At 45.3% G+C, this 51,976-nt stretch overlaps 1 protein-coding gene across 1 annotated transcript; it reads left to right on the top strand.

Moving 5' to 3' along the window:
• Positions 1 to 7,506: 7,506 nt before the first annotated feature.
• Positions 7,507 to 51,382, top strand: HKDC1 (hexokinase domain containing 1). Its single transcript, XM_019731708.2, has 18 exons — positions 7,507 to 7,794; positions 12,739 to 12,901; positions 18,870 to 19,018; positions 19,117 to 19,236; positions 22,925 to 23,020; positions 24,015 to 24,114; positions 26,279 to 26,462; positions 29,308 to 29,463; positions 30,534 to 30,767; positions 31,593 to 31,897; positions 33,591 to 33,736; positions 33,829 to 33,948; positions 38,231 to 38,326; positions 38,518 to 38,617; positions 39,980 to 40,163; positions 42,038 to 42,193; positions 46,101 to 46,334; positions 50,418 to 51,382. The coding sequence occupies exons 1-18, from the start codon at positions 7,732 to 7,734 to the stop codon at positions 50,563 to 50,565; spliced, it is 2,754 nt and encodes a 917-aa protein (XP_019587267.2). The 5' UTR covers positions 7,507 to 7,731; the 3' UTR covers positions 50,566 to 51,382.
• Positions 51,383 to 51,976: the final 594 nt, after the last annotated feature.

Consider the following 51,976-nt stretch of genomic DNA (forward strand, 5'->3'; position numbering starts at 1 on the left):
ATTGATAACCCCCTGCTGGAAAATGGTTTTTCTCAAGGGCTTGTAATCAGCTCAAGATCATTTTTTTTTTTTAGACTTTATTAGGGAACAGTGTGTACTTCCAGGCCTTTTTTCCAAGTCAAGTTGTTGTCATTTCAATCTTCGTTGTGGAGGGTGCCATTCAGCTTCAAGTTGTTGTCCTTTCAGTCCTAGTTGTGGAGGGCACAGCTCAGCTCCAGGTCCAGTTGCCGTTGCTAGTTGCAGGGGGCGCAGCCCACCATCCCTTGCGGGACTCGAGGAGTTGAACCGGCAACCTTGTGGTTGAGAGCCCACTGGCCCGTGTGGGAATCGAACCGGCAGCCTTTGGAGTTAGGAGCATGGAGCTCTAACTGCCTGAGCCACCGGGCCCACCCCTCAAGATCATTTTTTTAAAAAATTCCTTCAGTAATTTGTAGTGTTCAAAAATTGCCTTATTCTTTTAACAGCTACATTTTCATTTTCTTAATATGTTTATCACTCATTGTGATCCTTTTAAAATTGATAAATGAATGGATATTAATCACATTCTATCCATAAAATTCCCTGTACGTGTAAGTATTTAAAGGAATGCATAATATTAGGTTGGTGCAAAAGTAATTGCGGTTTTTGCAACTATTTTTAACCTTTTAAGCCGCAATTGAAAAAAAACCCTCCTATGACTTAGTCTCCGAAATTCTGCACAGTAATTTAATTTCAATTTCATTACTACCTGGTTCATATTCCATGACTTTTTACTTACAGTACAAATTCATATAAATGATTTTCAGCTGAATTATCAATTCTTGCCTCCTGTTAATTTTTAATAATATTAGAGCTCATGCATTTTCACATATTCTTTTAACTCTAAATCTTGCCTAGATCTTAAAACTTTTGAGTTTATCTTCTGTGTTTTCCTAGGCTACTACTCTTTTTCCCTTACCAACGAAATACATCATGTATTGTTATAGCAAAGTTAATAATGTATTTGTATATGTATTACCTTATTTCAATGACAGACAACCCTAGTATAGTATTTCTTAGAGGCTGTCATCTTATTAGCTGAATTTAAAATGCTCAAAACTAATTAAGAACTCTAAAATGAGTTTGTTTGGGGTTGTTTTTTTGTTTGTTTGTTTTAGTATTTCCTTACGTTCTGCTACTACAAGTTTCTTCAAGTCCATCTTGGATATATATCCTGCCCTAGTCTAGAATAGCCATTTTTCCAAGGTGCCCTGGTTTCTCTCTCTCTCTCTCTCTCTCTTATTTTCAGAGTGATATTAGAAACTGAAATCTGGGCACTATGTGTGCTTATTTCTACTGGGTGTCATTGCCTCTAGGGTTTCTCAGCTGGCAGAGCAAGGAAACACATGTGAGTATATTAACCTATGTATACAAAGTCTGACAATTAAGTTTGCAAACTTGTTGCAACGATGTTGCTAACCTTTTTTGGTATCAGAGGGATTATTCATTAAGAATTTGTACCAGGTGGACAAACAGTTAACCAAGTTGACTATTTGGAAGTGCTGAAAAGGCTGCATGAAAAAGTTAGACGACCTGAACTTTTTGCCAACAATTCATGGCTCTTGCATCACAACAATGCACCAGCTCACAGGGCACTGTCTGTGGGGAGTTTTTAGCCAGTAAACAAATAACTGTATTGGAACACCCTCCCTACTCGCCTGATCTGGCCCCCAATGACTTCTGTTTTTACTTGAAGATAAAGGAAATATTGAAAGGAAGACATTTTGATGACATTTAGGACATCAAGGGTAATACGACGACAGCTCTAATGGCCATTTCAGAAAAAGAGTTCCAAAAGTGCCTTGAAGGATGGACTAGGTGCTGGCGTCGGTGCATAGCTTCCCAAGGGGAGCACTTCAAAGGTGACTGTAGTGATATTTAGCAATGAAGTATGTAGCACTTTTTCTAGGATGAGTTTGCAAACTTATTTGTCCGACCTCGTATGCACATATCTACAAATATTTACAAATATTTATGTGTTCATCTCTATATTAAGCTAAACATGAGTTTATAGTGATGTTCTCGACTCTAATCCAGTGACACAAATCATCCTAGCCTCCCCTTGCTTTTGTGTCACCCTCCACTCCAACAGTGAGAAACCTACCTCCCACTACCCACCCTTCACTCACTTAATTGTTCAGTTCCAGTGTACATGTATAGTGGTTGCAGATTTGTTCAGCCATGCTCCTGGGGGAAACAGCTTTATTAACCAGGCCACAGTGCTACATACAGTTTCGTTTACCTTTAGTCTTGCTGACTCCACTCATTTCCAAGATTATTAGGTCAGCATCTTCCCATCCTCTTCAGAGAGGCTATTTCATACATTTATAATACAGTTAGGTTCTTTTGTCAGTCTGTATTACATCCCTGGTCTCCTAAATATTTTTTTTTAATTCACATACATTAAAGTTCATTCTTTGTGCTGTAAAGTTCTGTGGGTTTTGACAAATGTATTGTGTCATATATTCACTGATAGAGCATCGTACAGAATAGTTTCACTTCCCTAAAAACTCCCCTGTGCTTCGCTTATTCAACCCTCCCCCTCTCCAAACATCTGGTAACACCGATATGCTTACTATATTATTTTGCCTTTTCCATATCCATAGGTTTTTAAATTTTTCTCTGAGGCCATTTAGTTTTACCAGAGAAAAAAACGGGTCCCCCAACTCCTCCCAGTGAGGGAGGAAAGGTTGTATACAGCTAGATGTCTGCTGGTGGAAACCAGACAGAAAAAAGTAGTTTGGGGTCTCGTTGTTCAGCTTGAAGTTTTCACTTTGGCCCTATTTTCAGTCTTGTGTCTCTCAGTCTCACTTTACATGGTGCCTGATGGTCCCAAGTCCAGAGACTTTTGGGTTCAATCTCGCCAGAGAATAAATGCCCAGTCTCCTATAGGGGCAGGGGTTGGTGGTCACTCATTGCTCTAGGTGGAGGGACACACCTGTGGCCTAACTGCAGCCTAACTAGCTTTGTTTTTTTTTTTTTTTTTAAGATTTTATTGGGGAAGGGGAACAGGACTTTATTGGGGGATAGTGTGTATTTCCAGGACTTTTCATTGGGGAACAGTAATGTGTTTTTCCCAGGACTCATCAGCTCCATCCAAGTCAAGTTATCATTTCAGTCTTCGTTGTGGAGGGCGCAGCTCAGCTCCAGGTCCAGTCTCCGTTGTTAGTTGCAGGGGGCGCAGCCCACCATACCTTGCGGGAGTCAAACTGGCAACCTTGTGGTTGAGAGCATGTGCTCCAACCAACTGAGCCATCTGGCCACCCGGGAGCTCAGTGGCAGCTCATTCACTTCATTCTCGTTGAGGAGGGTGCAACACTCTGGCCCATGTGGGAATCGAACCAGCACCCCTGTTGCCCAGAGCTTGCGTTCTAATCAACTGAGCCACCTGTCCGCCCCTAACTGCCTTTTTATATAGACTTTTAGCCAATCTCCTGTTTTCGGGTGTTTCCTACTGCTTTGCAGAGGTATCTGAGCCTCCAATTCCTGAACATTAGAATTCTAGAGTTACAAATATCATCACTCATTCTCAACAGAATCATTGCAAGCTGTTAGGTTTCAATGTTTCCCCTGCTAAGCCATTACTTTTCTGTTAGCTTTCTGTCTTCCAAAATTATGTTAAAATTCCTGATCAATCACTATTTCATTTCTCTTTGTCCTCGTGTGTTTATGCTACATTTAACCAGAAGTCTCATTTGCTTTTAGAAGTTTTCTATTTTGTGCAATTGTGATTGTAATTACTCCGAAAAATGTTAAAAGCCACATTTCCTTGTATGATTTGTCTTTCCTTGATATGTATTTTGCAAACACAGCTCTTGATGTATAGTTGGGATAAAAAATAATTGTGTATAATTGATTTCCTCATGAGCATTCCCTGTCTTCTCTTGGGTCAGGAATAAACCTATAAGAGATTATCAGTAGCTTTCTTTTGAAATTAGCGGAGGTTAACATTTCTGCTTCATTTGTGGTTGTTCCCATGGAGACACCATAGTAACTGTAACTACAGGCTGGGTTTGGAAGTTTCTACATTGACTCTTTTAATGGAAGTTTGCTCTCTAACACTGTCTTCTTTTGCAGCAAGTGGAATACCAGCAGGTCGGACTGGTTTATATTATGGACAACTTAACTTTGGACTTACCATTAAAAAGAACATGGGACAGAATTGAAGTCTATTTTTTTTTTTTTTAGTAACAGGAATAGAATCTTTATAAAATTCCCAACTCTTCCTATCATTCCAGTAAATGGAACTGGTACCTTCTAATGGTTTATGGTTACGTTTTACTGAATATACTGAAAGGGCTGCATGCGTTTTCTTATCCTAATAGGATGAGATGAAATAGCAGTTTTAAGAAAGGGTCCCTAACCAGGTGAAGGCTTAGATTAAAGGGATACTTTTAGCTTGCCCACTGTGGGCCACATGCCTTCTCTTATGTGAGCTCATTTACTTTCATTCTCATAATGATTACTGAGGTAGCTACAAACCCTTTACAGATATGAACTTGGGGCCTTCTTTAGTGAGGGCAGAGTGGGAACCCAGGGCCTGTGCACTTGCCCCTCTGCTGCCAGCTTTGGGCGGGTTGTCCCAGCTTCGGTCCCATGTTTCCCCTTCATGGGGAAACATGCTTCTAGGTTCGTGAGAGCCACACAGTGATTAAGCGTGGGCTCTGCAGCTACACTACCCACATTTAAATATCTATTCCACCATGTACCAGTTTCGCTCTGTGCCTCAGTTTCTCCATTTGTAAAGTGGAGAGAGTGATAGTTGCTGTGGGAATTCATATTGTAAATCCCCTAGTAAACACTATACAAGTGTTTACTAAATAAATCGGTAAATTCTATTGGACTTCTAGTCCTCTTATCTAGTCAGTATTACCGTGCTCAGTATTAAAGGAAAGCAGATACTTCCTTTAAATGGTGCGCTCTATGGAAACGTGTATAGAGGTGAGAGCATTTCCTATCTTACATGGAAGATTTGGGCCAGATGGGTACTACACGTTAACTAAAATGTCCCTTGGCAGTGCCAACTCTCAAATGGCTATTCTTAAGGAAAATCCAAGTGCTTATAATACTTACACTAAGATATCCTTGAATACTTACATAGAGCTTTGATAAGGGTAAAAATTCCAAGGGTTAGACTAGTCAGATGAGGAATGATAAAATAATTGAGTTATTTTTGTCTATATTCAATAAAGTGAGGGGACTGAGCTGCTCCAAACGCATATGATCTTCATAATCATTAAGCGTCCTGGTTTAGTAGGCTCACACCTGTAATGTAGATACTGATAAAAGTGAACTGGCATCCTAAGATAATTAACCATAGAGCTGGGAGGACTATGGGTGGAGCTGGGTTCCCCCCCTGCCTTGTTAACTCTAGTCCTGACTTCCTGTTAAACTTTGTGGTAACTTCCAGCGGGAGGGACACTAATAAATAGAGAAGCCATCTTGGAATCGGGCCTTTTTTGCACACATGTGGCGCGTTGGAGCTCGGCCCAGAAGTGTGTTCGCATACTCCTCGGTGGCTTTGTTTCTTTTTCTTTTTGCGGATAAACCGCTCTTTTGGTGGGCTACCTGGAGAATTATTTGTCCAGTCGAAAATGCTGATCTGCTTGGAAAAAAATGGAATGATGTAACTGATGAAAGTTGCGGAGTGTCATTTGCCTGATTAAAATTCCAAATGCCGCCTAGCTGGCACATACAAGCAACCATGAGATTACAGAGACCTTTGGTTATGGCTTTGTGTCCTTTTGTCCACTGGCCATTGTAACCTCATCCCTATGTTGAAGAAATCAATGACAGTTGGAGCCGAACTGCACCACAGAGGTTACTTTTTAAATGGAGGAATTAAGACAAGTACTATTATCATCTGTGGGCGGGCAACCAGCCCCAGGATGTTTTCCTCAGCCTGTGCAGACTCAAGCATAGCACGATTGTTTCAGAAAACCAGCAGTTCCACATGCTTTGGGGAACTGAATAGTTCCAACAACCGAAGGTTAACTTTTGTTTGCTTGTCTAATAGACAAAGTAAAGGAGCTAAAAGAGAGTTCATAGTCTGAGGGGTAAACAGACTGAAAAGGATTGGGTTTGTCATTCTGGGAGACAGTATCTGATTTTTATTTCTCAGATATCAATCTGTAAAAGTACCTGGAGTAATTTTGATCAAGCGTAGGCTTAAACTAGACTTCCGGTGGCTGAACCACATGACCATGGGATAAAAAGAGCACTGATTGGAGAATCAGTCTTTTGGGGAGACCATTGTTAAAGGTTCTCTCACCAAGCAATTGTTTGGTAATTGTTTTGATTAATGAGATCGTGCGGCAGGAAAGGAAACAAAGCTGAGGCTGCTAAGCTGGCAGGAAAACATGTTTTTTTCCCTCCTATTGAAGAGGAGGTAAGTTATAGGAGCGAGAAACATTGGGGTGCCCAGCTATCCTTCATTAACATTTTAGGAAGCATTTCATTAGTATTTGGGAAGTTATGGCCAAGAATTCCTTAAACTGTACATAGTTTTCCGAGTAGTTGGAATTCTTGATAATAACTCAGCAGAATGCTGCTGCTACTAACAGTTATCAATTGAGTATTTACTGCAAGGAGAAAGAATAGAGGCAATATTACGTATTAGTTAAGAGCTGGACCCTGGAATTGAACTCCTGGATTTGAGTTCTCACTGTACCATTTACAAGCGTTGTGATTTCGAATAAGTCACTTAACCTTTCTGGACCTCAGTTTTCTCATCTAAAAAATGGGAATAGTAAGTGCTCCATCCGTGTTAGCTGCTGTTGTTAACACCATTGTTATTGTTACTGATTTTGTTAGCTGACCAATGACTGTGGAAAGAATGCAAGGTCTATTGTACCCACACATTGGCCCCTTTCTGGGTTCTTCTCATATCACATGTGATGAGGGAGATAATCAAGTGAGTAAACCAAACACCTTCGCAGCATGAGGCATTTCCTACCTGTAACTTCCAATTTTTCTCTCCAGCAGCAGCTTCCTTCCCAATGAGTCCTGCTGATTTCAGTTCAGTCTTTCTCTTGCCTATATTTTTCTGGATCACTACCTGTGAAATCAAGGTTTTCTGGTTTAACATTGTGAATAGATAAACCTTAATCGATTATTTTCCATTACCATGGACTGTTAACTAAGAGATCTAATCTGTCACAAACAGAGCCATTTGTCCCAGCATTCTTGAAATCTCCCCGACCAGGGCAATGTTTAGTCTTAATTAAAACAGTGCTACAGAGGAGCAGGGAGTCATGGAGTTATACTGCTGGGTTGAGGAGAAAAGGGCTAAAGAGAAAAGCCTAGACATTTGCAAAGCAGCTCAGCTGGTTGAAAGTTGGTATTGTTTAACACCCAACTTCTCAGAAGATTTTCCTCGGCTGAGTGGGCTTGGTGGAGCCCTGGCTTGAGAGTGTTGCTTAGCAACAAGATTTTGTATCACTGGAGTTTCAGAGTCAAGCACAACCCATCCCCTGCCTCCCCTCCACCAACTCTCAGCTACCATCCTGAGCCTCCTACTAGACAATCAAGTGTGCAGGAGGGAGGGACCAGAGAGAGGGGGCGAAGTTTAATCATTGCACTGAGCAGCCTGGAAGTATTTAATCTGTAGCACCTAGTTCCCCACAGGCCTCCAGCCTGAACTGGAAGTGGGCAGTACTCCGGAGACTGCTCTGAAATCTTGGCCCATCTCAGGACAAACCAAACTTGGGGAAAATGTTTGCGGTACACTTGATGGCGTTTTACTTCACCAAGATGAAGGAGGATCAGATCAAGAAGGTAAGGGCTCCCAAAGCTGAGAAATGCGGGCTTCACTCTTCACTCACAGACCTGATACCTTGCGTTCATCGCAAGGATTTAAGAGAGCTTATTTAAAAACACAGAGGGAGCATAGGACCAGTGAAACAAAACTCACAGAAGGGGAAGAGGAAGTAAGTCTCCCCAGGCTGGGCATTGCATATTGTCCTGAGCCTTGAATTTCACTCGGAACTTCCTGGCAGATCCCCGGGTGGCAAGGGGAGGAGGAGAAAGCCTTTAGAAGCCATTTGTATTATTTGATGTAAGGCATGTTTGGGGAGAAGGCTACAGAAGAGAGGAGAATCATTATAAAAGAAATTTTGAGATCTTTTAAAGTAATTCCTGTGATTTTTCATGTGCTTGAAAGAATATACATGTAGCACCAAGAGGGAGGTGAGTTTTTATGTACAGTAATCGAAATACTTATGATTGGCGTGTGCTGTTGGCCAAGGGTATGCTAGTCATGGTGTGCATTATTTTGCCACTTTGCCCAAGAAACTCACCGACAAAATTCTTTCCAAGGTGGGCTGGTTAAAATTTGCTGAGGCTCAACTGGGGGCCATCAGCATTTCCTCCTGGCAGCTTGGAAGAAACCCAGCCTGCCACTCCAGCCATACCAGCTCCCCAGAGTGTCTCTCAATATACGGTTAATGGAAGTCCTCCCCGCAGCGGGACTTAGCCAAGGTAACCCAGATGTTTAAAGTGGCGCTGGGGAGATTAAACCAAAGTCACCGACTCCTCCTCCTGCATTCTTTCCATTGTGCCATGATGCTTCCTGGTGTTTCAAACTGAGAGAAAAGGAGATGGTCCCTTGCAGCCCTCATGCTCGGTGGGATAAACTCCCACTAAATCCTGTTCATCAGAGAGTAGGGTTAGAGGTTATAGCAAATCTTAAAATATAAATCAATCAGATGTAACCTGTATTTACATTTGTTGATTAGATTCCCAGAGCCCTTTACTGGCTTCTTAAGGAGGTGGAAACATGCTCTACAGCACTGCTTAAGAATTCACTTTCTGTTATTACTTGCTTGGTAAAGATGCAACCTGCGAGGTATCTCTCCAACCCCCAAAGGGGGGGTCTTTGGAAACTTGACACCTGAGGTTCTGCAAATTAGATTCCGTTCCTTGGGCCTCTTTGTGGTGGTTAATTTTTGTTACACCCTAGAATCAGGTGGATGTGTTTATCCACCAGCCCAGGTGCAGTCTCAGGAGGCCTCTGTGACTGAAAATGCCACTTCCACTGATCTGTTCCAGATTCTTCTGGGTGGAGGGTCAGCCTGTGTCAAGGCCTAGGGTTGACCTACCCTCTCCCTATGATGAGCAAGAAAGCCTGTGAGAGGGAGCTGAGTAGGGCTGGTCAGGAAGACTTTGTAGCCACCTTAAGGAAGTGACACAGCAGGTGTCTGGGGTAGCACGGGAGGCTGGTTTATGGGTTGCTGGGATGAGTCACAGGTTCAGAGAACACTGGCTCATTCACTTCTCCAAGTGGTGAAAACACACCTGGTCAAAAGGCACAGGCTCCTTCTCCCTCTGGTGTCAGGCATCCGGTCCCCTTCTTAGTGCCTGTGTTTCCGGTCTCTACACTTATCAAGATCCTGAGCTTACCTGACTGCTAGGATTGCTATCAGACCCTGGGATGATTTTTTAAAATCTTTCTATAACAACATTAAAATAAAAACAATACAGAATAAAACAAAGAAAAGAAAGAGAGAGAGAGAGAGAGAAGAGAGAAACTACTCTGACAGCTTCTCTTCCGATTTAATACATTGATATTATTTGACCTATTCATAGCATTGGGGTGGGCCTGGCCACTGACCTATAGATTGTTTACTCGTAAGAGAAGGACCGGTTAGGTTTTCAAAGTGTCCTTTTTACAGTCTAGTAAGTCAACATTACGAAAAGTGGAAATGTTACCTTTAATCCCACCGCTCCCGTTTTTCAGTGTGTGTTTTTACATTTATATTTATATAGTGTATACAATTCTGAACTTGTGTCCTTCACTTATCGTTATATTGTAACCACCTATGTACATTTCTCCATTTCTTTACAATTATGTGAATATCTTCCTAGTAATCAATTTGGATATGCCATAATTTAACTTTTCCCTCTTGTAGGACGTTCGGCTACTTTCTAAAATGCCTTTTCTTTTTTTTGACAGTTAAAAATTGCTTTGCTAAACATTGGTATGTATTTAATGCCCTTCACCTTTGGGATTATTTCCTAAAGGCTCCCAGAAGTGAAATCACTGGGTCCAAGAGTTGACCCTTTTTATGACTCTTGATTCATAAAACGGGACCTTTGGCCTGTGATCTCTGAGTCCCTTGCAGCTCCCACCTCCCATAATTCCGTAAACGCTGAGCTTACATTTGACAATCTGCCCTTCCTATGTTAAACACGCTGCCTGCTGGCTCCTTTGCTCAGCAGCAGTGCCATGCATGGTTTGGGAGCCACTCCAGAAGCAGGCTTGCTTGCCTCCTGCAGCTCAAGCCCCCTCCCTCAGGGCTTGCAACATGTATGCCTGGCTACACAAGCCCCAGCTCACCTATTTGCATTGAAAATACAGCGACGTTCTTCCTTTGTCCCCACATACGTTTCATTCTTCCCTTCTAGCTACTGTTCCAGGAACTGCAAGATACAAAGAACAAACAAGAAACTGCTGCTAAATTGACCTTCTTTTTGCATAACTTTAACTTATTGAAGCAACGGGAGCGGTAACACAAAGTCCTGAATGACTGTTAAACTGCAGCTCACAAGTGACCCAAGCACTTTAAAGCCATTACTTACACAGACGGGATGACCCTATGGGGGTGACCAGAGAGGTTCTTTATACTCTGGGGCTGCGTGAAATGAGCAATAGGCTCAGGGCCACTGTCTCAGAGGCCTTGGGTGATAAAGGAGGAAGTTTCCTTCCCGTGTGGTACATCTCGCCTTTCCCAAGCCCAAATTACTTGAGTCACATCTCTGTCATCAGCTTTCTCCGTGTGAGCGGCAGTGCCAACCAATTAGTCATGAACAAATGCCGGATGAACGGGAAGCCCTTAGTGAAGCCTGACCTGGTTCCATACTGTCTTCTCAAATGTGCTGACAGCCCAATTGTCCTGTTTTATTAATGGCTCTCTGATGGTTTCCTGGCTTCTCTCTTGCCCCCAAGTCCCTGGAACCATGGCCATTTCACTGGCTTGGGTCTCTGTATCGGCCCGACTGAGCTGGGCTGCCGTCCTCTAGGTCTAGCTGACGGCTAGGTACCTGCCCTGTGATTAAGGCCGTGTGGCCCCTGCACTTTTGGTGTAGTCTGTCTGTTGGGCTTGTAGGTCCCGCAGTCCCAGGGCTGCCACTTACCCGCAGCTCCCCTAATGCTGCTTAATGACTCTGAGCCTTGGGGTGCTCGTCTCTCCATCAGGGACAAGAATTTTGGCCTTACCTGGCTGCCTCAAGGGGATATCATGGTAATTAAATGAGGGGACAGGCATGAAAGCACTTTGTAGTCTGTAATGTATGTTCTTAGCCTTAGGGAAAAGCGTGGGAGAGCAATTCCTCCAGGAACGGGCTAGGATAGCGCCTTCTTGTGACCTGGGTGGGTAGAGAGGCCCCTCAGTATACAAAGCACGGGTGGCAAATACAGGGCACTTAGGCCACTGGCCCTCCTCCTGCCCTTGTCAATAATCCACCCCAGTGAGCCCTGGAATCCAGGTTGCCCCCGCCACAGGATTAGCAGCGGGGACGAAGCTGTTCTGCTTTTCCTGATGTGACGTAGCTCCTTCAAGTGGGCTGGTCACAGTCATAGTGCTTTTTATAACTTACCTCCCGTGGGGGTCCTGTACCTCAATTTCCTGGTTACTTGAGTGACATCCACTGGTTTCCAATAGCAATTTGAGCTGGCATTAAAAATTAAACTTCAGGGGCCGGCCCGGTGGCTCAGGCGGTTAGAGCTCCGTGCTCCTAACTCCGAAGGCTGCTGGTTCGATTCCCACATGGGCCAGTGGGCTCTCAACCACAAGGTTGCCAGTTCAATTCCTCGAGTCCCGCAAGGGATGGTGGGCTCTGCCCCCTGCAACTAAGATTGAACACGGCACCTTGAGCTGAGCTGCCTCCCGGATGGCTCAGTTGTTGGTTGGAGCGTGGGCTCTCAACCACAAGGTTGCCGGTTCGACTCCTGCAAGGGATGGTGGGCTGCGCCCCCTGCAACTAGCAACGGCAACTGGACCTGGAGCTGAGCTGCGCCCTCCACAACTAAGACTGAAAGAACAACAACTTGAAGCCGAACAGAACCCTCCACAACTAAGATTGAAAGGACAACAATTTGACCATTGTTCCCCAATAAAGTCCTGTTCCCCTTCCCCAATAAAATCTTTAAAAAAAAAAAAAAAATTAAACTTCATCTTAATTAGAGCAGCCTCAGACAAAAACAAAATGGAAATTTAAAGGACTGGATTTTAGAGATTGCAGTTGGAAATGGGGTTAGCTCTGAGCTCCCTAGCAGCTCGTAAACAAAGGGAAACATGTTTGGACATATACTGTCATCATTAGACGAAAGAGCTTCCATGTTTAGGAATTCAAGGTTCAAGATACATTAATAGCTAGTCTTTCCTAGCAGCGAAGCAGTGCGTCGAGGGTGAGGGCTCTGAACTGGGCATTAGAAAACCTAAATCTTTCTTAGTTTTTGCCCCTCCATTGACCCATCATAAAAATGGGGAAATCGGTTCTTCCTAAGAGCTTACACTTGAGAGGAATAAATTCTCACCTTCCCCAGCCTTCCATTCTGTTCTTCTAACTCCCCACCTCGTCCCCAGCTTGATAAGGGGTCCGGCAAGGAACCTTTGGGAATCCATGTCACGAAGCTGTCCCCACGTAGTGGGAATTTACAGCCTTAGCTGGAGGGCAGGTGCCCCCAGCAGCTAACCCTGGTCACCCCGGTGTCTGTTCCAGGTGGACAGGTTCCTGTATCACATGCGTCTGTCTGATGAGACCCTTTTGGACATCATGACTCGTTTCCAGGCTGAAATGCAGAAGGGTCTGGGGAAGGACACCAACCCTACCGCCTCGGTGAAGATGCTGCCCACCTTTGTCAGGGCCATTCCAGACGGCTCAGGTGAGTGGGGCTGGGGGCTTCCCGGGGTCCTGATTCTCCCGGGTCCTTCTTAGCTGAAGGTAACTGATGTTTGCTCCTGTTCCCTGGCTTATCGCTCCAGCCCTTTCTCCACACCCTCCCCTGCCTCCAGCTCTTGATGCATCAGTCAGACTCAATACCAAGAGTTTTGAACCAAAGCTCCAACTATCTTGCTTATTCTCTGCCTGCCGTGGCCCCGCACATTCTGTTCCCTCTCCTGTCGGAACATCCCAGCATCCTTCCCCTGGTGAACGCCAGTGGAGCTTTTTGATCTCAGTGTACAGACCACTGCCCCCATCTGGGAAGCATTCCCTTGCTGGCTCAGGTACTTGGCAGCACCCATCACCCTGCTGTGTGTGACCATCTCCCCGCGGGACCAGTACTCCACGAGGGCTGGGGCTGCGGCTTCTCCACCCCGTGTTCTGAGCCCCTCGCATGGTGCCTGATGCATACTAGGCCCGGAGGTATTTGACTGGCTAATAAATGGCATTTTATGCCGAGGTATCTAGGTTCTAGGCTGTCAATAGTAAGTAATGGAAGACAGCATGATATAAGAGAAAGAATATTAAATGATAATTCAAGACATCTGGGTTCTAGGCGGCCCAGCTCTGCCATTCCTAGGTGGCCTTTGGCAAAATGTTGAGCTTTAGTTTCTCTATCTGTAAAATGACAGAGTTGGCCTATATGTTAGTTTTCTATTGCTGCTGTAATAAATTACCACACACACACAGCAACTTAAAACAAGACAAATTTATTCTCATAGCTGTGGAGTGGGTGTCACGGGGCTATAACCAAGGTGTGCGCAGGGCTGGGTTCCTTCCGGAGACCTGAGGGGCAAATCTGTTTCCTTGCCTTTTCCAGCTTCTAGAGGCGGCCTGTATTCCTCTCTCAAGCCCCTTTCCATCCCCAAGTCGGCAGTGTAGCATCTTCGAATCTCTCTCTGACTCAGTCCCTTCTGCATCTTCCACATTTAAATGTGGCCCACTGAGATAATCCAGGATAATCTCCCAACCTCAAGGTCAACTGATGAGCAAATTCGATTCCATCCGCAGCCTTCATTCCCTCTTGCTATATGAACTAACGTATTCACAAGACCTGGGGATTGGGATGTGGACAGCTCTGGGGGACCATTATGTTGCTTACACAGTCTAGAGAACTCTAGAAGGAATCTATGAGATTTCATCCAACTCCTCCATTCTCAGTCTCTGGGAAAAGCCATACGAGGGAAACGAACTGGTATCTACCAGATGCTTCCTGTGGTCAAGGGGTGCTAGGGACTCACTGTCCCACACAATCCCCGTAAGAACCCCGTGGTGTACCTCTTATCCCCAGGACGGATGAAAGTACTGAGGACCAAGGGGTTACCCCAGGGTCAGGGTCCCAGTGTTCTGTCCAGGCTCCAGCAAGGGCTTGGGGACTCTTGAAGGAAGAGGGACTGAAGTTTGGGGAGCCCTCAGGGGCCTTAGATTAGATTAGCCAGATTCCGGGTCCCTTTGGGACACTGCCTGGGTCAAAGTAGCTTGGCTCTGCGGTTTGAGAGGCCCCTGGGAACTGAGGAGAGAGACCTGTTCTGTTGCTGGTGGGTGAGTATACAGGGCGGGCAGTGTACCACCCCAGAGGAACAGAAGCTTTGGAGACAGATAGTCCTGCTTTGAAATCTCTCCTGGTTCCTGACACTGTGCTGAGAGTGCTGAGGGGACTATGGTCCTTGACGGGTCATCCAGGGCTAGTTGGAGGAAGCAGCAGAGTCCTGGGGTGTGTGGGGGCAGTGAGGGAGCCACAGAGGGAGGGTGAAGTCCTCCTGGCTCCCTGTGCCAGGCGCCTCCTGCAGAGGTTGTCCCCAGAGGCAAGGGGAAGTGGCCTTTGATGGTTGGGAGGATGCTGGGCCAGATGTGCCTTCCTGGCCCAGGCTGCTTCAGAAAGCTTTGGAAATTCCTTCCTCCTTAGGCCACCTCCTTTCTTCCTGTCTCCTCGAAGCCTCTCGTCACACAATGCATCTTACCAGTGATCCTGTGGCAGAGTCCCTATGAAGCCACGTGGCCTTGGGGAGTCCCTATCCTCATCAGTAAAGGGACGTGGCCAGTTTGCCCTACCGACATGCAGGGTCATTAGGATCAGATGAGGTCATGTGGAAGGAGTGTTTTAAAATCTACAAAATGTTGTCCCAAGTCTGCTGTAGCTCCTGTGAACTAGCTAGTGATGTAATTTCATGATTACTAACCAACAAGACCAAACAAATAGCACTCTCTTAATCCTGGAGGGCCTCCATTTCAGAAATGTATGCAGTTTCCAAAGAAACCCTCTGAGTGCACCCGCTCTCTGCAGTTTCCCCTCCTGCCACCGGAACCTACCTGAGAGGAGGTAAACGATTGGAGCTTATTGCCTCCCAGTGTTTCAGTCGGGGAGCTGCCACTGACGGTGCTTACAAAGTACCTTACAACTGTTACCATTTGTGCCATCTCCTTTACCATCACGAAGGAAGTGTCCACTGACTGGGAAGGGGACTGATTCTGTGGGCTGCACCCCAGCTGCCTCCCTTCTTGGCCTCTTCCTCCAGGCAGCCTCCTAGGCCTCCTGGAGGGTGAGCCTTGCGGGTGAGCCCGGGGAGCCCCGAGGCAGTTGGCTGATAGGCACAGGGGTCCCATACCTGCCTGAGCATCAGACTCACCTGGCACGATTCCTAAACACATGGTTTCCTAGGCGTCTTCCCCTGGAGATTCTGAACCTCCGGGGATCTACACATTCAAACGTATGTGCCTTTGCCAGACGATGCACTAGCAGGTGGGGAAGGGCCAGAGGCACAAGCTTTGGCCATGGCTTAGGAGGAGGAAACCCCCAGCGTCCGCGGCAGCCTGGAGCCACTGGGCAGTCAGGGGAGCAGCATCCACAGTGGGCAGGTTGTCCAGGAAATCTCACCCTCTTGGGAGGTCATTTTCTTCTTTTTAATTGTTATTATTTTTAATTTATATTTTATTGAGAAATGACTGATATATACCATATATTAGTTTCAGGTGTACATTACAGTGATTCAATACTTGTATATATTGTGAAATGATCACCACAATGTCTAGTTGATATCTGTCACCAGACACAGTTACAAAATGTTTTTCTTGGGATGAGAACTCTTAAGATCTACTCTCTTAGCAACTTTCAAATATGCGATACAGTGTTATTAACTGCAGTCACCATGCTGTAACTACATCCCTGTGGTGGGAGGTCATAATAATCTCTGTGAAGACCGTAATGGTCCCACTGCCACTGTTGCCCTCTTCCGGGCAGGTTCTCCCCTGGGGTCCCATGAGTCTTTTGTCTGGGGGCAGAGTCATGGAAGGGACCATACCACATGGTTTCCATGAATACTGCCCTGAGTCACCGGTGGAGCAAGGTGATTGCTTAGTGGTAATGGTGCTGGTGGCCCGAGGAACAAATGAGTGCATGCTGACACCATACCAGGTCTGTGCACACCTCCTGTCTGGATGGGGGCACAGCAGCCTCCTCTTTTATTAAAACCCTTTGGTCTAGCCTGCGGGGTGCCACAAGTGTTTTCCCAGAATCTCAATTGGACCTTGGCACTCCCTAGCTCAAAGTCTTTCTGTGGCTCCCCCTCACCTTCCAGATAAAGCCCAAGCTCCTTGGGGCTGGGGCGGCTTTCTAAATCCTTCCTAATTTACCCTGAGACTACCTGCCAGCCTCATTTCTGTCACACCTCCCTCCTTCCTCAGAAGCACAGTTCCCCCCTCTCCCATCCACCCCAGTGTGAGCTGGTTCCTTTGCTCAGTTTCTTCTCCCTGGGATCCATCCACCCTTCCCCTCCCCTACCCAGCTGGCTGATTCTCTCTCATTCAGCTCTCAGCTCTGTATCGTCCCTTCTGGATTGTTGCTCCTGCTCTGATTTAGATCCCGCTCCGTGTGCTTCCCATGATCAGAGCACTTTCGCTGCTGTATGGAAGTGACTTACTTGCCTGTACGTCTGATGGGCTCCCAAAGTCTTTCGTCTTTGCACCCCTAGCACCTGGCGCATTACTTGGCACAGAGTCGTGCTCAGTAAATGTTTGTACATGGACTGTGTGATCTACCCTACGGTACTTCCTATGCAGCAAGGTAACCTCTGTGAAAACATCTCTTGCTTGGTACATGAGGAGTGCTAACAAAATTTGCTCAGGATTACGTAGGTCCCTGTATTCCCTGTTGGAATAATAAATGGCTCCTTTGGGGCTGACCTAGGGAGATAAGTATCTCACTTTCCAGATGTTTCCACAAAAACAAAATATCCAGATGTTTCCACAGAAACAAAAGATCCAGCTGGCTGAGCCCGTAAATGAGGACCCTAAGCCTTTGCTACACCAGCAGGTCCACGTCCCAGCAGCACCTGGCAGCTTGTTCAGAAAGGCAGAGTCGCAAACACCACCTCCGCTACATCACAATCTGTGTGTTAACCAAATTCTTGGGAGGTCCACGTGCACATTCAAGTTTGAAGAGCACCAGGAGCGCCTGCTTGTGGCTCTGCGACTGCCAGGAACAGAGAAACCTAGTTGAGCCAGGTCAAGAAAGGGGGTTGGGGGTTTCTGTACAAGGACACAACCGGGAAGGAGACACACCTGATCCCGTGGGATTCCGAGGGCAGGAACCATGGTCCACTCGGGACTGTGACTCCATGGTTTCGGCGATATCTGTGGGGCTACCCTGGCTGCCCTGCTGACCTCCGGCTTGCAAGACGCTTCCATTTCTGATTTTACCACCTACCAGCAACTTCCCTCTATGTTGTTTTTCATAAGGAGTGAATCTGAATGGCCAGCGGGCCCCTTAGAGCCACGAAGCAGCTGTAGCTGGGGGTCACATGGTACAAAACAAGGCCACTTGGGTTCCCAGGTTTGTGGGCATGGAGTTTCCCTCACACACGCCTTGGGCATATAGCATGAAGCGTGCCTGGTACGGGTAGCCACTCTTCAGGCCCATACATTCTATACAAACGCTTGTTGGTTCCAGGGTTTGCCCACCTGAGTTCCCAGCCCGTATCTACGACTGACGCTGAAGGTACTGGCAGGGTCCTGGGCAGGAATTCTGTCTGGAGCCTGAGTTGACCTATCAGGGTGGGCGGCCTTGCTGCAATATGTGTATCACTTCCACCTTTTTATTAACAGCATCTGTCTTGCACTGGGCTGGGTCGTGCTACATTTTCTCATTTGGGAGTGACTCTGGCCCCAAATATTGAGTATCCTCCCTGCCACCCCACCTCCCCGCTCAGTCCCGTGCTTGGAGTACCAGCTCTCTTTTCCCGAGGAGGGTAATACTACCTGCCTTGAATTTACATTTGCCTTCTCCAAAGGAACACGTTTCCTCCCTATAGCATAGCCCCGTGGGCAGGGCTCAGGCTGCAGAGTCAGAGAGACTTGGGTCACGCCCCAGCTCTGCCCCTTACTGGGAGGGCTCATGGCAGCAGCTGCATTCTGGAGTCTCAGTAAGTACACATAATGGTACCTGGCTTTTTTTCTTTTTTAAATTATTTTTCAATGGTAGTTGACATACAATATTATATTAGTTTCAGGAATACAACATAGTGATGAGACACATACATTATGAAGTGATCACCACGATACGTCTAGTACCCATCTGACACCATCCGTAGCTATTACGATATTATTGATTATATTCCCTATGCTGTGCATTACATTCCCATGACTTATTTTATAACTGGAAATTTATACTTAATCCCCTTCTCCTTTTTCACCCCGAACCCGCTCCCATCTGGCAACCATCAGATTGTTCTCTGTTTCAGGTGTACAAAACAGCATAATGATTAGACATTTACACCCCTCACAAAGTGATAATAATACTAGCTTTTGAGGTGGTTGTGAGACTTAATGACATCTCTTGCATGTCCAGCTTCTAACGCAGAGCTTGCTGTATAGCATACCGTCAGTAAACAACTTTTTTGTTTGTTTTTTAATAGAAAATGGGGAGTTTCTTTCCCTGGATCTAGGAGGATCCAAATTTCGAGTGTTGAAGGTGCAAGTCTCTGAAGAGGGGAAACAGAATGTCCAGATGGAGAGTCAGTTCTATCCGACACCCAATGAAATTATCCGAGGGCCTGGCTCCGAGGTACCAGGGCAGGGGCTCTACAAAGCGGGGCTGGGGTGGGGTGTCTGAAGGCCTGGACATGTAGCTCATGAGTGGCCCGTGCTTTCTCGTCTCTGCAGCTGTTTGATTACGTAGCTGACTGCCTGGCAGATTTCATGAAGACCAAAGGGCTGATGCACAGGAAACTGCCCCTGGGCCTAACCTTCTCTTTTCCCTGCGCGCAGACTAAATTGGAAGAGGTAAGGCCAGTGGTGCGGAGGGAAGAAGCTGCAAGACTGGAGTCTGTGCGGGTTGGGAACAGGAGCGATCAGCAGCAGTTTTCTGGCTTGTTTTTTCTTTTCTTTTTTTAACTGATGAGGTAGAAATGTGAGGCATAGAACTCGTTATCGCGGCGGCCTTGATTTTGCACTTCATGGGGCACAGCACAGGGGTTCTCAGACCTCAGTTGCATTGGAATCCCCCTGGGGGGCCAGGGGATAGGGAGGCTTGATAAACACAGATTGCTGGGCCCCACCTGGGGTTTTCTTACTCAGTGCAGCCTGAGATTTGCTAACAGGTTCCCTGGTGATAATGGATACTGCTGGTCTGGGGACCGTATGGCAGAACCACTGACAGCAGAAGAGTGTAAGCAGAGTGGGGAGGCTCAGGGAACCTCACCTGGACGGTGAGCCCTTAGGAGGAGTGGGGGGGGCACTGGAATGACAGTGTTGTTGAGCAGACACCACACCTGGGTGTACAGTCTTGGCTGTGCCACTTGCCATCTCGGTGTGCCTCTGATTTCAATGTGTAAACGTAGATGTAAAAACCTGATTCTTTTGTAAATCTATGAAGATAAATAAGGGGCCATATAAAAGGACAGTGAGCTTTCTGGGTCCTGGGGTTTATGGGAAGAGTCAGGTCTGGGGTGGTGGCCCGTGGTCTCCAATCGCATGTACAGGTCATGACACCCAGCTGGCAGTCAGTGCACAGACCACCTTGATGTCATGCCCCGACTTGGGATGTGTTGGATATTATTGGCTTGAGCCACTTATGGGTGTCAGGTAGTGGAAAGGAAGTGGGTTTCCCCATCCCTCAGACCTGGCTGTGAATCGTGGCTCAGAAAACTTGTGTCCCTTGGGCGTGTTACTTAACTTCTTGAGCCCTGGCTTTCACTGTACATCACAAGCTGTGAACAGGGACAATAATACCCACTTGCGGGGCTGAGACCAAACCTCTGCAAGTGCCCAGTGCTATGCCTGCTGTATCAGTGGGGGCTGCGCGGTTAGGAGGGTTGTCCCCTCGTGACTCGGCTAGTTCAGCTTCTGCACCTTGTCCCCAATTCTGCAGGTGCTTCTGGAGGGCAAGTACTGCTTTATATTGTTCTTCCTGTCCACCCCCAGGGTCTCTCGCACACTGTCTTGTATTTCCCAGGTGTCAGATAACTGGAAATTGTAAAGTACAATCAGTCATTTACTGATTCCATTGAATGGGAATTTGCCGTCCTCTGTCTATACAGGGGATGGGCTGAGGTTTATAAAGAAAGGATTGGGGGAAATAGTATAATGAAGGTTTCAGGGAATGTTAGAAGAGGCCAAGTGGCGCTTTGCTTTGAAGTGGCATCATCTTTGCTGGCTAGAAGAGCAGAGGTCCCAGGAGTCGAAGTGGAAGGTGGAGTCAGGAATCAGGCCTGAAGATCAGATTCACCAAATAGTTAAACACCTCTTACTGAAGCTCAGGAACAGAGACCGCAGGAAGACGGGAGAAAATTCTCAAGCTCTGTGGGAGTTACTGTGACTTTGAAAATCAAACTTGCATATTTTCTTGATAAATGTGGGGTGAGTGTATGGTTTGTCCATCCAGGATTTTGGCATTTACCTAAGTCAAGTATCCACCAGCACCTTTCAACAACAACAACAACAACAATAATAATAATAAACACTGTACCTCAGATTTTGACACTGTATCTTGCACTCTGCTGAACTCTTTATGTGTATTATCTCATTAAAATCCCCAAACAATCATATGAGGTAGGTAAGATTATTTCTATTTTATATTTGAGAAAAACTGCAGCTCAGAGGAGTTAAGAGCCTTGCCTAAGGCCACGTGACCAAGAGTGGCTCAGCCCATGCTCACAAACTCCTGGACCAGACCATCTTTCCAGAAAGACACAGCTCTAGGATGTTTTTAAAAATGCCAGCAGGTGCCTGAAAGCATTTTGACCCATTTTTTATTGTATTCCAGTAAGGATTTTCTGGTAACATTAGACTACAGCAGTGTGCTTGATTATATCAACGAAGGGAGAAACTTTTTCTCATCAAAGTCTAGTTGAATTGCTTGTATTTTATAAAATTTTCCCCAAAAGTGCCTTTCAGTGAAGACTAAAATTAAGTAGAATAGCTTCAGCTACAAGGAAATGCCTTAATAATAACTGGGTGTGGGCGTAGCTATTTAATCATGGTTCTGCTGCAGGGGTAGATTTTGTGACACAAAAATAAGGCTCTTGGGGACAATGGTGATCAGCCATATGTGTGCAGAAGGAGGTGGGAAGGAGAAGCCTCTGTGAGGTCTGGTGGAGGGCGCCTTTGTGGAACTAAAAAGTGATGAAACATCAGGGCGAGGGAATTAAAGGCGGTCACTTTGTTGCTGTTGTGGTGGTTGTTGTTTTAATGAGGGGACAGAAAAGTCTTAGCCAAAGAGAAATTTGTGTGCACGTGTGTGTTCCTGATAAAATGGTAATTATTCTTCAAGGTAGGAAAAAAAAAAAAGGTAGAGAAAAGAAGGTAGAAACCAAAAAGTTTAAAGAGGGAAATAGAAATCACCTCTAATCCCAATCTTCAGAGACACCCACTACTAGAATTACTGGGTTTTCCTTTCAGTCATATCTGTTAAATACGGATGTTATGCTACATGTACAATTTAAAAAATACATAGTTGTATGCACTGCTTTTTTTTCACTTAACAGTACATCGCAAGCATTTATTCCCTACTCCCCCATACACCATCCCCCCCATAGGTCCCACATTGTGCTTAGCACCTTTTTGGGGGGATGCCACCCCTCAATCTCTCAGGGGAAGAAGGGATGTTACCATGGCCTATGAGAGCAGAAGTTAGGGAGAGCTACCACTAGGTGGTGCTGTGGTCCAGGGAAAAGCTGCTCTTCACTGGAGCTAGAGGGACCTGTTTTCCAGGTTGGTTTTGTCCTTCACTCCCTCTGAGACGGAGAACAGTTTCCTTCCTCTCTACAGCTCAGCTTCTTTATCGATAAACTGAGGGGATTGGGGAAGTGTGGTCGAGGTGTTCGTGAGTTTGGGCTCAGCCACTCTTAACTGTGTGTGGCCTTGGTCCAAGTTCTCTTCCAGTCTGGAAAAATTCTATGATTATTTGCTATTTTAGACATGAAACTCTTGGGAAACACCGACTTTAAGCAACTAATTGATGATGCAAGTTGAGAACCATTTTTCTAAGTTGAAACTCCTGAGGGAGTTCCACAAGCTAACACCATGTTAGTTCTGTTTTGTGCACCTAGCAACCTGCATTCTGTACACATAGTATGTATCTACCACATACCAGGTATTTCCATCAGAGCATTCCTGTGACAGAGGCTGGGAAGTGACATTTCCATCTAACAGATGAGTAAATCGAGGGTCAGAGAGGTTGAATGACTTGTCCAATGGCTTGTGAATACAAGTATTCTGACTCTTCCGCAGTTGTTCTTTCTGCCGCTATGTATCATAGTTCAGACTGCTCGGATGGGAGAAGTAATGATGTTTAAGTTATTAGAAAAGGCCTGTGAATAAATGCGGAAAGAATTGGGATGATTCAGCTTAAAGAAGAGAAGGCCGGGTTGTGGGGGGTTGGGGGTGGGGGTCGTGTACTTTAAGCACAAAATTCCTGCAGCTCATTTTCAGATCTATCTTTGTTTTGACTGGATCTGAATTCTTCCCCTAGGGTGTTCTGCTTTCATGGACGAAGAAGTTTAAGGCTCGGGGAGTCCAGGACACAGATGTAGTGAGCCGTCTGACCAAAGCCATAAAAAAACACAAGGTGAGGAGTTCGCCTCAGCATGGGGAGCCCCCCAGGCCTTGCCCCTTTCTCTTGAAGGGGCGTCTCACACTGTGCCTGCCCTGGAAGGAGAATCAGAGAAGGAATCGATCTCAGGGAAGTCTCACTGTAGTACAGGTGTGGCCAACTTGGATAAACCCACTGGTGGGCCTTGGTATGTGGAGCTTGTTCCAGTTACTGTTGAAAGTTGGACACTCTTCCCTGGGACCTTCCCAGCCGCCACAGCCCCCTCAGGCCATCTTGGTTAGCCCCCCATGCTGTGTGTAATGCTCCAACCCCCAGCTCTCCTCTCTGAGGCTTAAAAGGTCACTTTCTTTCAAGTCTGGCTCTCTATTCCACTTTCTACTCTCTACTCATTGAACATCTCTTTTTGTTGAATAAATTTTACAATAATCTAAATAACTCCAAAAGCAAGACACGCTCCTTGCTCACTGCAAAGTACGCAAATAAACCCAAATTACTTGTTACCCTGATAGCAAGAGGACTATTTTGATAGATACCCTTCCAGTCTTTTTTTCTCTTTAAAGCTGTGACCGTTTTCTTTGTGTTTTTCTCTTATTATTTTCATTTTACTTTGAAATACTCCCCCAGCCTTGGGGAATGTGGTGCAATAACGCAGGGTGACTTGGCAGAAATGTGCTGCCCACAGAGAGGCCTTGGCTGAGGCTGGCTGAGATGTCCCGATAAATGAGGACTTTGGTGTTTTTTCCTGAAAACACCATTGCTCTCAGGATACACACGCTTTCCCCGGGGTCCTGCATGGGTTCCCCTATTCAGCTCCCTCCTGCTCTTTCTTTCCCCTAGACCCCTGAACCTCGACAAAGGCCTTGCATCTTCCGGGCAGGCCCCGCTGGCAAGATCTAGTGATTGTCTCACCCAGTCACCTTCACTGCTTTTGCTTCCTGCGTGGGGAAAGGTAAAGGGCTAACGTATTCTTCCCACCCGCTGACGCCCTCTTGGGCTTATGTTCAAACAGGGCATCGATGTGGACATCCTGGCCTTGGTCAATGACACTGTGGGGACCATGATGACGTGCGCCTATGACGATCCCTACTGTGAAGTTGGTGTCATCCTTGGTAACTCAATTTGACTTGCTTTTTTGGGGGTGGGGGGGGAGGAGTGGGGGAGGGGCTGGTGTGAGGCTTAGTTTCAGCAAGCTCTGAGTAACTTCTGTGGAAGGGTATTGGTACTGTCTATCTAGGAGAAACAACATAGAAAGATGAGAAATGAATACATGCGTTCACTGATTCATTCAACAAGCGTTCACTTGGGTGCCTATTATGTCCGGCCTTGTGCTCTGTATTGGGTTCTCAGTGGTGAGTTAGCACTCAAAGGTCCCTGGACTCACAGAGCTTTTGGTGGGGTGGTGGATGAAAGGGCAAAACAAGGCCTAAAGGTAATTTCAGGTGGTGGTTAGTGTGATGCAAATGAAGCAGGGTGGTGTGACTGAGCGTGAGTTGGGTAGGGTGGTTAGGGCAGGCCTTCTGAGGGGTCACATCTGAGCAGGAACCTCAGTGATGAGGAGGAGGGAGCAGAGAGGAGATCAAGAGGAAGAGAATCCCTGGCAAAGAAAAGAGGAAGCTTATGGCCTCTGAGATGGGAAGGAGTCCAGTGCTTGAAGAACCCCAAAAGGCTGACTGGGGGCTGAGTCAAAGTGAGTGAAGGCTGAGGGGAGTAGGCTGTTCGGGTTAGAGGCAGTGGACGGGGCTGGGCAGACTGTACAGAATGGACACGGCCACTGTAGGGTCTTTGGCTGCTCCCCCTAGGGATCCAGGGAGGCCCTGGAGGACTTTGGTGATGGATGGATAAATGGGGTGCGTGTGCACTTTCACAAAAGCTCATTTTGGCTGCTGTGTGGAGAATCAACTACTGGGGGCAAAAGTGGAAGCCAGGTGACCAGCCAGGAGGTCATGTGCAGGCAAGATGGGTGGATGCCTGGACCAGGGAGGTAACAGTGCAGTGGGGGGGGGGGGTCCCTGAGCTGGGAGGGGCTCTGCAGGAGGGGTCTGTTAGAAGGCTATTTAGGGGACAGTAAAGCTATGGATTGGATTCATAGGCTGTTCTTGAGTATACCCTTCCACCTCCCAGTTCTTTACCACCATTGGGAAAAGTTTTCTGAATTGCTTTTTCTTAATTTCTGACTACATTCTGCTCAGCCTGACTTTCCCAAAGCATACATCTTTATATCTGAGGGCCTTCATCTGCTCTTCCATTTCTGGAGCCCCACACCTCAGAAGGAGACGAGCGCTTGCGAGTCACAGCATCCAGCTACTGTCCACTGTGTCTGTCTTAGTGACAATGCTAGGTAACCCGCAGACTGGGTGCCATGCCTAAGTGGTGTTCATGCTTTTCTGAGAAAAGCTTCTTCCAAATATTGTATTACATTCTGCTTCTCTGCATTTCTTATTTCTCATGTTGGCTTTAAAATCCTCAGGCCAGAGTATCAACCAGGGGAAGATGCTTAAAAAAAAATTTCTTTAAAAAAAAACAACAAAAACAGCTTCATTGAGGCATAAAAATTTTCCTGTCTTAGGTGTACAATTCAATGAATTTTAATACATTGGCAGAGTTTTGTAACCATCACCACTACCCAATTTTAGAACGTTTCCATCATCCCGATAGGCCCAAACAGATTGTGCCCATTTGCAGTCACTTCCCAGTACTCAAGTGTTTGAGGCATTTCCTTGGAGTGATTTTGTGTTTGAATAATGGAGTGTTGCTTTCTTAGGTGATAGCTAATCACTGTCAAAGATAAGGTTGTAGCGTATGCTAGGAACAATTTGTGGCAGGCCATGAGGAAAGCGTATTTTTAGTATCAGATAGAGAAGAGGTTAAGTAGCTTCAGGAAAGGATTTTTAAAAATTACTGTGGGTTGGTGATTTAAAAAAATATATCTATAAGTTTGAGGTTAACTCACCCTCCTCTCTGTAAATGAGTTTTGTCAGCTCTCAATACATATTCATCAGGCACTTTTCACAATTGACTCCATTCAGAACAGCAAACCATTAACACCCTGAGGAGTAGAGACTCCACACGTCAGCTTTAAGTCTCAGGAACTTCCCGGGCTTGCTGAAGGAATTGCCGAAGGAAGCTGCTTCCCTCAGCGAGAACCAGTCCCGGGAGTGGATCAGAGGCGCTCGGTGGTGCAAGGGGAGGACTCTCAGGCAGATGAGTCCTCTCTGTGTTTGCCCAGCCAGGTGCCCTTCCTTCTCTGCATATTCTCTCTGACCCCTTGTTCAGGCACTGGCACCAACGCGTGTTACATGGAGGACATGAGCAACATTGACCTGGTGGAAGGCGACGAGGGCAGGATGTGCATCAACACCGAGTGGGGGGCGTTTGGGGACGACGGCGCCCTGGAGGACATCCGCACCGAGTTTGACCGGGATCTGGACCTCGGCTCGCTCAACCCCGGGAAGCAGCTGTGAGTCCCCTCGTGCTCTCACCTGTGCATCAGCCCCAGGAAATACCCAAGCACTCGGGGACACTTTAGACCTGGGAGGCTGTGTCGTAGGGACTGGTTATCCATTGCAAGAGTTTTTGAGGCAAAGCTTGTATTTCAGTTTCATTGGACAGATGAGGAAACAGAAGCCTAGGACGTGATTTCGCCTAGGTCATACGCTAATTCTACATTCAGTCCATATTTCTGGACCACAGATGTGTGAGGCAGGGGAGATAGCAGCAGGAAACCAGGTGACTCGGGTCCTGCCCTCTGGGCTCATTTGGAAGAGTGGCCACGTGACAAATCAGTGCCACCCGAGGAAGCTGGGCTCAGCCACAGTCCAGTGCTCCCGGCCACCCTGCTTTCTGACTCCTTCACAGCCTCAGGTGTCATGCAGCCTTTCTCAGCTCTTGTCCCACACTCACCTGCAGGAGAACTGTTTACTAAGGGGGTGTTATATGCATTGCCCCAGCCCCAGCCCTGGGAACAACCATTTTGGCTCAGTTCTGTCTACATGCTGAGCTCCCTGGAGGCAGGCTACACGTGTGCTTTTTATTTCCTTTCTATACATAGTGCCTTACATGTTATTGCAACTCATTAAGTGTCTGTTGGATGCAAAAAAATATTTAAAATTTTAAAAATTATTTCAGACTTACAAAAAGTTGTGAAAGAAAATTGTACAAAACTCCCCTTCACTCAGATTCCCTTAATAGTAACATTCTCTGTATGTTTGTGTGTATATGTATATATAATACATATAAAATACACATGTATATAAAATACACATGTCTGTATACAATTATTTTTTCTGAGCCATTTGAAACTAAGTTGCAAATATAATATCCCTTCACTCCTCGATACTTCAGAGTGTATTACCTGAAAACTAGTGCGTTCCCTTAACATAACCAAAGTGCAATTATCAAAATTAAGAAATTAACACTTAATCAGGTCTGATATCTAATTTATAGACCTTATTCAAAATTCACCAGCTGACCCACTAATGTCCTTTATAAAAAAGAAAAAGAAATTGTCCGGGCTTCAATCCAGGATCACACATTATATTAATATTTTGCTGCTGGTCTCTTTAGCCTCCTTTAATCTTGAAAACTTCTGTAGTAGCTCTTTGTTTTTCATGATCGGGAAGCATAGAAGTCATTCACTTTACAGAATGTCCCTCAATTTGACTTTGTCTGTTTCCTCATGATTAGATTCAGGTGAGGCATTTTGGCAGGACTATCCCACAGGTGATGTGTGTCCTCTTCAGTGCATCACACCTGGATGCACATGTTCGTTCCGTTACTGGGGACGCCACCGTGAATCACTGGGTTACGGGGACACACAGCAGGTTTCTCCACCAGAGGTTATTCCTATTCCCTCTGTAATGAAGAAGTATCTGGTGAAGAGATACTTTGAGGCCATGTAAATACCTGTTTCTCATTAAACTTTCATTTTCTAGTTTTAGCCTCCACTGATGAATTTCTAAGTCCATCATTCCCTCTATGTGTATTGTTATTCTACTGTAAGGAAGAGCTTTCCTATCCCCTCCACTTATCTGTTTATACTAATATGGACTCATGGATTTTTAAATTTTTATTTCATGGGTTATAATTTCTTCCTACCATTATTTATTTTGATGTTCAAATTTTTTCAGATTTGGCCAGTGGAAGCCCCTTCAGGCTGGTCCCTATGTCCTTTTGACATGTTCTCATCACGTTGTCTGGCGCAGTAAGATGCTCCAGGCTCATTGTGCATTTTTTCCAGCCCTTGTGCATTGAGCAGTCATTTTGTCAAGAAGCCCTGGTGGATAAATATTTTAAGTACTTCCCAGAAATCATTCAAACACAGAACAGAATAGCTGGAAAGTAAATTTCTGCTTTGGTTGTGCCTGTTCCCCAGCACACACCCATTTCCCTGGTGACACAGAGCAGTCACAGCCCAAGGAAGTGGTGCCTGCTTTTTAGGCTTTGTCATCCCGTCCCTCTCCATTTCCCTTAAAACAAATTCCATTTCCCCAAAGTCAGCCTGGATTTCTTTTCTTTCGTCTTCTGTTTCTGCAATGCTCTGACTTTTTACAATGAAATAGATAAAACTGATTAGGAAGCAGGTTGTGCGTAATTTTGTGCCCTATTATATCTGGAAAAGAAACACTGTATTTAATAGTTTACCTGGGAAACAATTAGTAATCGCTTCTTAGATGCAGACTCAGAGTCTAGGTTTGGGTAGTCTCTTGGGATAGTTCATCCACATGACTGTAGAACCTTTCAGGGGCTCTCCAAGCCCTGCTCACAGACACAGCATCTTTCTTGGGCAGAAGGATGGTGTAGGAGTTGGAAGCATCTGAAATGTGGGTTTGTCATGGCATGGTTGGGAAAGTACGTGAAGGCTCTGCGGTTAATTCCTGAAACCTAACATGAGAATGGCACCCCCTTGTCTACGGCCACAGCACCCTGAACGTGCCCGTTCTCGTCTGATCTCGGAAGCCAAGCAGGGTCGGGCCTGGTTAGTACTCGGAGGGGAGAATGGCACCCCCATGGCCAGGGGTGGTTGAGATAAAGATTCTTGAAATCAAATGCTTTGTGAGCAGGAAGGAATCTTAGATCTCCTCTGGTTTAGTCCTCCCCTCTTATAGGTGAGGAGAGTGGTTCAGTGAGGATAAGTGGGCTGCCAAGGGCACCCCAAGCTGGGACAGGGACTTAGGCCTCCTGACCCGTGGAGCGGCCCTCCCACCCCTCATGCTCCTGACTACGGGCCATGGCTCACGGGCTTTGGGAAAGGATGCTGCACAACCAAAGGCATTGCTGCCACTGATCTGTTCACCAAATTGTAGGTTTGAGAAGATGATCAGCGGCCTGTACTTAGGCGAACTCGTCAGGCTCATCTTACTGAAGATGGCCAAGGCCGGCCTCCTGTTTGGCGGCAGGAAATCCTCCACCCTCCTCACTAAGGGCAAGATTGAAACACGGCATGTGGCTCTCATGGAGAAGTAAGTGCTGGCTGGGTCCCTCCTACCTTGACTCTGCAGAGGGGTGGGGTGGGCGGCCAAGGTGTGCGATGCTCGTGGTAGTGGTGCGCAGAAGGGACCAGGTCTTCCTCATTCACCAGGATGATTCCGACTTGGGCACAGACTCAGGTGGGTCAGCAAAGCCAGCCGAAACTCAGATGTGGCTTCTTGTTGGTTTCATCAGCCTAGGATTTTGCTGATGGAGATCCATCCCCTGCCTCATGTTTTGCTGCCTTCTTTCACCCTACAGTGGTGATTTATAACTTTTTTAGGGTCACTGACCCCTTTGAGAATCTGATTCAAGTTCTGGACCCTTTCCCCCCAATTGTATATTTGCACACAGTTTTGCTTATAATACCAGGGTATCCTTTGACCCGTGGAATCTCAGTTAAGAACTCCTGCTATAGCAAGAGCCTTCTCTACCTGGTACTGTTGAGGACTAGCTTTGGCTTTGAGGCCTTATACACAGGTCCCTGCAATGGGGGCTCACACCAGTCAACTCAGGGTCCTGTTCCTCTGGCATAAAAACCCTGGCATTACCCTGGATTTTGTAGTTTACTAGATTAATTTATCTAAGTGGCATCTGACTCTCAGAGACTCTGACTCTCAGTCTGTGCAGAGCTTGGCAGGGACTGAGTTTCAGAAAAAGGCAGTATAGTACAGGGTAAGTAAAAGGGTGGGCTGTGTACTCTAACTGCCTGAGTTCAAATCCTGGCCCTCGCACTTACTAGCTGTGTGACTGTGGACAAGTTACTTACTCTCTCTGTGCCTCAGGGCTCGCTTCCGTACAATAGGGGAACATGGTACTTCCCCCAGAACTGTTGTGAGGATTGAGCTAATCCATGTCAAGTCTTTAGACAAGTGCCCAGCACATAGTGAGTGTTCAATAAATGGTGGCTGCTATGATCATTGGTGATATTATTATCATCATTCTATTACTGTGTGCCAGCCTATTTATTTTCACCATCCTGAGAGGTGAGAATGCTGGTTCGCTGAGGGGGACTCCCATGGAATGGAAAAGTGTGGTCCCCTCATTCCTGTCCCCTGGCCAGGTATAAAGAAGGCCTTGCCAATACAAGAGAGATCCTTACGGATCTGGGCCTGGAGCCTTCGGAGGCCGACTGCATCGCAGTTCAGCACGTCTGCACCATCGTCTCCTTCCGCTCAGCCAACCTCTGTGCAGCGGCCCTAGCAGCCATCCTGACACGCCTCCGGGAGAACAAGAAGCTGGCGCGGCTCCGGACCACAGTGGGCGTGGATGGCACACTCTACAAGATACATCCTCAGTGAGTGCTACCTGCCAGCCCACCCCCCCAACAAACGGGTCTCCCCTGGAGCAGAGCCCCAGTGTTCTCTCTAAACTATGCTTCTCTGGGTTGCGGGAACCATCCATCTCCTACTGGTTCTGAGAATACAGGGGAAAGGGTAAATTGGGAGACTACGTCCGTCTAGCTGGCTGGGTTGCTTTGGGGGAATCATTCTTAAAGAAATATTCTGCTAATGCCAGTTGCCTGACTAGCAAGGCCACCCATCTGTGTGTATCCATCTATCCATCTAGTCACCTATCTATCCATTATTATTGTATATCTATCATGTGGTAAGATTGGAAAGTAAGATATACCCAGTTGTAGACTGGGAAAAATTGAGTTGTTAGAGGTTTCCAAGTTCATATGAAAGATACTGGTAGGAAAACACAGGGAAATGAGAATTTCCCAGAAAGGGGGAGAGTGAAAGCCCCTGTGGCTCTCAGAGGTGTATTAGAAGTCAGGTGGGTACACCCTGGAAAAAGCTGGGGAAAGAACCCTTCGCCTTTGGGCAGAGATGCTATTCAGCTAATACATTATGCATGGACATGCCCTAGTGGTTAACATATGAGCGATAAAATAGCCACTTCTTTGAGCCTCCCAAATGTCCCAGTTACTTGCTCCAACTGCCCTAGCCCCTCCCCCTTCTCACCCCCCGCCTTCCCCTCCGTCTAGCAACTAAAGGGGTGAGCCCTGGCCTAGCAGGGCTCCCAGGACCCCATTCAACTGCTACCCTATGTCTGCTCCCACCGGCTGGGCCCAGGCCTTTATGATTGTTACCTATTTTCCCGTCACCCCTGCCTTCAGATACCCCAAACGCCTGCACAAGGTGGTGAGGAGACTGGTCCCGAACTGTGACGTACGCTTCCTCCTGTCGGAGAGTGGCAGCACCAAGGGGGCCGCCATGGTGACCGCGGTGGCCTCCCGCTTGAAGGCCCAGCGGAAGCAGATTGACAGCGTGCTGTCTTTGCTCCGGCTGACCACGGAGCAGCTCGTGTGTGTGCGGGACAAGATGCGGGCGGAGCTGGAGTACGGGCTGAAGAAGGACACCCACCCACTGGCCACGGTCAAGATGCTGCCCACCTATGTGTGCGGGATGCCGGACGGCACAGGTGGGCCCTGCGCAGCTTCTTTCTCTGAACGGTCCCCCAGGGCTCCCATCAAAAGTCCTTACATCCAGTAAGGCTTTTTGTTTTAAGAGCTTTGGCTTCTTGTCTGTAATGGAGGGAGGGGGAGTAGGGTAGATGGTTGGTGCTCCTGAATATATTTGCCTTGGTTGATCCAAGGCAATTGCAGTGAAAGAATACCCCAGTTAGGGTACGTGTGTGTCTGTGTAGTTGAGAACATGGAGTGTACCCCATGTTGTTGGCAAACGGGACCCAGATGCTGTCCCCTGGGTACTTGGAGTTGTCGGGCCTGTGCTCCTGCCTACTTCTCTGCTTCTCTTCTCCCCTGGGGCTTGGCTCTCTTGCTGTCCTCTCTCATCAGTTTCTGCCCCTGACTGTCACAACCCCTGATCCGTCTTCCTGGTCCGCTGTGATCAGCTGAGAAGAGCCACTCAACAGTGCAGGCAGTCCTTTAGATAAGTTACTTCATGGCAATTAATGATTTATTATAAACCCAAAACAATAAAAGAACAAGACAAACAAATGAGAAACAAAAACTCATAGATAAGTTACTTCACCTCTTTGAACCGCGTGAACCTCGCCCAGAAATAACAACCTTTGTGAAATGCTTTATGTCTTGTAGTTGGCTTTTGAACCTTTAATTTCATTTTGTCCTCACCACCATTTTGTATGTTACAGAAAGACAAAATGATTCTCATTTTATGGATGTCACAATGGAAACTCAGAGAGGTTAGATGACGTGGTCAAGGTCACACAGCTGTACTTTGGGTCTCTCAACAACAAAGATCTTCTCCAGATCTTCCTTGAGTTTACAAGGGGGGGGGGGAAACAGAGCAGAAAAGGCACTGTTCAATTATTCATTCCTTCGTCCCTTTTATCCTCCTGCCTCGTTTCTCAAACTTTCCTTAAGCAGCTACTATATGTCAGGCTGTGTTCTAGGCACAGTGATAGAGCAGTGAGGAAAACACAAGTCCTTATTCTTGTGTAGTTTACGTTCTGTTAGGCTGGCAGACAATCAACAAGCACGGTATGATGCTGTGTAATGACAGGGGCTATGAAGAAAAACAGAGCAGGATAAGGGGTAAGAGAGCTGGCTGGGACTGATTCAAAGAATAGCAAAATGACCAGTGCGATTAGAACAGAGTGAGTGGGGCAGAGAGCAAGGTGACAGGCTTCCCAGAACAGACTGTGATGCTCTGCGATGTTGGCAAAGTGAGAGGCAATGGATGGTATTGGGGTCGCACTTGATATGGTTTCTTATTAGTCAGGTGTGGGTGTGGGTATCTGGGAAGGGGAGAACAGGAACAGGAAGAATCGTTTCATGCCAGTGATGAACAATTCCTCTAGGCCGTACAGACAGAACAGCATCACCTCCCAGAGTACACTGCAGTCAGGGTAGCCTGGCCCGGACGCAGCCTCAGAGGCTCCTTGGGCATAAGTGTCACGTGTGGCCTTTACTACATACCAGGAAGTCAGGCTGGCCTCAGACAGGCCCCAGGTGCCTGCCCAGGGCTCCCACGCCGTGCTCCGTGACCACCCCACTCTGCTGGTCTGGGAGCCTCTCGGGTGCAGGCTCTGGTCTGCTCCCTTTCTGCACCTCCTCATCCTCCCAGTGCCTCCCTATGGTTCCCTGCTGTGTGCGTGCGGGTGGAATGCAGCCCCACTTTCTCCACCACAGAGAAAGGCAAGTTCCTTGCCCTGGACCTCGGGGGAACCAACTTCCGTGTCCTCCTGGTGAAGATCAGAAGCGGGCGGAGGTCGGTGCGAATGTACAACAAGATCTTTGCCATTCCCCTGGAGATCATGCAGGGAACCGGCGAGGAGGTAAAGGCCAGGCTGGGGTTCCTGCTCCGAGGGGCCAGCCAGCCGCCCCCAGCCACCGCCAGCCCCATATGACGAGCACTCTCTCCCTGCAGCTGTTTGACCACATCGTGCAATGCATCGCTGACTTCCTGGACTACATGGGCCTCAAGGGAGCCCAGCTGCCCTTGGGCTTCACGTTCTCCTTCCCCTGCCGGCAGACGAGCATCGACAAGGTAAGACAGCCCCGCCAGACTTGCCACCAGCCCGCTGGGCTTCCCTCCTCCACCAGCAGAATCTCAAGAGACCTGAGTTCATTTCATTTGGGGGCCTTAGGCTCAGGGCCACTGGGGAAACATGATGCAGAATTTTAACCATTTTAATTTTTTCTGTTTATTATGTTGCATTTTCATTATTATTTTTTGGATTGAAGTTCACAAAAGAATTGAGGATAGTATACAATATAGGGACACATGCATAAGAGTACTGTTAAAAGAGAGGCCACGTCACATTATGGAGAGATAGAATGAGGTAGCGACCAGTTAAGTCCACTTGTAACACTTAGGCAGTCGTATTCTGTGTCTTTCTGGGCACTGAGTGTAAACAGGAAACAATGGCTTGCAGGGTTTTTCTCGTCTGATGAACGAAAGCTTACCAGTGCGTTAGAAGAAATGCCTTTCTTTCTTGATATTAGACTTTCAGAAGGAATTTATCACATGGACACTTACTTAGTTGACACTGAAGAACATCAAGGATATTAATTTTAATACATTATTCATAATAATTTAGAAACATGTATGATAAGGCCTTTCTTGGAATGCTTTGATAAAAACACCTTTCATCAGCTCATGGAGTATGGAGCTCCCTGTCTCTGGTAGAATTTCACCAACCCAGGCATAAAAGCATGTCACTCCTGAATTTCCAGGGAGAACGCTGGTCAGTGCAGCAGGTCAACCAGAGAGAGCTAATGACAATATCGAGAAGAGTGGTACCAGAGATTTGTTAAGATTTTGTCTAAGCCACTGTTTTTGTTTTGCTGTATTGTGCTTTTTACCACTTCTTATTGTGGTAAAATATACATAACATAAAACTTACCACTTCATTTTTAAGCGTACAGTTCTGTGGCATTAAGCACATTCAGGCTGTTGTGCAACCTTAACCACTATCCATCTTCTGAATGTTTTCATCTTCCCAAACAACCTCTGTCCTCATTAAACAGGTAACTCCCAATTCCCCCTCCCCACCAGCCCCTGACAACCACCTTTCAACTTTCTGTCTCTATGAATTTGAACACTCTAGGTACTTCACATAGGTGGAATCATACTATATCCTTTTGTAACTGGCTTATATCACTTAGCATAATGTCCTCGAGGTTCATCCATGTTGTAGCATGCGTCAGAATTTCTTTCCTTTTTAAGGCTGAATAATATTCCATTGTACATATACACACTGTTTTTAATCACCATTTTGCAGTTGAGAAAAATGGAGAGACAGAGAGGTTAAGTAAGTTGTCCAAGTTGCCACACTTATAAGTGGTGGTGGAAGCCTCCAACCCAGCACATGGCTCTGAGAGCCCAGGCTCTCGCATTCTGCCCTTGTGGGGCCCAGGGCCCAGGAGGCATACTTTCGATGCCAGTGTTTGTGAACCATTTTGGTTTTAATACACAGTAACCCTGCATATATATAATCAAAACCCCCCCAAATCAAGAAATAATACTCATCCTTATTGTGTGCATGACGCTCTATTTCCTATCCTGTTTTATTTTCCACATGAGGAAATGGAGGCTTGCAGGTCTCATCTGATGGGCAGGTGCAAAATCAGAACTGAACCGGAGCTCTCCAGGGCTCCGAGAACACCATGGAAACAAACGCTTCAGCAGGTGCCTCTCCACCCCACTCCAGTCGTTCAGAGAATGGGGAGAAATGGGCTCAAAAGGCTGAATTATCTGGTAATAAGGCTGACCTCTCAAAATGAAAAATGCCAGAATGTTAAGAGCTGGAAGATCTACTTCTCAAGATTTCATTTCTGAAACCTGTGCCCAAGGAGAAAGGAACAAGGGTGTTCACTGCAGCACTGCTTTTTAATCATGAAAAATGAGCAATCACCCAAATGTCTGGCAATGGAGACTGACTAAATAAGTGAACTAGAGAGTATCAATCACATGGAATTCATCACTTAGTTTTTATTTAACACACACAGCCATCGTGCTTGCTCTGTGGCAGACAGCATTCCAAGTGCTTCACACATATTTCCTACCCAGTTGGGAGACAGCAGGGTCTAACAGTTACAAGCATGCAGGAGTCTGGGACCTCACTGCTCGGTTTGAATCTGGGCTTCTCCACTTCCTGGCTGTCCGACCTTGGGCAAGTTATTTGACCCCTCTGTACCTTGATTTCCTCATTTGAAAAATGGCGATAACAATAGTACTTATTCTACAGGTATGTTTTGTGAATTTTTACAATCTCTGTACAATTATATTTGTGGAATATTTTACTCAATGAAGGAATGTGTCAGATCCATATTGACTGACCTGGAAAGGTCTAGAGGACACATTACTGAGTGAGTGAAACAAATTGCAGCAGTCCACACATGGAATGAATTCATTTAAAAATACATGTAAACACAAAAAAGGCCCGGGAGCATTCATATCAGACTGATAATACAGGTTACCTCTCAGGTTGGGGAGATAGTTAAAGGGGACTTTATCATTATTAGGAACGCTTTAGTTTTTTACAAGGGCAATGCATTCCTCTATTGCTGCTGCCATTAATAACACAGGTAACCCCCATATAACACGGTTGTTAGGTTCTTAAAAATGTCGTGTTATGTGAGTCCGTGTTATATGAAACAAAGAACTAGTACAAAAAAGGGGGTTAGGTTCCAAAAATTTAAGAAACATACTATTGTATTTTTATAATTAAGAGAACATCTTTATTAAAGCAACGTTCACCAAAAGTATAGCATATTAATATGTACTAAATAATGTTTACTAAGCACCATTAACTGAGGCTGTTTTCTTTTTGACAAGATACCTTCATATTCTGAACTTAATATTCCACAAACAAAATGGAACTAAAATTCTAATAAATTTTAAAATTCTGCAGTCAAATCTGATGTGACATCCATGCTCGAATGAAAAATTTCAAATGAGATATCTTTTGCTCTTAAAAGCTCTTATTACGCTCTGTGTTGTTTGGGAATTTCTCTAAATTCTCAAACCGTGTTAGAGTGAAACCGTGTTCTAGGCTGCCGTGTTGTATGAGGGTTTCCCCGAATTCTCGAACTGTGTTAGAGCCAAACCGTGTTATAGAAGTGCCGTGTCATACAGGGGTTACCTGTACACCATGGGGGGGGAGGCGGAAGGAGCCACGTGCAACTGTCCCCAGGCCTGAACGATCAGCAGATGCCAGGACACAGCTTCTCCTCCTGACCCAGGACACTGGGCCCCCAGGCCTCTGTCTCCCAGAAGTTGATGGGATCATGAAGACACAGCTTAGAGGGAGGGGGAGACCAATGGTGCGAAACCACTGATTTTGGGGATAAAAAAGAGGCTTTCAAATTAAAAATATTGTTTTGTGTAATTACAACTAATAAGAGAGATTTTTCAGTTGGCAGTGAATCTCTAATGTCCTACATATATCCAGCAGGAAAGGACCAAGGGAACCCAGCTTCCCGAGGACAGTGGAGAGCAGGCGGGGGCTGGGGCTGAAGGCCTCAGGTGAGGCGGGCCACAGGTTGGGGGCTCTACCATCAGAGCTGCTGGCCACCTCTCCTATTCCAGAGTTCTCCTATTATAAACAAAAACCGTATACAGGCTAATTTTAGGAAAACTAGAAAATATAGACACGCATAATCTTGTACCTGGAGTGAACCATTGTCAACCCCTTGGAATATATGTTGTTTCAGAACTTTTGTCAGATTCAAGTGTGTGCGTGTGTGTGTGTGTGATTTTTAAAAAGAATAATAGAATAATTCACCATCTGTTTTTGTTTAATGTGTGTTCACTTAACAGTGTATGGTGAACATCTTTCTCTAACGTCCAACGTTCTCTTCCAACATGATTTTTTTATGGCTGTATAACATTTCCTATGTGGATGTATATAATACAAGATGATAGATCCATTTTGTTGGACTGAAAGGACGCCTCCAGTTTTTTACTGTGGAACAATGCTTTGATAAACATTTTGTAGCTTAACCTTTAATCACATCTTAATCTGTCCTTGGCTAAATTAGAAGTGGGATCACTACGATCCAGGCCTTTGTTCTGTGCAGCCATGGCCAGGGAACATAAGTTGACCCCTGATAAATACTAACTGCGACAATTATTCCATTTGGCAATAGACCCTGCCTGAGCACCATGCTTCGGGATGCCTCTGGGCCCAGGGTTAGGGCTGCAGAAATGGACGTAGCCAAAAACACACACATCTGACTAGCAGTCAACTACCTATTATATGTTGAGGTTGTGTAGTGACCCCCGCAAACTATTGCTCAAAATAACGTCCCCTCCTTTCTTTCAGGGAACGCTCATTGAGTGGACCAAAGGCTTTAAGGCCACTGACTGTGAAGGGGAAGACGTGGTGGACATGCTCAGGGAAGCCATCAAGAGGAGAAACGTAGGCTGTGGGGTTGAGGCTCATGCCTGACCTTGCCCCTTTCCCCCAGGCCCTCTGCTTGGCCATCCTATGCCCAGCCCTGTGACCCTGACCTCTGCCCCCAGCCCCCATACACACCTTGGGCTGATTTGCCCTCCCTGAGCCTGTTTGGTTTGACCATTCTACTTACAGTAGAACCGTTTCCTTTGTAGGAGTTTGACCTGGACATCGTTGCAGTTGTGAATGACACCGTGGGGACCATGATGACCTGTGCTCATGAAGATCCTAACTGTGAGATTGGCCTGATTGCAGGTAAGTGGGCAGGCATGCACCTCTGATCCTTTGGAGGTTCCTTTGTAACATAGTGAGGGGAGGGGGGCATCGTTCCATTCTGAGGCTCTGAAGCCGGCTTTGTCCAAGGCAGAAATGAAGTGAAGATTGGGATTCCAGGTCCCCTAATTTCTAAGTCTTTACTTAATATCTTTCTCCATGAAGGGTCCCAAGCCAAAATGGTCCTTTTTGTTGAAGAAGGAGAGTGACATAGGAAGAGGGGATTTTCAGATTAGGGCCTTGGAGCAGATTATTCTAGGAAGAAAGAGACTTCAGTTGGATCATGGTGGCCTGGGGCTGAGGGAGCTGGATTTTCATGCTGGCTCCAACATATACCTCCTCTGTTCTCTGGCCTTTTCTGGCTATCAGGGTGCACAGGATGGGGAAGAGTTGGAAGGAAACCTAGGACAGGAGAAGGGAGTGGCCTGAGGCAAGATAGGCCTCTTCGGGGTTTTGGGAGAAGTATGACAGTGACTAAGGGCCAGGGTGGATTCTAGCGGGATGGTCTCTAAGAAGTGAGGGGACAGGTAGGAGTTGAACAGGTAGAGAAGGATGAAGGGCATTCCAAGTGACAGGCACAGGTTAAGTAATGACAGAATCTGAGAAAGTTGTTCCAGTTGTTTGGGGTTCCTGGAGGTGAATAGCAGGTGGACCAAGAAGATGGGAACATACTGAGTTGTGTTCAATGCCACGTAAGAGGCTTCATGTCACTCTAACTCTTACCCACTTTGTGACCTCGGGCAGGTTACTTATTCTGTCTGGACTTGAGTTCCCTCATCTGTAGGAGGGGTTGGGCTAGATCTAGGAGAGCAAAGAGGTGAGACTTGTTTAATTGAATATAATAGTTGCCTGGACTGTTGTGTTGGGAATAATTCTGAGGCCAGGTCATGGACAGAGGAGAAAAGGATGGCTTATAGAGGCCAAGCGTTTGCTTATCCAAGATGATTCCTCACGGTCGCTTCCAGCTCTGATTGCTAACTCTGTGACTGCTTGGAAGCTCACTGTGTGCCTGTCGCTCAACAATGACAGTGACGACAACGACGGCAGTGACGATGATGATATGGTATCACAGGTGCCATTTACTGAATACTTACTCTGTGGAGGAAACTTATGGACATCATCGCCTTCTTTTTTTCTTTATAACAAATCTACGAGGCAGATGAAGAAACTGGACCTCTGACAGATGACATACTTGTCTAATGTCACTCAGCAATGAGTGTAACGCTGGAATCCACACCCAGTTGTATCTGACTCTGAGCCTAAATTCCTACCCACTGCGCCCTGCTGCTCTTTAAGGCCTGTGGTGTCTCTGGAAGACTAAAGTCTCTTCATGATTCCTTCTAGGAACCGGCAGCAACATGTGCTACATGGAGGAGCTAAGGAACATAGAGCTGGTGGAAGGGGACCAAGGGAAGATGTGCATTAACACCGAGTGGGGAGGATTTGGAGATAATGGCTGCATAGATGACATCCAGACCCAGTATGACAAGGAGGTGGATGAGGGGTCCTTGAATCCTGGCAAACAGAGGTGAGAAGGCGGATGTGTCCACTTGTGCAGGCTGTGCAGTATAGGACTTTACCGGACCTAAGGGGGGGTGGTGTCATTTACACATCATAGACACTATAGCTTTATATGTTTATTACAACTCTGTCAGATGTCAGTGAACTCCCTTATTTGAATGAAAGCAAAATATTATGACAATTTTCTAATAAGTGAAAAGAAGGGGTGCCTTTTTCTAATTACCATAAGATACCATAAGGGCTAGTGGTGGCTTTGGAAGTGAGGCAGAGGCTGTTGGAAAGTCCATTCACTGTGGGCTGGGTGTCACAGAGCAGGGACATAGTGACTCCGTGGGCCCTCTCAGGATGGCTGCTAGTAGGTCCAGTTTAGGGGTCAACGTTCTCAGCCTTTCAAGAAGTGGCTGCCAGGTTGGTGACCTCTGTTGTTCTGGGGTTGGAAGTGGCTGCTGGTGAAAGATGGGAATCCTGGTTCTCAGCCATGATATTGTGTCCCAACATGGGTCGCAGTCACTTGTGAGGTGTATTCCAATTGCCAACCACACTGAAAATACTGAAAATAAGGAATGGTTCTTTAAAAAATAAAAAATAAAAAGAGTCCATTTTCACTTGCATTCTTGTATACCTTCTTGAGTAGGAGAGAGAGTAGATGGGGACTGAACTCTCTCACTGGGGACTGGTAGTTAACCCCAGCCTGTCCATTAGAACAGGGTTGGCAAACTTTCTCTAACGGACGAGAGGGTACATGTTTTACGATCAGGCCGTATTGTCTTTGTCACAACTAGACTCAGTGTCTTAATACATAAAATAAGGTGGAAATACAGATTTACTGTGATGAGTGACAGCCAAGTGGAGAAGCTGAGCAGATAGGAAAGGTACCACTATATAGGAAGAGACTTGGACAGGGCGAGTCTGGCCCTGGTGGTTCCTCGTCTCCCTTTGGCACCAGTCTTTGTAGCTGGAAGGCAGGTGAGCTGTGGTAAGTCCCGCTGAAGCAGGGATTGCTCCAAAAAGAAGGGAACTTACCTCTGAATCCCACGATTGGGCGTCTGAGTGTCATGGCTCTTTTCAATGAGTGAGTTCCTCCTGACGTCGTTGTATCTCTGAATCCACTGGAGGCTCACAATTTTGGAGTGAGAGTTTAAGGGGGCAGCACGTTTGAATTTGCTGCCATAATTTGTCTGTTTCATGTTGCTTCCGTGGTTTCACATGAGCATTGAAGGGAACACAAGTCCAGCCCTGAAGTCTCCGATTTCCGTTTGACGCTGCAGGCAGTGACCTCCAGCTCTGCATCGCTGTGCTTAACACCGGCACACACACCTGTCTGTCTGCTGGTTCTCCTCTCCTGCTCCTGCCGTGTGCTCCCCGCCTGGTAGAAAGGGAAAAGGCAGCTAACATTTAAGTGTGTTATCTCATGGAGCAGAATCTCTAGTGGAACAGATTTCTTCCAATATAAAGCAGCAAGAATCTTCAGTAGAACAGATGTGTAACACAAAGCCAGTTGGCTTTGGGTCCAGGAGAGGGACTAACTTTTGCTTAGTCCCTGCTGTGCACCAGATGCTTGCCGCCCAATAGTCCTGCGGGGTCAGTGTTCTGCTCCCTGTTTCGTGGATGATGACTCAGTACTTGCTCAGGTCATACAATTAATATGTGGCAGAGCTGGGACCTGGCTCCTGGTCAAAAGGCTCCAAAGCCTGGCTTTTCCACATCATGCTGTGTTAGGCATTGCATTTCTCTTGCCCTGCAGCACATTCTGAAACATTCCGAACAAGGCGTGCCTTCCACACCCCAACCTGTGAACCATTCACCAGCACTGATTTTTGGGAATCACTCACCAGCACTGAGTTTCCTCCTCTCACCAGCCTATCCCTCTTCCACAAACAGATATGAGAAAATGACCAGTGGGATGTACCTGGGGGAGATCGTGCGGCAGATTCTGATTGACCTGACCAAGCAGGGTCTCCTCTTCCGCGGGCAGATTTCAGAACGTCTCCGGACCAGGGGCATCTTTGAAACCAAGTTCCTGTCCCAGATTGAAAGGTGATGTGTGATCAGGTTCACCTTGTTTTGGGGGTGCTGCTCTCATATGAGGGTTGGGTCGGTTTGAGATTTAAAAATACAAACAGTGAGGCTGAGACCAAGCAGGGGATTGCCTCCCGGGGCGGCCGCCTCTCTCCAGCTGCATCAGGACCACAGCTCGGGGGTGTGCACACAGCTGAGGGACCAGCAGCCAGTCTGAGTCTCAAGGTTCCTAAACTGTTACACAAGAGTTAGCTTAGCCTAGAGAATGATCCTCTTGTTCTTGAAAAGAAAATGTGTCCATCATATAAAAGTCTTTTTAAAAAATCACCCCTATGCTCACTACTAAATACAGCTGTTTTCATTTTGCATATTATATTCCCTTTCATGTTCTTGAATGTTTGAAACATTTTTGTGATTGCAATCATATTTACACATACCATTCTGTATATTGTTTATTCAGTGTTTGTTCATGGAAGTTTTCATTGACGATTCTGGTTCTTGATTTGTTATTATGAAGTTCTAAACATATACGAAAGTAGAAGGAATAGTAAAATGAACCTAACGTGTCCATTACCATCTTCAACATGATCAACTCATGGACAAAGTGGGTTCATCTGTGTACTCCTGCTTTCCCCACCCCCAAGCTGGATTAATTTGAAACAAGTTCCACATTTTCTATTAATTCATCTATAAATATTTCAAAACATATTTCTAAAATATGAGTTCTGTAAGAAAAACGTAACCACCATACCATCACCAACGCGTGAAATAGCATATGATAAACCTTCATGTCATAAACACCCTCTCAGTGTTCCCACCTCCCAAATTGCCTAAAAATAATGGTTTTTACAGTTCAGTTGATTGCATCTGTATCCAGACAAGGTCCATGCATTGCATTTGCTTGGTATGTTTGTTAAATCTCTTTTAATTAATAGAATTCCCCTCCCTTTCTTGTTTCCCCTTGTAATGTGATTGATGAAGAAACTATATTCTTTTATCCTATGAGGTTCCTATATTCTAGATTTTGCTGATTGCAGCAGCCAGCATTTTCTTCTGTCCCTTTTATTTCCTGCAAACTCATAGTTAGACCCAGATGTTAGATTCGGTGTTGAATTTTGGACAACAGTATTTCATAGGTGACACTGAGTTGTCGGTCTCTCTTTTATGATATTAGCGTCATTGACGCTCATTACCTAGATCTATGATTTCACTAGAAATTGTAAAATGACGATAATTTAATGCTGTCAACTCCTTCTGCATTTATTAACTGGGATACTTCTAGAAAGAGAAATTTTCCCATATCAACCCTTTGGTGTAATTATAATTTTAAATGGCTGCATTATGTAAAATTGTTTCTTTTATTTCTTTTTTTGATTAAAGTTTATTGAGGTGACAATGGTTAGTAAAGTTACATAGGTTTCAAGTATACAATTCTGTAATACATCATCTATATCTCACATTGTGTGTTCACCACCCAGAATCAGTTCTCCTTCCATCACCATGACATTGTTTCTGTGCTATAATTGACTAAACTCTCCCTTTAGTATAAAATGTCTAGCTTGTAATGTATGGATTTATGCACTTCTGAGTAACACCATAACTATGCTTTTTGTACATATAGTCATTTGTAGCTCATGAATTATTTCCTTAGGAGTAGAAGCATTTCCCTATGGACACTCTTTTTTAAAAAGCTAGTTCCAGTTTCCATCACTACCAGAAATGTACAAATGTCAGTTTCACTGCTTTTCGTACCAGCACCAGATGTTATTAGAGGCTTTGTTTTGGAATTTCTCTCAATTTGCATTCATTCATTTAATTCTCCTGGTCTTTATGGCCAGGTGCCTGCAAGCCAAAAATCAGTGGGAAAAAAAGAAAACTGTTTATAAATGAAAACAGTGTACTTAACACGTTGCGTACGGATCACGAGAATCTTCACGAGGGATTTAAACCCCGCCGTATGCAACGTGTTAATGAGGGAAATCAGATAGACTATTGCAGAGAAATTCTTGCTGTCTAAGGAGGAGATGGTGGAATCAGTAGCAGCAGCAGCAATTTTGTGTTTTTGAAGTGCTGATTAGCAAATGGTCGGCATCCTTTTTTTGGTCTGGTCTTCAACCCATCATATCCAAAAGTGCAAGTTAAAAGTTGTCACCTTTGGTGACCAGAGGGGTCTTTTCCTGCTGTGGGAGGAAATAAAGTCTCCCTTATGTGCAAGAGATAAGCAAATTGATTTATCTTTGCCTTGCTTTTGTTTTCTTTTTGCCTGAATACAAAGAAAGTTGTTCCTGGACAAAGCATGTTGAAAGGAGCTATCTGCCTCCAGAAATATTTGCTTCTGACACACAAAATGTGTCTGCTTTGGATGCTTTGATTTCTACAGGCATTAAAAACAAAAACAAAAACCCCTAATGGAATTAAGAGAAAATCAAACCCATCTAGTGCCAATGGGAAAATGGTAGGTGCTATGCTGACTGTGGGGCATTTCAAAGCATGTTGTATGGATGAGACAGTGATTCTCAGGGGAAGAACCCTGGATTTACAATCTCAGAGCCTTAGCTTAAGATCTGTCTCTACCACTTCACTTTTTTGTGCTGTGTGACCTGAGGCAAGTAACTTCACCTCTCTGGACCCCAAGTTTCTTCTTTATAAGATAAATAATTGCTCTGCTGCTTAACCCCAAGGATTGCCCTGAGCATCGAGTAAGGGAACATACATGAAAGAACTAGGTAACCTGTGAAGGGCTAGACCGTGAAAGGAATTTCAGGTTTTATTTTTATATATCCTAAAAAAAAAAAATCCCACTTTTATTCTTCCTATACAAATATTAGTCATTCATAAGAAATGAGTAACGAAGAAACTAAGAATTACTGGTAATCTTACCAGCATCTGAACAGAGTTCCTTCTGCTCTCTTTTTCTGTACAAGGACAAACATTATTAAAAAACCAAAACAAACCAAGACCATAGTATTTTATTATTTATTTTTTCACTCAATGCATCAGAAACATTGTCCATAGCATTCAATATTCTCATGCAAACTCATCGTTAAAGTCTACAAAAGGGTTCTACTGTCTGGCTACACCCCCACTGACCCATTGAATCCGCTATCTGACCACACAGGTTGTTTCTCAGTTGTTCTCTCTTTATAACACTCTCCTTCCTTAAGTGTTACCTGAGACGGTCAAGGCTATAACTTCATGTTGTTTAGCTTGGGAGCTCTGTAAGTTCACTGTGAGATAAGCAGGGTCTAGACTCGAGGCTAACCTGTCCCCATGGAGGGTGGTGCTCTGCCAGTACTTACGGTCCTCGCAGGTTCCCGTTTACTAAGATGCTGATTGTACATTGTATATACATTATTCATTTGCCCACTGAATGTACACAGCGTTGTGCTGTGCTATTGAGAATACAATCTTACCTTCAAAGAGAATGTAGTCTAGTTGGGAAGAGAAAGCACAGGATCAGGAAAAGTCAAAAGGAAGGAAAGTTGGCCTCCAACTGAATGGGGCCAGAGTACTGGAAGTGGGTGTGTTCCGCGGGGGAGCCTAGATGTGGTGTGAGAAGGTGTGTGTTTGAATCCCTCTCTATTCTCTAGCACTCTGAACCTCAGATTCCTCTTCTGAAAAATGGGTACCTGGTGTGTTGGTGGCTGAATCTAAGAATAGCTCCTAGTGAGCTAATAGATTGGAACATGCCGAACCCAAGAGGTGCTTATACTTTATTTTTTAAAGATGATATGACTTTCTGGCATGGCAGAACTTCCTAAGTCTCAGAACTTTTAAGGCATTGTACCCCCAGGTTAGCTATTGTCCGGATCCTTTTCTCCTCCCTCCTGCTAGGACATCTAGGGATGGGGTCTATGAACCACGCGGGGCAGGTTCCAGGGTCCCCAAAAAGCAGGTCCTGACTTCCTGCTGTGCTTCCCTGCAGCGATCGGCTGGCCCTCCTGCAGGTCAGGGGGATCCTGCAGCAGCTCGGCTTGGACAGCACCTGTGAGGACAGCATCGTGGTGAAGGAGGTGTGTGGAGCTGTGTCCCGCCGGGCGGCCCAGCTCTGTGGCGCTGGCATGGCTGCCATCGTGGAGAAAAGGAGGGAAGACCAGGGGCTGGAGCGCCTGAAGATCACTGTGGGCGTGGACGGAACCTTGTACAAGCTGCACCCTCAGTGAGTGCCCGAGCAGGCCGGGGTGGGAGGGTGCCGAGGCCACGCGTGGACTCTCGTGACTCTGACAGACAAGGTTGAGCCCTGGTGGCTGTGCTTGCTAGTGGTATGACGTGGGCGGATGCACCGTCGTCGCTGATGGACCCCAGCTTCCTCATCTGTAAAATGCAGGCAGTAATGACCTCTACCTCATAGAGCTGCCTGAGGATTTCGTGGGTTAATACCTAGAAAGGGCTTCACACAGTGCTCAGTAAATACAGTTTTTAACAAATCCCCTCCCAAACTCACAGGGGACTACTGAGAACTGAATATGGTGTATGACAGAGAGCATTGACAAGTGGGAGCTAGTTGTACTTTTCTTAGCTCAGAAGAAGTGGACAGAAAGATTACGAGCCCTCACAGGCAATGTGAGCTTGAATTCTGGCTCTACCACCTAGAAGCTGGCAGGCCTAGGGCCAGTTTCTTACTGTCTTTGAGCCTCAGTTCTTTCTCTGTGAAGTGAGGACAAAAGTCATGCCTGCCTCATAGATGGTTGTGGGGATTCAGTTAAATAGTGTGTGTAGTGTGCGTGGCACATCACAAAAACTTCAATGATGAAAGCTATTATTTTTACTTAATGTTTTACATTTTGTTTAGGTGAACCGGAAAAGTATTAACAAGCTTATACAAATTTCCAATCATGTTGAAATGTATACATGAACTTATTATTGTAATCCTTGATCCTTAGCCCATCCTATGATGCTAATTGTCCAAAATGACTGGTATCTTCTCTTGGTTTTCCCCTCGGGGTCACATATTTTTGTTGTGGTTCCTACAAGCCTTTCCACTGAACCAAGACTTGACCAAGGAACAAAACCACAGGATCATTTCAATAGGTGCAGACAAAGCAGTTGATAAAATCTAACACCTTCAAAGTAAAAGTACTCAGCGAGCTAGGAATAAGGGAACTTCCTCAACCTGGTAAAGAGTATCTATGAAAAACCCACAGCTGACATCATATTTACTGGTGAAAAACTGGATGCTTTTCTGTTAAGATCAGAAATAAGACCAGGACGCCCACTCTCCCATTGCTCTTCAGCATTGTACTGCCTCTAATGACGCCTCCAAACGGGTGTGTGATTTTGTCTCTCAGTCAAATCATGATTCAAGGAGAGGTTTGTAGGAACCAGAATGAAAATGTGTGATCTCAAGGGTAAATCTAGCCAGGGCAGTTAGGCAAGTAAAAGAAGTATAAGACATCCATATTGGAAAAGCAAAGGTAAAACTACCTTTGTTTGCAGATGACATAATTTGGCATATAGAAAATCCTAAGGAATACACACACACACACACACACACACACACACACACACACAAGCCAATTGAAACTAATAAATTCATCAGGGTTTCAGGATACAAGATCAATATACAAAAACCAATTACATTTCTATGTATTAGCAATGAATATTCCAAAAATAAAATTAAGAAAGAAAATTTTATTTACAACAGCGTTAAAAGGAACAAAATAGTAATAAATTTAACAAAATAAGTATAAAACATGTACATTGAAAACTACAAAACATCATTGAAAGAAATTAAAGAAGACCTAAATGAATGGTAAAACATCGCATGTTAATGGGCCAGAAGACTTAATAGTAAGATAGCGATACTTCCCGAATTGATCTTCCAACTAAGAATAATCACTGTCAAAATCCCAGCAGATTTCTTTGCAGAAATCAACAAGTTGTTCCTAATGTTCATATGGAAATGCAAAGAATTCAGAATAGTCAAAACAATCTTCAAAGAAGAACAAAGTTGAAGAACTCACTTCTCTTTTTGAAAACTTACTCTAACGTGACAATAATCAAGACAAGTCTGGTACTGACTTAAAGATAAACATACAGCTCGTTGGAATAGAATTGAGAAGATAGGAATATGCCCAAACACTTATGGCCAATTGATTTTCAACAAGGATGCCAACATCATTCAATGGGTAAAGAATATTATTTTCAACCAATGGTGCAATAACTGGATATCCACGTGTTAAAAAATGAAATTGGACTCCTACCACACACTGTGTACAAAAATTAATTCAAAATGGATCAGACCTGAATTTAAGAGCTGAAAACTAAAAAACTCTTAAAAGAAAGCATAGATGGAAATCTTTGTGACTTTGAATTAGGTAATGTTTTAAAATATGACATCAAAAGCATAAGTAGCAATAACAAAAATAGATAAATTGGACCTCATCAAAATTAAGAACTGTAAAAATTAAGCACCGTACAAAGTGAAAAGACAGACTGGAAGAAAATATTTGCAAATCCTGTATCTGATGAGGGCCTTATATCTAGAATATATAAAGAACACTTAAAACAACTCAACACTAAAGACAAGTAAGCCGATTAACAAATGGGCCAAGGATTTAAGTAGACATTTCTCCAAAGGAGATCTACAAGTGGCCAGTAAGCACAGGAAAAGATGCTCAATATCATTAGTCACTAGGAAAATGCAAATCAAAACCATGAGATACCATTTCACATCCACTGGGATGACGATAATAAAAACGAGTGACAATAACAAGTGTTGATCAGGATGTGACAAAATTGGAACTCTCATACATTGTTGGTGGGAAACAGTTTGGCAGTTTCTAAAAAATATAAACATAGAGTTACCATATGACCTAGCAATTCCATTCCTAGGTGTACGTAAGAGAACCGAAAACATGTTCACACAAGAACTTTGGTGATGTTCATAGCAGCATTATTCCTAATAGCTAAAAGGGAAAACAACCCAAGTGTCCATCAGCTGATGGATGGGTAAACAAAATGTGGACTATCCGAACAATGGGATATTACTCATAAAAAGGAATAAAGTACTGACACATGCTACAACTTTGACGAACCTTGAAAACCATCATGTTAAGTAAAAGAAGCCAGACACAAAAGGCCACATATAGGATTCCATTATATTAAGTTTCCAGAATAGGCAAGTGTATAGAGATAGAAGGTAGATTAGTGGTTGTTGGGGGCTTCTTGGGGGGGGGGTGCCGTGAATAGGAAGTGACTATTATGGGTATGAGGTTTCTTTTAAGGATGACAAAAATGTTGTGGGATTAGATAGTGGTGATGGTTGCACGACTTTGTGAATACACTAAACTGCACTAAATTATACATTTAAAAAAGACATGATTGAGCAGTGACTGCCAAGCTATTTTCTCCTTTCTCCCAGGAAGTTTGGGGCTAACATCCTTACTGTGCTTTCAATAAGACTTCAAACATTCTCCTCCACCTTAACCAGCAGAGCCCCAAGGAGCTTCAGTGGTTGGCAAGAGTTACCCACTGGTTGTGTGTTAGAGTTGGGTTCAGAACCTGCTCTGCCATGATGGCCCTCAGAGATGACCACCATCTGTACCCTTATAGTAACCCAGGATCCCAGGACCCGAAGCCTAGATGCCCAGGCCTCTGATAAACACACTTTGATCCCACAGACTAGCCTGGTAACTGATTCCCAGGATGTCAATGGTAATGGATTTACTATCGCAAAGGATTTGAGAGAGGCCAAGTATCATTGTGATTAAGACTGTGTGCTTTGGGGGAAATTAATGGATGGATAGATGGATAAAGAAAATAAGGCCAAATTTCAACTTTGTTGAGTCTAGGCAGAAGATGTACAGGTGTTCAATGAACTATGCTTTCAACTTTTCTGTAAGTTTGAAATAAAACTTTGGGGAAAATTTGAACCAAAAAAAGGTGGGCTTTGGAAAAAGACAGGCCTGGTTCAAATCCTAATAAGCTTACTAGTTGTACAAATTTGGACAAATTCTTAGTTTTTGAACATCAACTCATTTATGTCGTGAAGATAGTAACAATTATTTTCAAATTATTGTTGTCACACTTTGATGTTTGTATGTAAAACACCTAGAATAGTCTCTGGCATGAGTAGTCTTTCAATAAAAGGCAACGTTAAAGCAGCTATTGAAGAAGCTGTATAAGCTGTTCTAGAGCCTCGAGAAACAAGCAGGAAGGAACAAACTAGATTGGAATCATTTATAATATGCTGATTCTATATACAAGTGCTGATGATGGTTTTTTTTTCTCTTTTTCATAGCTTTTCTTGGATATTGCAGGAAACTGTGAAAGAATTAGCCCCTCGCTGTGACGTGACGTTCATGCTGTCAGAAGATGGGAGTGGAAAGGGAGCCGCTCTGATCACTGCTGTGGCCAAGAGGTTACAGCAGGCACAGAAGGAGAACTAGGAGCCCGTCAGGGTCAGGCCCGAGGAGCCTTGGATACCGACCAGCCTTTCCTCTGGCAGAGAAGGTGGTCAGGGACCAACAGGCAAGATTCTGCTGACTACCTTCTAGACGGCCGAAAGAGAACCCAAGGTTCTTGGGTATTAGCAGTTTGTTACTGGTTTTCAAGGGCAGTAAATGATATCTCTGTGTGGCATAGTTGGGCTCAAAGTGGGCCAGCTTGTAAAATCAAAGCTTGCGTGTGGCTTGAGAGATCCTCTTCCAGCAAAACCTTCAGCTGAGGCTGACCTGTCAGTTCTCTATGGCTTTGGGTCTTGTGATCACTGGCCTTGGCAATGGACGTGCGGTCTGCCCATGGGGTCTGGCTGGCTGAGCTCCCACTGGTATGCTTCAGCCATCACTATAGTAGGTTGGGTCCTCTACTTGGGGCTGCACACTCAAGGGGCTAGGGACTCCTGCAATAAACCGGAGACTTAATCTAACTTGTCCTTAACTTGTCATGTTGGCTTCAAATGTGAAGCGAGAACAAAGACTTTGGAGTATTCAGCCCCAGGATGAGAAAGATTGATTGCCAGGGAGGCTTGCAGGAAGCTCTTCACTCTCAAAGGAAGTTAAGTCAGCACCCTGGAGGGTTCTGTGTCTCAATATGTGTGTCACTGTTTGGGGCACCTGTTCTGTGTCTCAATATGTGTGTCACTGTTTGGGACAACTGTTTTTCATTTTACATGTGGTTTGCGTCGCTGCTGTTGATTGTTGTTTGAAGAGCTGTTGGTTATATGAAATCCAGTAAATGAATAAAAAATATTTGATTTCCCAAGAATCTTTGCATGAAGTATTAATATTTCATCTGGGAGGCTCGCTTGGTAACTTCAGGCTCTGCCGTGGACTAAGGGGCACAGAGAGTCAGAAGTTGCTGAGAGCATGCCTCCAGTCCAGACTTCCTACCAACAGAGGGAAATATATGGCATATCTTCTATAATATCTTTAACAGATTATCCAAATTTTATTTGAATGAATACTCCCGGTGACTCTATTACATGATCTTACAATCTATAAGGGTGAGAAGCCTGCCAGGGCTGGGGATGGATGAGGGAGTTGAGGTTCTCTGGGAAATTTCTTCTTCATACATTTAGTAAACATGTATGGAAATACTGCTGTGGGCAGTTCCTAGATTTACCAAAATGAACTGTGTTGTATTTTAAGATTATACCTCTTTGGAGAGAGGTTGTATGACTTCATTAAATTTAGCTTTTTTGAATTTTGAGGTTATGTCTCTTTGGCCAAATGTTTTACCTGATCAGATTTTGTCTTAGTGACTCCCAAACCATGTTGCCCTTGTTATCTGTCCCCAGTTTTCTCATTCCTTGGTAAGACTCCTCCAGCTCCTAGTCCCTCTTTCCCTTGGTTCTGCTGG

This window comes from Rhinolophus sinicus, linkage group LG07, assembly GCF_036562045.2.
Source record: "Rhinolophus sinicus isolate RSC01 linkage group LG07, ASM3656204v1, whole genome shotgun sequence".
Taxonomy (NCBI): domain Eukaryota; kingdom Metazoa; phylum Chordata; class Mammalia; order Chiroptera; family Rhinolophidae; genus Rhinolophus; species Rhinolophus sinicus.

Excerpts from the sequence above, each read along its gene's own strand:
- HKDC1 (XM_019731708.2), top strand. The coding sequence starts at position 7,732 with ATGTTTGCGGTACACTTGATGGCGTTTTACTTCACCAAGATGAAGGAG. Across the intron at positions 29,464-30,533 it reads CATGTGGCTCTCATGGAGAA|GTATAAAGAAGGCCTTGCCA; the intron begins GTAAGTGCTGGC and ends TCCCCTGGCCAG. Across the intron at positions 42,194-46,100 it reads TTCCTGTCCCAGATTGAAAG|CGATCGGCTGGCCCTCCTGC; the intron begins GTGATGTGTGAT and ends GCTTCCCTGCAG.